Here is a 71691-nt window from a genome sequence, read left to right on the forward strand (position 1 = left end):
GTGGATTAGCCTGGCAGTGCCTTCTGGGCAAGGCTGGATGTTTGTTCAGACTTGGCTCGTTTCTGACAGACACCTGGTGCAGGGGTTCTTACAAGTAGTTTGCAATCTTTATCTGGGGGAAAGGTATGAGCAAAGGCGTGGAAAACCCAGAGATCCCTTGATTTTAACCACACAGATGATTCATAATCAATCTCAAAGCAGAAATAATTTTGAAACAGCATTTATGATGCACAGCAGGCCAGGGTTTTCTTCAAAAAAAAAAAAAAAGAGAAGAAAAAAAGAGAGCATTTCCTCACTGTACACAGTGAGATCACCAGTGAATTTTCTGTTTGTGCAGAACTCCTCTGAGATTTGAGCTCATAACTTGTCTAGTCATTACCATTCTGGCAGAAAGATTAAAACTCTTATTCTTTTTCTTGCAGCACAAGCTTCCCTGTACCCCAAACTGCCGTTTCATATTGTCTTTAATCATTTGTTGCTTTAGTCATCTGTTGTTTTTCTGCCCACTTAAAAAGCTCCTTACCTCCTTTGTACTTAGCAATCCACTGTTTGTTCTGGGTCAATCACAATTAAAGGTATTAATGGGGAGGAAAAAAGAAACAAAACACCTCCCCAGAACAATTTTGTTCCTTCTTCTAAACAAACTTACTGAAGTGTTTGTACCCTCTAACCAGGTTAAAATGTGCTGGGTTTTTGCAAACCTTTACTGATTCCTCACTCAGTATTCACACAGTGGGAGAGAGGTGCCATCCCATACTTTTTCCATATTGAATGTTCCCTTAGTCCAGTGTTTCTGCTTTGAAAGGCTCCTCCTTCTTCATGAGCTGCTCTGTATTCATTTGAGCTGGCTCAGGAGCCCTCAGAAACAAGGTGCCTTTAGGTCCTTTAAAGTGAGAAGCTTCCTGTAAGCATTTAAATTTAATGCATTGATAAAAGATCTTACACAAACTGTGAAATACGTTTCTGGGGTTTGGGCTGTAGATTTATTTCTGCAACAATGTAGGCAAATATCTTACCAGAACCATGTACTCAGGTCTGTGTGTGTATTTCTATAACTCTTATCTGGAAGTGAGGGCTAAGTCTTATGTTGACTAACAGTGAAAAGTGTGTTTCGTTTATTTTGTGCTTCAAATCTGGTTACTAGAGGTGGGTTTTGCATCCGTGTGCAAGAGATGGATTCACAAAGGGAAGTGCCAGTTGCCTGCACAGTCTCTTGTCCTTCCCATCTATATCTCAGCTGTATGTTGGATGGGTTTAGGAGAAATAAAAAATGTGAAGTCATCCTTTTTCCAAAAGGAGCAGCAAGTGCCTTCAGCCAAAAATGGGTTACAGGCAGCAACACCAGCACAAGCCAGTGAAGCAGGGCCAAATCTGTGGGCTGGTGTTTGCAAGATGTTGCTGTTCTTGAGCCTTGTGACATTGGGTCAGCAAGGAAGTGTGAGGTCGGTGTAACCCAGGGGGGGATGCTAAGCAGGAGACCCTCTGACTTTTCTCCCAGGCAAACCTCCATAGCAAAGGTTTGCCCAGGCTGCTTTCCTTCAAAACTGCCCGGGTTTAGAGTTAAAACCGGGAAGAACGCTGCGAAATGTCTCAGATGGGATTTACTCCCCTGCGGCGCCGCTAAATCATGGATGAGGTGTGATCGAGTCTCATCTGGTACCCAGCTCCTGTGTTGGGAATGGGACCCTGCTGTCAAAGCCCTGGAGCAAACAAGAGCTTCTCTGTGCTGGGATTGCACAACCAGCTCCCCATCGGAGCAGCAGGGCCAGTAGAGGTTCAGCATGACCTCCGCCTGACTCATATTTTTCCCTCCCGTTACGAATAAGAACTTTTTCCTCATGAGTCACTTTAAAACAGTTTGTGAGTGTTCAGGGAAAGAACAAAACCCGAAGATTTTCCTGAGGAACGGTTTGTTGGTGAGACAGAACAAATCACTGGATACTGTCAGGGACTGTTCTGCTTGCACAGCTCAGCTAATGAGCTCCTAGGGCTGTAAGTGGATTTTTTGCTGTCATTTGTGTGTGCCCCTTCGTTTTAATGCCTTTTTCTCTGAAGTGCATCAGTGAAAAACACAAGTGCTACTATTCCACTTTTTGGATATGTGTCTGAAGCTCAGGGAAACAAGGACCCCTTCAAAAAATTGCCAGTTTAGTTGTTGTCCATCCTAACATCGGCCTAGGATACAGTGGCAAATCACTGCTTTTTCTCTTCTCTCTTTTTTCTGAAGTAACATAAGCATATATATTAGTATTGTAGCTGTGACTCTTACAAGGTCTGAAACACTGAGATTTCTGCCCCCTCCCATCCCCATGGCTTCATTGCAGGGCTAAATTCCACCCGTGTAACTCACCTGTGGCTGCACAAGAGGTCTGTGGCAGCGCCAGGGAACTCAAGTCCCTGGAATCGTGGACTGGCATTTTAACTCTGAGAACTGAATAGTTAAGGTTTCTGAGAAGTTCCATTCTCTGCAGGGAGTAGACATTGAGGTGTCCATTAGAATCACAGAATCATAGAATCAGCATAGATTCATTTTCAGAATCGGGAATAAGTTTGTATCCTGATGGCAGGAATTATTTATTTTGTTTTGTATTTGGCTGCAAAAAGGTCACTTCAGGCTGAGTCAGCCTTTTTCTCTCTTCTAACACCTTTTGGCCCTGCTGACTGATTTAAGCCAGTTTTGACAGATCAGCTGAAGGCTCAGACAATCGAGTTTCTGTAGGATTCACAAAGATCAGGAATGTAGAAGAGGAAAGAAAACTTAGCACTGCCCCACTAAGGGAAAGACTGACGTGAGCTCAGCCCTTGCTAAACATCTGAAATGTCACAGCAGGAGTGGTTTTAAAGACTGCCTGAGACAAAATTCACTGGGAGCCACAGGCATCAGAGAATGCAGTCAGGAGGCAGAAACCAGATGGAAACCAAGTCTCATATGAATTCCCTGTCACCTTCATTGGCAGCAGGGTTTTGCCTTTGCCTTCCTGACCTGGATTGGTTCATTTCCACAATCAGATCCTCAGGATTGGTGGCACCTCCATCTATTCCCACAGTCTGCTGTGGCCACAGTAGGGGCTTTGTCAGGTTGACAGGCCGTAATCAGACTGAAATTGTGGGAGCCTGGGTGAGGTATCTGGGAGAAACTTACTAACAGCTGTTTTTTTGGGGTTTTTGAGTGACCTGCAGGTCGAGGGAGGTGATTCTGCTCTCTGTCTTTGTGAGATCCCACCTGCACTGCTACCTCCAGCTCTGGGGTTCACAACATAAGCAAGAGCTGTTGGAGCAGGTCCAAAGTTGGCCATGAAGATGATCAGGGGGATGGAACACCCCTCCTATGAAGACGGGTTGAGAAAAGTGGGGCTGTTCAGCCTTGAGAGGAGAAGGGTTTGGGGAGGCCTGAAAGCCCTTTCCAGTGTCTGAAGGGGGTTTGTAAAAAGCAGGGAGAGGGACTTTTTATATGACCAAATAGTGACAGGACAAGGGGCAATGTTTTTAAACTGAAGAAGGGCAGGTTTAGGTTAGATATTAGAAAGAAATTCTTTACTGTGGGGGTGGTGAGGCCCTGGCCCAGGTTGCCCGGAGAAGCTGTGGCTGCCCCATCCCTGGAAGTGTCCAAGGCCAGGTTGGATGGGGCTCTGAGCAACCTGGGCTAGTGGAAGCTGTCTCTGCCCATGGCAGGGGGGTTGTAACTGGGTGATCTTTAAGATCCCTTCCAACCCAAACCATTCTATGATTCCATGATCCTCTGATTCTATGTTAATTGATTTAATGGTTCTCAAGCTTTAGGTCCTGTACACCTATGGGAAGGCAAGCTGGCTTCTGAAGCACAGAAGAGTTTTTGTTATATTCCCAATTAGCTCAAATCCATAGTCCTGTTTCCCTCATGCAGATCAGTCTGCCCTGAAATGTCATGATCATTTTCTGCATCTGAAATAGTGATTACTTTATAGGCAAAATAATACAAAGCAAGAAAGAAATGTTCCAACAACTGACCTTTCTGTGTCAAACCCTTGTCTAAAGAAGATCCAGATCTTCTAAGTGACTAATTAAATCAAAAGTGAATCTGTCTAAAGAAATAAATACCTAAAAAGTATGATGAGAAAGCTGTCAGCCACAATATTTCAATTACTGATAGTACACTCCAGGAGAGTCAAATCCTATTGCTAAAAATCTTCTTCTTGATCCTGTAATGTTATCCACAAATGGATTTTGATGTGGCTTTTATTGGCACAGACCTTCCTTGTATAAATTGCAAAATTTGGATCAATCCAGACATTACAAATCTAACTGCAGCAAGTAAAAAGGCAACAGAGCCAGGAGAACTGATCATCTCAGGATGACGGTGCCAGGAGGACTGTGATGAGCTCCTTCCAGAGTGGAGTCCAGCTCACTTCCAGCACCACACAGCCAGGGCGTTTTTTTCCTCTGAACATCTTCTCCATTCCTCCCTCCGTTGTCCTTCCTCACCACCAAAGCAGGACTGAGAAAAAATTTCACAGAATCATTTATTTTGGAAAAGACCTCCAAGATCATGGATCCACCCTGTGTTCGATGCCCACCTTGTCCCCCAGCCCAGAGCACTGAGTGCCACGTCCAGCCCTTCCCTGGACACCTCCAGGGGTGGAGACTCCAAACCTCCCTGGGCAACCCCTTCCAGTGCTTAACAACCCTTTATGTGAAGAAATTCACGTGACTTCTGCATCCATTTCTCTCTTGGATTAAACACCCACTGACTTTTAATGAAATTTTTGTTTGAAAAGGGGGTTCTGCATGTTCTGTATTCAGGAACTGTTTCATTCACTACTGCAATGAAGTTGCAACTCCCTGTTGGTTGCCTTGCCCTGAACTGGCTGCTCAGCCACAAGACTGAGCTGTGAATATGCAAAGTTCTGTCCGTGTTTTTTCAGAGTCCTAAGGATGAACAGGCAAACTTGAGTCTTTCAGAACGGGGATGTTCATCCTTTACTGCAATTTAGAAGGTCACACTTCAGTCACAGGAATCCTCGGTGATGAATGTGATAAAATTTGTTTTAGAACTAACTCTGGAAAGCAGCAACTGCTTAAGACATATGGCAACCCTATCCAGCAATTTAGGACTGTGAGTGGGAGACTCCAGATGCAATCCAACTCAGATGCCAGTCTGGCATTACCTCTATCTGAAATTGGCCAGGACACACACTTCTTACAGAAGGTGCCAAGTAATTTCTAAGGACTAAAGACCTTTTTTTTTTTTTTTTTGAGTGCTAGCTGAAAAATTTAAATCAAGATTTTTTTTCCAGAAAAATTTAGATTGTTGAAAAAAAACCCGCTAGATCATGAAGAGAATTATTTCTATTTGAACACTGAATTTCACTGACTCGAGTCCTCATTTTTATAATTATTTATCTGTTAGTGGGGTTTTTAAGTCAGATGGCATCCTCTGTACAGCCTACAGCCAGAGTCTTCCCTGTGCAGACAGGAGATGTAAGAGGTGCACGTTGGAATATAACCTGGCAAGATATCCTGGTGTGTGCAGGAAAAGGAGAAATGTTTCCAAACAAAATATATTTGGGTTTTTTTGGTTTGCTTTTGGTTTGTTTGGTTTTGGTTGGGGTTTTTTGTTGTTGTTTTTTTAATTTTGGTTTGGTTTGGTTTTTTGTTTGTTTGGTTTGTTTTTTTGGATTTTTTGGGGGATTAGTTTGTTTGCTTGGTTATTGTGTTTTGTTTTATTTATTTTGTTTTGTTTTGTTTATTTTATTCTGTTTTGTTTTATTTTTTGGAGTTTTTTTTTTTGTTTTTGACTGAAATGTTCTCCAGTAGCCATTTTCCCCTTTTTAAAGAAAATTTCTGTGAAAGGTTAATTTTCCTTTATTTTTCTTCTTCCTTTTTTTCTTTTTAACCCTTTGATGAGCTTGATATTTGATTTTCCAGGCCAGAAGAACAGCTCACAAGTGCCTCAATGCTACACAGAGCTCTGGCTGTGCCCTCTGATGGATGATTGGAACCATCCTGAGACTCCTGTGTTGGCACCATGTGTTCTGCAGGGCCCCAGCTCTCCTACCTCTTGAGTGTCAACACAGTGATGGCCCAGCAGTGTTTTACAAAAGTGATATTACTGATATTCTGAACGTACACAAATGGGAATTTGTGATTCCAGACCCCTCACACCTGGCTCTTTCATCCTGATAAAATTGTCTGCAATACTGGGATATGTATTTAAGTGCTGCTCTTCACACATTGCCTCAGCTCCAAGATTTGTACCTGTGATTTTTCCATACTTCAGTGTCGGCTCCTCCAAAAATATCACCCTGTGTTTACTCCTTTTCTTTGCGTCAGCCAAGTGACACTGCACTGAAGTTACTGTCGTGTGTTGTAAAGCTGGAGGCACATCTCTCTTGGGAATGTGCCTTCAGGATTTACACAACAAAAAGAAAAGGATTTTGGTTTCTGAAATCTGATTCATGCCCTGCTTAATAAGGCTCTTGATTGCCTGGCACTGCTCTGGTTTGTCAGATGCTAAAATTGCAGTGAAATGAGGAGCACAATGAGAGCAACTGGTGAAACACCCTAAATTCAGGAATAAACATTGACACAGACATTTGATTTCACTCTTAGTTTGTTTTCAAGGTACAGAACCAAAGACCTTCAAAGTAGAATCACCTGATGCGTGGACAGAAGCTAAATTCCAGGTACATATATCTGACATTTGAGGTATGTCAGTCCTGTTGGGTGTCCAAGGTGTGAGAGGGAGTAAGTGCTCTGAAGGATAAACATGGACTAAACCAGCAGTTTTGAAATGCCTTTTTCTCAAAGCCAGGCTGAGGGGGAGCCCAGCTGAACAGGCAGAAGAGGCAGGTTCCCTGGGGAAGGAGAGAGAACCGGCGAAATTCCCCCTGGAGGCTCTTTGTTTCTGTTGCCAGGAGTTATCACCCACCTGCAAAAGGGAAGAGAACAGAGCACCTTTTTCCCTAATCCAAAAGTCTTACATGTAAGGACAGTCAGGCTCTCCCACCTTGGAAACAAAGCCATAAGAAGGATTTATGCAGGATGGGCACTACAATGGCTGGGATCACTCTTATTTCTGTTCTCGTCCTCTGGGCAGCCACACAGCAGGGAAGTGGGGATGAGATTACAGGTGAGTGATGCAAAAACTGGTCAGAGGACCACGGCTGTTACACAGACAGTTTAGTTTGGAGGTGAGATGGCTCTTTATTTGAAATAAACCAGCCAATGAAGAGCTGGCAATGTCTCAGTGGCCATTTAAGAATCCCTGATTGATAATTAAACAAAGAAAATCTAACCCAGCGAAAATACAACCTTTGTCCCCTACTCTTCATCCCCAGGCAAAATCCTTCTTCCCTTTGTGCCAGAAATGAATGAGTAGAATTCCTGCTTTGTCTTCAATAATGTGCAAATTTTTATGAAAGTTGTCTTTAAAATAAACTTTCAGAGGAAATGAGGTAGTAATGTACCTGGTAAACTCCTAGAGGCGCATAAAATGAAGCAAATTATAAAAATTAAATAGAAGACATGCTTAACTTTCATCTGTGGTATGGGATGTAATTTGGAAAAACCTAACCCAGTTGTTAGGTTGTAACTGCTAAATGAACTCCTAATTTGCTCTTCGTTTCTGGTTTGATTTATTTAGATGAGAAAAGATCGTGACTTTTGGCTGCTTTTTGTTGCATATTTTTGCTTAAGTGGTTTAGTGAGTCTCAGTTAAATATAAACCATATTTCTTAGAACCCTGCAGACTTTTCTGTTATTCCGTCCAAGTCACAGCTGAAAAAAAGGCTTTTACAGGTTAGGGGTCAGCAGAACCCCCATTCTAATACAATTTAAATTGTGTTGACTTTAAAAAGAATTTGGAATACACAGAAAAATCAAGCTCTTAATCCATTTTTCTTCTTGTTTTGGAGCCCTTGCCTTTTAAAGCTGAGCTTGAATCTGCCCTCTGGGAACCTTTTCTGACAGATGACTTCTGAGGTTACATCAAGATAAGAAAAGGGCTTGTTTTTGGCTCTTGCTGTTCTCCAGCAAGAAAAAATTTTGCAGATCCCAGCTCACAGTGGCTTTTCTGGCACTTGAACAGTGAAGTTTCAAGAACTGCAGCTGTATCTGTGTCATAAATGCTATCAAGCATTCTTTATTGCTGTTTTTTGACCCTGGTTTCAGTTCTGATCTGGGTTTGACCTTGAGTTATAAGCAGCCTGCTCCTACGCAGCCTTTTCTTCCAGGCTTTATTTCTTCTATTAATAAAATATTTGCTTTAGCTGTTTCTGCTCTTGCTTAACGTAAAAAAATTAATGCTCTTCCTGACAGTTCTGAAAGCTGGTGGTTTCTGAGACACAAAACTGAAGGCCAGAGATGATAATTGTAACACAGCCCTACTGACATCAGGTGTCTGCCTTCTCCTGCTTTGGGATTGACTTCAGCTCTGGGTCTCTGGAAACAGCAGCCAGTGCATTTTAATTCCATTTGATTGTGCCACAATCCCATAGATGGGAGCAATGAGAGCAGAAAGCCAATTTGCTAAAGAGCCCAGATTGATCCAAGCCACATTGCTCAGCAGCAAACTGCTGTCAGCAAATAATTGAACTCTCTGAGTGTCAAAGCTTGTTTTAAACTGTATGGAAGTGATGGATGATGCCAAAGTTGGTCGTGCTGCAACTTTCCCTGCCACCTTCAGCCCAAACTCTTCCAATAAGGGCATCTTTTTGTACCACCAGAGCCACATCTCAAACTTTCTCTTCTGGCTTTGGCAGCCTCATTCTATATCTAGTGTATATATACATACACACACACACACACACATATATATATATACACTTAGTATCAATGTTTAAGTATGAAATATGATTTCATATCTGCTCTGACAGCTGTGGCTTCTAATTATAAACTGTGTCTAATTCTACACCATTTTATTCTCAGTTTCATACCTGTGTTTATGTTGCACATTGCTGTAGAGACTAAGCCAGCTCAGCTGACACTGGAATTTTTAGCTTTCCAGTGCTATGTCCTCGCTGCAGCCTCGGCTCTGCATGGACAACAGGAATCCTCTGTGCTCTCCTTCCTCAGCTGTTCCCTTCCAGGCCCTGCTTTGCTCCAACCATGCTATACCTGTGCTCTGTGGAAATGGAGGGATCACAGGGATGAGGAACAAGGCTGAAGTCTTCTTCCTACTCTCCTCTAACATAATAACAGTCTGGTTCCCTAATGCATGAGGTGTTTTCTTTTTCCTCTCGTTTTCATAGAATAAAATTTGTCCTGCTCCTTCTGCTTTCCCTGGTCACCAACAGATGCTTGTGCCCTTTTTCAAGAGAAAGGTTATAACCACAGTGATTTAAGTGTTCTCTCTATTCCCCTCTGGTTATTTAGCCTTTCAGGTCCCAAACTAATGAAGAAAAAAAAAGAGGCAAAAAAGCTGAAACAAGATTTATTTCCTCCCCCCCCATACCTACAAGCCTAGAAGCATTTGCAGGGATAGGTATTCTTGGAGCACTCTTAACACATGGCAAGGGAATGTTTTCTAAAATGCAGTGACAGCTCCCTGTTTCTTATCAGGCACTTGTGCCTCATGTGAAGTGTTAATCCATCAAATGCATTGGATAAAAAGCAGCATAAAAATCAGATCTCTGATTTGTGCCCCAGAACCCATATTTGTTTTCTTTTCTCATTCTCCCAGATGGATATCCTAAAGTTATCCAGGGAGGGAGGCCACTATGCTTTCCCTGACTCACTTCCCCCTCCATTCCCTCCTGCCCAGCCACGACTGGGAATGGGCTTTCCCAGTCCTGGTCAGCCCTCCATCCCGGCCACTGGGATCCTCTCCTGGCTCAGGCTGGGTGTGGGTTTCAGCCTCACAGCTGGGGACAGTCTGAGTGTCTTCCTACCCCTCGTGACTGTTTCCTTTCAATCTCTTCTTAAGGACAAGCCCTGGTGCTTTTTAGGGATGTGAACACCTTCCAGCCTCTGCCTCTGGATCTTGCTTCAGGGACTGGACCCAGAAATGCCCTGCTTGAGGCTGGGGAGGAGGAAGAAGCAGGGAGTGGGATTTCCAGCTATGCCCTTACTGTCAATATTTTCCTGCTAACCTGCTCTAAGCAGCAGCACAGATTGCCTGGAGCCTGCCAGGAATTCTCTTGCTCCCACACGTACTCCCTGTAGCACAACCCGGAGTCAAACTCTGCCTTTTGCTGCAGAAGGAAGGCACAGAGGGGTTGGGCAGAGCAGGGCTGGGCTCCCTGGGGCCATATTTAGGTACCATATCTATTCCATGTTTTCTTCTGGACTGCCCCTGTGGTCATCCCATCCAAAACTTTTTTATCAGTCCTGCTCAAATTCTGCATATATCTTTTGTTTAGCTGGAAAGCTAAACGTGATAAAAGCACAGATTCCCAAGAACCTGACAATTCCTGAATTGTTTTTATGTGTTTCATCTTTTCAGGCAGCAGAGTACAAATAAGAGAAGCTGCAAATATTTTAATTGTATGTCTTTTGTGTATACTGTGTTAGCTTCAGTCTGTCTGTTGGCTGACCCTGGTGCCCTCAGAGCTCTCAGAAAAGAAAACAACCCTGCTATATTTGAATCTCTGCAGCTAATTCATGTTTATCCTTGTTAAAGTTTCTTTTGCTTTGTCTGAAGGATGATGCAGGCATTTTAATTCTATCCGATCGGTTTCCCAAATGGGACACAGAGTGACTCAGCCCCTCTGGCTTCCATAATATCTCATTAGGAGCCAGCCTGATGTCGGTGACATGACTGTAGGTTGCTCACTGCTAATTCTTAAACTCCATCTGGATCTGTTGCTGTCGTTGATGTTTCTCTGTGTTGTTTGGTGTTGTTTTTTTTTAATCCCCGTTCCTGTTCAAGTATTTCAGTTTTAAGTAAAACATGTAACAAGTTCACTCCTCATCACGAATGGTTTCAGAACTCTGGAAAACTCTGGAGTCCCGTTCCCAGACCTGTGTGAAATGATGTAGTTAACGACCTTATCACTGGCTTTGTTTATCCTGTAGTCAATGAACCACTTCAGGTCCCAAGGTCTGATCTAACAAGGTCTGCTACAAATGCAGAGAGGCAGCACAGGAGCTCCAGGAATACCTTCTGTGTCAGAGACCTGAAAGTCCTTCCCAATGATGTACGAGGACCCAGTTTTAGCCTGGAGTGATGTCTGAAGGATGTCTTATTCCAGACATCTACTGTGACTCATCTGCCCATGAGTTCCCTTCATTCCCTTTATAGCCAGAGGAGAGCAATGAACACTTTGGCATCATTAGGCCAGAGTGGACATGTGAAGTGCTTGGATGACTCTGGCCTGGAAGTGCCTATTTTGTTCTACTATTTTCCATTAACATATACTAATTTCCTTTCCATTTTCTTGAGTTAAAATGTCCTTTTTATCCTTTGTTCCTGAAGGCACCAAGAACTCTTTGACTTTTCTGGCAATCTGCATCCTTTGATGACCAAAGTGATACCTATGACAAGCAGTCACTACTAATTCTTTCTTCTGTCTGTTTTTTGAAGTGATGTTCTTCCTAACATCAGCTTTCCTGGAAATCATTCATCTCTATTGGTTCTGTCACTGCTTTCTCACAACACTGTTTTCAACTAGAGACTCGCAGGGAACTGATGCTCCAGAGTGACAAGTTAATGCTGATCCCTTTCTTCCCTGTTTTTATTTTTCTTCTCCAGAAAAAGGCCTCTCTTTGCTAGGGTACCATCTGTGCAACTACACCCTGACCAAAAATGTGGTTAAAATGGTTGCCTACCAGAAGTCCTACGAGAGAAACACGTCCTGTGGAGGGTGGATACCGTGGATGGTGTGTCCCCAGACATACTATAAACCCCAGTATCGTAGCATTGAAGTCCCTGAAACCATCACTCTCACAGATTGCTGTGAGGGATATGAACAAGTTGGACTCTACTGCTCCCTAGGTAAGTTTTGGTCAGATTAAGAGTTGAAAAAAATGCTTCTTGTGGAAGAGCATTCATCCCATTCTGGGACATAGGTTCCTGTTCACTGGAACCAGTGAGTCTGCAAAAATGTAGAGTAAACTTTGTCCAACAAGGTAAGGAGTAGACATGAAAGACTAAAGCTCCTGATTCTTGCTCTTTGCCACAAATTCACTAAAATTCCAGGGGATCTTGAAGAAGGGACCCCCTTGCTATCCCCCCAGGGGCTCCTTACCTGTCCTGGTTAAGGCCAATGTCCCTGGCCAAGTGCAATAACTCCCCTGTGCCTGGTGCAGTGTCTGTTCTGAGCCTGTTTCCATTTACATGGGGAGCTTTCTTGTCAGAAGTAATCCAGGATGCATTTAGGATGACATCTCCTTTGATTTGAAGCAGGGTCTGTTCCCAGAATGCAAACCCAATTTTGGTTTAAATTTAAAACAACCTGAGACCTCAGGGCAAGTCAGTACCAACTGCTTTCCAAACAAAACTACACCAGGGCCCATTTTCTCCTTGGTTACCTACGACTCTGGGGAAGGTCTGAAAACTGGTGAACCTTTTGGTGGGTCTGATCTAACTTCTGAGAGTTAACAAGGCTCTACTCAGGAAGACTTAACCATCTTTGTCTCAAGATGGAAGCTTGTTCCCCTTCTCACATCAGGGTTACCAGTTGTCAACAAGAAATTCCCAGTTTTATTAGAACTTGAGACGTAGATGGAAGAGATTCCTTGGGGAACAGGAACTTTTTTTTTTTAATGGATAAAGTTACATGCTTTTGAGCTGAATAGGCATCTTGGATTAGCTAGGCCAGCACTGAACTGTTCTGTCATGCAGAAAAGTTCTGCAGGACGTAATTTAATCTCCTGTTTTCAGTGTGACATCACATTTTCTCCATGTTCCCTTCTCAGTATGGACCTGGGCATTTACACAGTCACACACTGCAACAGCAGATTGCAAAGGAAAGGTCCTATTGCAGCTCTGGCCCTTGTTTTGGGTCATGAGACTTGGGTGACTCAGATCTGTGGGAATGTCCCCAAACCTGCTCCTGCACCAGATCATATAACGTGGCATGAGAGGGTATGAGCCATATATCCTGTCATGGGATCTGTCAAGAACAATGTGTTCATCCTACTTTTAAGCTGCTTCAGAGCTTTGGAAAAAGAGCCTCCCAGCAATTTTTTTCCAGGTGTTTTCTCAACAGTAGTAGAATATCTTGTCTAGCAGGAAAGCGCTTTTAAAAGAAAGATGGGAACACAGTTGTTGTGTTTTACTTGTTCCTAAAATTATTTGCTATAGAAGAGAAATTAAAGCATAATTAGAGAGACATGATTCTTAATTTAGTGTATCCTCCTGTTGGTTGGCTCTGTGGCTGTTGTGGAGTGTCAGCCACAGCAAAATTTGGCCTGCAGGTTACTGTGTGTCCAGGCAGTCCTGTCAGACTGGCAAAGGACCCATTGTTAATCATCTGCATTTTCCAAATATCAGTTCTGCACTGGAGAAAATCTCCAGTATGTCTAATTATTGTTGAAAAATTACTTTAGTAAGGTTTTTTGTTATACACACGTGTGCATTCGTGTGTGCATGCATGAGTCAAATGACAAGTCTGAGAGGCAATCAGAGAAAACGGCCTCAATTCTGTAGTGCAAGGAGAGAGCTGTGCCAGCTAAATGTGGAAGAGTCACTTGCTAGTTGTGGATATCACAGTTTGCACAAGAAACTCAGGTGTTTTGAAACTCTGAAAATCAAGACCATCTTCTTGTCTGGGAAAAAAAAAAAGCATCCTGGAAACACCTTAAATATCTTTTTTCCTAGAAAAATCCTATGTATTTTAGAGGCATCTCTAAGGATATTTTGGACTTGAGAGCTGTTGATGGGTTTGTTTCATCTAAAAGGAACAAATCTGTACATCTCCTGTAAAACTCGCAGAATTTCCACTCCGCCCTTACCACGTTGCTGATGGGCACTCTGGGCAGGCTTGTCCATGAAATACTGTGGTCACCTTGACTCTTTTTCCTGTCAAAGTTAATCTGTGAATATTTTAAGCCGTAGAAGGATTTGAATGGCTTCTAGGTGATTTCCGTGTTTGCATTATTCCGGTATCTTTGCTTTTCAGGGCATTAGTCATAATTTCTGTGAATGGTAATGCACCGTCTAGACACAGTCTTAAATAAATGATGAGAAGAGAAACTGGAACTGCTGAAATTACTGCACAGCATGCTGTTGAACTACTGTTATTTTTTCCTTGACGTTATCCATGCTGTCATGCTCTTCATCCTGCTAGGAGTGGAAAGGTCTCCGTGGCCTTTCCCAGCAACCTGCTCCTGGCCACTCCTCACCTTTTCTTCCTAGAAGGAAACATTTGCCCCTGCCTGGGATATGGCAGGCCCTGTTTTCTTACTTCTTTAATGATGGGAAAAAGTACCTACATTATTAAATGACTTTGTAGTTCTCACTAGTTGCCCATCTATCCATTGGGACAGCATTACACAAATGACTTCAACATTTTTAAATAACAACACAAAAGTGAATTATCTAAAAGTTAGGAAGTGCTAGAATTAATTCCAAAGGTGGGATTAAATGAAACAACCTTTGTTTTCTCTCTTTGGGCCTGTGAAGATTAATAAACTCTTTTTAATTACCTAATCCAGCTCTGCCATGCCCCAAGGACCACATTTCCATGTGGTGCCCAGGGATGATGGAGCCCCTCTAAGGAGCTCCCCAGCAACACTCCGTCTTGACCTCCACATTCACTGCATGGTGCAGTGCTCTGCTGAGCCTCTCAATGAAGAGAGAATTATTTATCACCTCTTCAGGTGAATCCTGGGGGATTTACACGCAGCAATTTGTCTTCACACAGACTGCAGGAAGCGAGAGGGGTTCTCTGTCTTTCACAGATGGGCAACTGAGCTGCAGGGATACTGAGATCAATCCACTGTGTGCCCACTCTCAGACACCTTGGGGGCAGTTTTAATTTTTTTTTTAAATTTATTTTGCTTTTCAGAGTGCTTAGAGCTGCCTTTAACAACTTGTGTGGTTGGGCCACAGAGATTCACATCCTCAGTGGTGACTTTGAGCAGTCCCTCAACTGCTTGGCAGGTCCAGGGCTGCAGGTCAGGCTCATGGACCTGCAAAACCCACGGCTCTGAAAGGTTGTTTCACCTTACAAAGCTTTCCCAGAATCTTGCAGGTAGAGACAGGATGTAATTCTCCAGGCTAATTTCCAGCTGCTTGAATGGATGGTATAGTTACTTCTGCTGGTGACTGGCTGCTTGCCCACTTTCCAGCACAAGATGAAACCAGAGAGCTCCTTATCTGTCACCTAACCCTGCTTGATCCCCAGCTAGGGAGGGAAAGAGTGCATCAGCATGCAGTGAACCCTGGTTTTTAAGCACACAAGTCTCTAAAACACTGTTTTAGTTCAAGTTCCCTAAGCACACTGTTGATCTGTTACCTCCATGAAAAACACCCTGAAATAAGAAGGCCCAGACAACTTTAATCCTGGAGTTTCTTAACTTGGGAGTGTTTGATTTGCAATGTTAAGGTCACACTTTTAATCAGAGTGCTCTTTGTGTGCATAACTTCCTAAGGTTTTCAGAAAAACCACTGTAAAGTAAAAAATGTTCATTTTTGGAGCCCAGGAAGCTCCTCAGCAGGACTGGGACATTTTAGGGCCAGTGTGTAGATGTTCCCATGCTGACTCCAGCTGGAGCAGTGAGGAGCTGTGGCACAGCTGTCCCCTATGCTTGGGCTGTCACCAGAAAGCCATGGGATGGTGGTGTCACATATGGGCAGCGTTACAGCATCAGCCTGGGGTGGGAAGGTGCCAAAATGCCCTATGGAACTTCACCCAGGAGCAGGTGTCTCTCCCTGCCCTGCAGTTTGGGTCCCTTGTTTGCCCTCAGCAGCTGCAGAAATGGGATTATGGGCATCAGAGGGTCTGTCCCTGCCTGTTCCTTGTAGTGTCTGCTTATGGGAATCCTGTCTGGGAACTGTCTTGTCCCTTTTTGAGCCCACTGAAGCTGTCTGCCTCCACAATCTATTTAGGTAAAGAAATGTGTGCTTTTACTCATTTTATTACTGTGGGCTCTGGTGAAAACCAGCTCTGCTTTCACCTTGCCCTCTGCCTTTGGGATCTTGTAAACCTTGGTCACATCCCCCTCAGGCTCCTCTTCTTCAAGACAAAAGTCCTTGTCTTTTTAGTAGTCTTTTCTTACAAGTCTTTCTTTGAAGGCCGTGGTCCCCCCTTGTTCCACAGCTGCATCCTTACCAAATTTCAGCCCATGGCTTCTGAATATGTTCTAGTGGATGACAGAGCTTTCCACAGGGAAGGGTGTTAAATATTAGTCAGCTACTGGACCAACACACAACCCAATTAACCCTTGGAGAAGGAATTAGGATGGAAAACATCCACGTGAGCAGGTAAAGTCTACCAATGCTCAAAGTCCCACAAAACATATGATGAAATCTTCCAGTCTGCCTTTGGAACAGACTTTGCCAGGGACTCTTTCTATAATTTCATGGATTTGTCTCCACCTTCTGATACCTGAGATGAATGAAGGGTGCTGGTCCCTCTGGATGAACCCTGTCCCCTCCAGGTGGAAGGAGGCAGAGGGAGGGTATCATGGTTGAGATAATGGTGTCCTTCAGCATCAATCTCCAGGGAGATCCCTCCCTCCTGCAGCCACAGCAGATCCAGTGGCTCTCCAGTGGGCAGGCTGGTAGTTGACCTTTGGTTGCTAAGCACTGGGTGCTGCAGCTCTGTTTCCATACATTTATGTAAATAACAGAGGAGAAAAGCCTGTACTTTGTCCAACTGACAGAGGCTGACTTGCTCCCAGTGCTGGCAGTGTTGCTTGGTAGGTGACTGTCCCCAACGTTATTGAAATGGAGAGCATAAACTGAATTTTCAAAGTGCATCTGGTACAATTAGGCAGAAATGTGAAGTGAATCCATCCCTGTTTCCGCTGATCCGAAAACGATGACCTTTTGATTTCAGATAAATGGCCAGGGAGGCACTGAGCCAGGATTCAATAGTGTTTTCTGAGATTGCATGTGACTCATTAAGCCATTTACACTGCAGTTAAACAAGCAAATAAAAAAAAAAAAAAAAAAAAAAAAGAGACCCAGGCGGAACAAATTCTGCTTTGAGCCTCAAACCTGCTTGAACTGCACCTGAATCTGAGAGCTGGAGGAATTCACATGCTTGGGTCCAGCTTACCAAGATCCACCTGGTTCTGAATAGTAAGGAGCACTGATGAACAGGGAATATACTAATACAGGGAAATCCCTTGGTGCTCTGGTGTGAGAGGCTGCTTAGCTCCCTGCACAGGAGGCTGGGATGGAGCAATCACATGAGACTGGGAATGTCTGGGAGGCTCATCTAAGGGCATCCGAAGCCATATCACACCTTATTGTGGTTTTAGACTGAAAATCAGGAAGAATATTTCCAGGAGTAAGATCTGTTTGGAGGGACAACTCGTAGTGCCAGCCCCAGAGCCAGAAGCAGAGGTTCCTGGTCTATACTGAGAAGCAGAATGGGATTCCTGGTGCTTGATGGACCCAGAAGTAACTTGAGTAAGATTGCACAGGGTGGATTTTTTTTTTTCTCATCCTATGGGGCCTATGACTCAGAGTGAACTTTGGAGGCAGAGTTGGTCCTGTGAGAGACTAAAGAGAGTGAGTTACTTTGGTTTACAGGCATGAAAAGGCCTATAACAGGCTGCATTAGGTAGCAGGACAAATCCTACTCCCTGTAGGGCAGCCAGACATTCATTGGGTTTGAGAATAGGGACAGAGTTTCCTAATTTGCTGCCCAGAGCTCTTGTGGGTCTCACACCAAGAGCATCTGTGAAAGATGCTCAAAGCCTTGTTAAAGCTTTTGCTCACTGGATGTGTGCACACAAAATACATGCACACAGCAGATGAAATACAACACAAAACAGTGTGGGAAATGCCATCCCATTTGCTCTACATGCAGATCTTTAAAAATATGCGTGCAAATAACCTGCATCCTACTGAGACATCTCAACTCAGTGTCTTCCCTGTTCCCCAGCATCTGGATTTGGGAAGGTTTTTCAGTGGAGGTAACTTCCATCATTAAATTATGCCTACTTTTCACAGTTACCTTTCAGAGCCCTTGACAGGGATACTGTGGGCCCTTAGAAGGACACAAACCACTGCTTTAATAGCCTAATTCTTTGAGCAAATATCTCTGTATGTCCACTTGCGTAAATGGTTGAAAATTGCACATGTTGAGTTTTGCAGGCCATAGTTTGAGCTCAATCCCTCAACTGTAGATTGAGCTGGGGATTTGGAGTGCTAAAAATGAGAACTGTTATGGAGTGTGCCAAAAAGCTGAGGCTTTCTGCTTGCAGTAACCTCCAGTCTCCCACAGACTGGCAGAGGGGGGAACTTGGAATGTGCATGTGGCAGCAAGTTACATAGATTTAGTTTAAATCTTGATTAATTAATTTCCCTGTTTAAGAAGGTTACTTCAGTGAGGCCAGAAATCAGTATCAGTATCCCCTTCTGCTTCTCAGAAACCTCACATTTACTGTCATCCAGAGTCTTGGGATAACAGAAACTGTAAACCCACAGAACTGATGATTCATGATAGATTTATAATTTGTTGTGGACTTTTCACTTTCTATGGGCTTTATTATGTCAAATGTGGTTTTTCTGCACCACAACTATTTCCATTGCAAGAATCAGGTTAATTTTCCTCCTGGCTGACTTTAATTGCCCAGTAATGGATCGAAAATCTGTAGGTGCAGGATGAATGGAAAAGAGAAATCTTTCAGGTTGATTAGAAAGACCAGAGCCGAGCATGGAGCTGTGTCTGAGACCACGGGTGAAAGTAGTGATTGTAAGGCTTAGAAATGTTTTCTCTTTTCCTCTGGAGAGAAATATGTCCTGGAATTGAGTCAGGACCACTGACTGCCCTTGGCTTGGAAGCAGCAACCTTCTGCCCTAGCTGCCCTCTCTGCAGGGCTCTCTGGCATGGGCTACCAACCTCCTGGAGTGGCCAGCTGGTACAGAGCAGGTGCTGCCAGGCTGCAGCCACAGGCTCAGTTCTGCTCTCCTGTCCTCCTGTGTAACCCACTCACCTGTACCGGAGAACTACGTCGTGTCTCCGCTCTCATGGAACACCCACAATTACTGTAACTAAAGGTCAGCCTTGTGCCAGGGAAGTTAGAATAATTATCAATGGAAATTTACAAATCCAAAATTTCTGTAGCAGAAATGTCACGAGAGAGAGAAAGATCTGAGAGCATTTATGCCCTTGGAATTAAATAAGGGTATTTTTAGGCTGTTGTTTTCTCCCCGTGAAAACCTCAGAACAGATGCTCTTCTAAAGTGAGGAGGAGGTGTTTGCTATAAATTAAATAGCACAATTTTGTGGAAACAATTTTCTATATTTTTGTTCTCAGAAATGTTTTTGTTACTTAGCACTCAACAGATCCAGTGTATTTGCCTCAAGACCTGGTATTTGTCCAAAGGAGAATATGGAAACCTCTGATTATCCTTGCACGTTCGATACTGAGTGTCCAGGGCTCAAAAAATGCTGCAACTCATCCAAAGGAGCAGGCTGTGTAGACCCAATGCCAGAGGGTATGTTACTGATAAATTCAGGACTGCTTCTAACAGAAATATGCTTAATTTTTCCTTCTGAGGGTGGGATTGGGCAGGAAAACTGTTACCATAGCTCTTCATAAAACAAATACGGGAATCTGCCTTGGATCAGTTCCATGATATTCAGCTTCAGTGCTTGCACCCGGGAGCACTGAGCAGTGTGTGGGTGCTGCGGGTCCCGTGGACCTTCCTTGGCTTGTTCTCCTTTGCTGGCACCTGCAAAGGAGGTGGCATATGGCAAAGGAGGCAGTAGGTGATGGGCTGTACCTGGGCCCTTCGTGTTTGCCAAGTTAAATCCTGCTTTGTTCTCTCAAAGCTTTCCTATAGCTCTGTTGCTTTCTATAGCATCAGACCTCAGATGACTTGGCTGTTCTATTTCGTACACTTCAGGAAGAACATTCTGGTACAACGTGACAGTGCTTGTGAAAATGGATTTTAATGAATTAATCAGAGTGGATTCCCACCTTCTGAATCATTCCCGCCTTTTGCACTCCATGGTATGTACAAACATGAACAATCCCGTGTGCTGCTTGTTGTGTCCTCGTTTCTGTTACTCAGGGGCCACCCCTTGCTCCCCCTCATTTCTGCCAGATTAATTTTTGGTTTTGGCCCTGATGTATTTCTGATTACTGAATGTCAGCTGCATCCTTAAGCAATTCAAGTGATGTTGATTTATCAGCTCCTCTAGTAAATTTTTAACGTCTCTTCCAAGGGCAGTTTAAAGACATTCTGAAACATAGGGGTTTTCCTGCTTAAATGGTGATTGCTCCAGCACTGATTGAGTTAAGCTTTGGACCTATGACTGACTGGAACCAGATTTCAAGACCTCCAAAGTGTGATAAGGAGTTTTGAGTTAAACCTTTCAAGAGACAAACCCGATCCCTGGCACCGGGACCTACAAGGCACGTGGGCTCAGCAGTGCCAGAAGTTTCGCTGTGAAAAAACAGGATTAGGGCAGGGGACTGTGTTGGGACAAGGGTGTTGCATCGTCAGTCTTGCCACCAGAATCAGGGCTGGGGCAGACAGCAGAGTGTCATATTTTTGCTGTAGGACCAAAGGCTCTGCCTTGGGAATGGGTTAGCAGCAGTAAATCTGTCCCTGTCCCCAACGTGTCAAGGAGGAAGAGTCGCAGGTAACCAAGGAAAACACAGCCCTGGAAGAGGTGTGAGGCACACTTCCCGAAAGGAGGGTCTGCAGGAGGGACCAGGCCACAAACTAAAGCCTTGCTCAGGCAGAGAGGGTCTTTCTGTCCTCTCAGGGTTACTTAGGAAATGGATTGATGAACTAGGACAAGACCCTCCAGGCCACAAACCCAAGCATTTCCCATGGAGAAAAGCAGGCTTGGATATGGCCTTTGAAAGGCACCCAAGAGGGCAGGTCCCTAATTCCCTACATTTTTATTTCTAGTCTTCCCCAGTTTCCAGCTGGGAGTGGGCAAGTAGCAAAGGAAACCCATCTGCCATGATCTGCCATCACTGATGGGCAGGAGAATAGAAATGATAGCAGCAGCATGGGTGTAGCTCTTCCTCCACCTGATTTACCCCTTCTCATATCCTTGTAAAAGAAAGAAATCTTGGTCCTGTCACTGTGTGGTAAGGAATAGAGGGCAAGGATCTAAAAAGACTTTTATATCTTGGTCTAAAACAAGCTATGTCAAAGTCAAACACTAGAGAAATAGGGACTATTAACAAGCTGCTATTCAGAGGAATTTCTTCCAGACCCACCACCACGTCCCTTCTCTCATTCCTGACACTCAGTTGGGGTGGCTTGGTCTCTCTGGGGTCTCTCTGTGGCCCTCAATCCCACTTTTCACCCTCAGTCTATTGCTTTTCTTCTTTTTCTTTCCTATCCCTTTGCCAGCAGTCCTTTTAGCTGTTGAAAGTCAGAAGTGTTGGACAGCTTTTTTACAGATGAATTGTAGCAGCATGTGTAATGTATGTCTATTGGGACTTTGCAAAGCAGGACTTTTCCCGTATATTCCTGGATTACATCCTTCTGCCTAAGTGTTTTGAGATCAGCTCCACACCTCCCTTAGCTTGGCACTACTATAATATAAATTAGTTGTGAAATGTGATAATAAGAGTGCATAAAGACAGGCCTAAATGTTACCACTTTGCCATGTTTTCTGATTTGCTGCTTTCTCCACTCAGATTATGATAATAATCGTGGCATAATTTACGCCTCAGCTGCGCTGAGAAATGAACGAGGTGCTCGAGTGTTTGTTCCCCTGTTTTCCAGATCACTGGCGCGTTGCAGCCCTGGAATGCCTCTGTGCACCACATCCAGAGCAATCCTGCAGGGATACACGCCGGGACAGTGACCTCCCAGGTTCTCCTTGGGCTGCACCAGCCGGCTCTGCTGGCTGAGGTCTCTTCTTCCCTGGGTGACGTGGTGAAACGCGTGTATGAAGTGACTGACACGCAAGTGCAAGGTCATTGATTACAATCCTGTCATGAGGGGGGAGGGGAGAAGCTTTTTTTAGGAGGTTTCATCCCCCTTCGCTTGCATTTTCATTTATATGACTATTAATTTGCTTTCAAAGATTGTGTAGTGGATCTTGTAATATTTGCAAATATGGCCCTGACATTTCCGTTAAAGGATGGAGAGGGCTGTAGTTAATAATAATAATAATAATAATTTTAGATTTAATAGTTTAGAAGGGAATGCTCCTGAATGCTCAATTAAATTTATTTTCTCCCAATAGTATAGCCCATTTTCAAAAGAAAAAGCAAAGATGTCCATATTTGTCATATTGTCCACATTAGTTGTATTCAACAGGCCCTTAAGAAAAGTGTTTTCTTGGGAAGCAGATACACTCTATTGCTATAGATGTGTTGCTATCAGTAGCTTGCATGAAACAAGTCACATTGATAGTCTGTTAATTCTTATAACATATTACTACCTACTTTTTAACTGTTAGGTAAACATTTCAGTATTTTAGTTTTAAGTTTTGTGAATCTACTCATTGCTGTGTAGCTGTCTGAACATTTGTACTCCCTAAGTGCATCCATAAGACCCACATTCAATGCTTCTTATTCTGTGTTTACTCAGTCCAACTGTCAGTGGAATCACTTTCAGCAGGTCTCCTTCCTCTTCTGCTGACATCTCTTAGGTTTGGCTGACATCCTGCAGCTGTAAGCAGGAGCTGCCCCTAACTGTCCTCTAATTCCAAAGAAATGGAGTAAAAAGTGAGAGGGTTGTAACTGCTTTGGGGAAGGGCAGGATTCCAATTTCTTTGCACCCATGTACATCCAGAATTATTTTAAGAGTTACTGCAGATTTGCACTGAATTTATCATATCCAGAGCCTGGTTTATACACACTGCAGATCAGTCTCGATGCTGATATCAGTGTCTGTGCAAGGTGTGTTCCTCTCCCTAGATGTCAATGAATGTTCCCACGCTGAACTCAACGCCTGCCCCCAGAAAAGCACCTGTGTAAACCTGGAGGGTTATTACAGCTGTGACCCTCATGCCCATGTCATCCCTCACCAGCTGAGCCAAAGGAAGGAAGGTAAGAAACATAGATCTCACCTTGGGGAAACACAGAGGAAGTTTCTGTGGGAATTTGCTGTCTGTCACAGGAGTCACCTGCAGAGAAAGGATTTCTGGAGGACTCAGTGCCCCTTCTCCTCCTGCTGGGAGGAGATACCACATAAGCCAGCTGTTACCTGCTTCTGATTGAAATGCAGTGTATTTATTTCACAGTCCCTTGCTGTTTCTCCTATCTCACCCTCAACTGTCCTTACTCATCTGCCAAAACCTCTAACTTCAGACCCTGACTGCTTCTCAGAACATCATTCACCACCAGTGCATCTCCCCAGCCTCCTGGGAAACAATTAATGATGTTATTTATAAAAATGTTTAGTTTTTTTCTCCATTTTGACTGCATGAATGCAGCCCAGACTCAGTGGTTGTATGATCCCACCCTGAGCTGCTCCACTGTTCCCTAGTCCTTTACTGCAGAGAGCTGGAGTTTGGCACTGGATGAAATAATACCTTGTGGTACCAGCCCAGCAAAATATAGAGGCATGTACTTAAAGCCCACAGGCATCAATGGGCCTGATAATAGGCTTTAAGTTAATGAGATGAGTAACTGCTTACAGATTCGATACTTTAGCTAGAGAACAATTCTACAATCCTTTAATCTCAAAAATTAAGATAATGTATTATTTTATGCTTTTGTGATATGATAATGTACTTATTTTCTATTTATGTTACTTCTATTGCTGCTTTCCAGCTGTGGAAAACATGAATGGTATTATTTGGGATTTGCTTTGTTAGGAATACTCTAACTCTTTGATAACACTATTTCCCCTTAGGCATTGCAGCATCTACTCCAAGTTCAGCAGTAGATGCCATTAGTACCAGCAATAGCTCTCCTTCTGTAATGAATTCAAGTCTTTTGTCCATAACTAACCAATCTGCAGATGCTGGATGCTGTAAGTTATCTTGGATTTTAATGAATATTGTCTTGATTTTAATTCAGTCACTCCTAGATTCCTTTCAGATAAGAGTTATCACAGCCCTTTTAAAAACACCCCGTCCTTCTTGTGAGAGGAAATAGCTTTCAGTAGTTCTTTGCTGAGTTCAGAGAGACAGGTTGGATATTCTTGATCTTCATCCACATCTTCTGATCCAAGCTGAAGCTAGAGGAATTAAACTGAGGCACCTCTAGTGCAGGGGGGGATGGCTTCGGGGGTGTTTGGCAACCACCTGGCTCAGAGTCCTGGAAACAATTTTTTATTATTGAAGCAACTTACAAAAACAAACGTTTTTTCTTAGTCTAACCATCAGCATGAAAGAATTGAAGTTGAGGTAGCAGAATGACATGGTCTCCGTGTTAGCATGGGATGTGATGCTCATCTCACCTGACCCCAGCTTCTGCAGGAGAGGTGTCTAGTCTGGGATCTCTCTCTAGTTAGTGGAGACAGACTGGCTCTGCTGGAGGGCAATTCATCCTACCCAGTTTAGACACCTCCTCCTTCGAGGAGGAATCATCTCTGAAGGGTCTTGTCTTTTCCCATTGGCATGACAACGATTTCACTGGACTAGAGAGGAATAACAGGTGCAGTGCTGCACACCACTCTGCCCCCAGCCTCTGCAAGCTGGGGTCTGTGGGGGTTTTCCGGGCATAAATCCAGACAACCTTTGCCTGAAGAGGTGCATTTTGGTGATTAAAGTGACAAGAGGCAAAGCAGGTGTCAACACATGTAAGAGTACACAGATTCACTCTTCCAAACTATTCCTGTTGCTTGCACCTGTAGCTCACTGCCCGGTTATTATTGTTCCTAGACATTCAGTGGAGATTAGTTTGCCGGGAGAAATCGTGGCTGCCCCATCCCTGGAAGTGTCCAAGGCCAGGTTGGACGGGGCTTGGAGCAACCTTGGATAGTGGAAGGTGTCCCTACCCATGGCAGGGGGTTTGGAACTGGATGACCTTTAAGGTCCCTTCCAGCCCAAACCATTCTAGGGTTCTATGAGTCAACACAAATACATATAGCAAAGGGAAATGAAACGAGTAAGCACCAAATTAACCACTCCAGTGGGATGGTTCATGGGTGAGGGGACCTGGCAGTGTGAGGGGGGCAGATTCTGTCCTGACCTAAACAGGACCTTTACCCTATTGATTGTCAAAGTGCTTGTCTATAGTGGAGCTAGAATAGCACAGTGCTTTAGAGGTGAAATGCTGCTTTTTCTGTGCTAACTCTTCCTGGGACGTCAGTAGATCCTTCTGCAGTGACAAACCACCGAATCTTCAGCGTTACCAGCAACAGTTTTGAAATGTCCTGGCATGTCACTTCTCCTCTGAACCACACTTTCCAAGTCCAAGTGTTCAAGGGCCAGGAGACTGTCCAAGACCTGAAGACAGAGGAAATGAAAATGGATGTGTCTCATCTGGAAGCAGGTGTGATGTATTCAGTCGAGGTCCGCTATGAAACATGTGGAAAAACCATCATCTCCCGTCAAAGTGTTAAAACAGGTAAAAGAGACACCTTCAAATATACATGCATTTTAAGATATATTAAAATAGATATACAACTTAAAATATATTCCCTCTCTCCTTCCTTCTCTCTCCCTGAAGCTGCTCTCCCTTCACCTGCAGTTCAGCAATGATCCATTTGGTCCTCGCTGAACAACATTTCCCATCATCTTCACATTTCATCACTTTTTTTCCCAGCATTTATCCAAGCCAGACTATAAAGCACTAGTTGATAAAGCAGTGCTGGAGCTGACTTAAACTATTACAGACATCAGGCTAATCTAGAATTCTTCTCTTTTGCCTTTCTTTGGTGCCTGGCACTGCATTCTGCTGCCACTCGTCTCCCATCAGGCCCCATTTTTCCTGGCTGATGCCTGTGGCTAGCAAGAAATCCAGTCAACTGGTTTGTCAAGGGCTCAGCTGAGCTAACAAAAGTGCCAGGAGGAAGGGCAGATTCAGCTGAATAAAGGATTAAAGGGAATAACAAGAGCTGAGTAAGAAAGCTTACAGACTACCTGCCCAGTTTGGTTCAAGTAACCAGTGATGGTGGCTTCCTGTGTGTTGATCAAACATAATTTTCCTTTTCCTTTGGCCTTAAATTATTTCCTAGGCCTTCATGCAAATAAAGAAATAAATCTCTCCCCATTTTTTTTTTTTTGAAGAGCAGGCAGTGAAGTATTTATTACTGACCACAGTGAGACTGCTGCTGTTCATGTTTATCCATAAGAGCCTTCCCTTTGATCAGATGAAGGATGACTCCAGTTTGGGTCAGAAGGAAATTACTCCCTTTGTAGAGGGAACGTAGGAGGTCTAGTGGTTATGAAAACAGAGGGCTGAACTTCAGAATGTGAAGCTGGAGCCCTTGAGAAAAAGAAAAGTTTTCCAAAGATCAGTCCAAAGAGTAACAGCCTCAGACTGTTTATACAGGCTACAGCAGTTATAGATTCCTTGGCTCTTGGTTTTGGCTCCTGTGCTCCTTATGTTATCTGTCAGGGCTCACCAGAGAAGTTCCATGCACTGCTTTTTGTTATATTTTCACTTTAGGAATATATTTATTATCCATACTACCAAGACGAGGAAAATAAACAAAAATATTTTGATTGGTGGGCCAAAATGAACTTACTGGCAATTCAACCCTGGATGTAATTTCAAGTCAGGAGTTATGTAGGGTCAGGTCCAGATATGAGTATACCCACATATAAAGGTATGTGTATACCCAGTTTTCATGTAGTAGCAATCAGGTACCTCAGTGTCTCTATGGGCCTGAGGTAAGTGCATCTTCTCAATGTGTAGGACACTCGTAGCAGCCTTTTGGCTGTATTTTCTTTATTTAATATCAAACTCTCTCAGTTTCATCCTCCCTTCTCCTTCCATCATCTGAGATTTTGGTCTGGGTACATCAGTTTTGACTGAATCCTTTCCTCTCCTCCTTTCTCAGTGTGTGTTTTAATGTTGTGTCCTACAGAGGCCCAGATATTTGATGTTACTCTAAGGATTCTCAACTACAACTTCACTGATGATTTCCATAATTCCAGCAGCTCAGCATATGCAGAATTTTCAAGGCTGTTTCTTACAGAGGTAACATTAAAATATCTGTGGGTAATATATTTTTTTTCCATTTAAGATTCATTTAGTCTACTAGAGGACTTTATGCCTGGCTGAAATATCCCTTGAAAATTATCATGCTGCTTCCTGTGACCTTTCTTTATAATTAAAACAAAATTCAACTGACTAGACATATCAAGCCCCTGGCCTTGTTAGCAATGGAGCCAGTGAGAATTTTCCCCCACAGAAGAGTAAAGGAATTATAAATGCAGGCATGCAACAGGATCTTGGATCTTTAGTTTGGCAATAAACTCACACTGAATTGACTTGAGGCTTTTTAATGGGTTATTGAAATGACATTCCTGGCATTCATTTCAGCGCTGTTGTCTCAATAAATGTCTGACTGCTCTCAAAGCTCTTTCTTCTTTTAGGAAAAGTGGCTGGATCAGGCTTTCTCCTCCAGCCACGTTCACTGCCTGCACAATTGTAGCCACTGTCCATGCTCAGGTGTAACCAGCCACAAACAAAACTTGAGTCATGAAGCCCATTACAAGCTCTCGGCTTCCCAAAAAAGGGGGGGGAGTTTCAGATGGAGCAATCTCCTACAGTTTTGCTGCAGAGAACAGGGCCCATACAGAGGAATTGGGATCTCCATCCAAAATGAGACTTTCCCAAAACAAAGGGTGACTCATAAATATAAGTAAATTTAAATCTGGGAAAAAAACCCAACACCAATAATGGAGCTTTACTTTCAAAGGCAGCAGGGGAGAGGATTTGCCTATGAGAAACTGCAAGCTGAACCTCCTGACACGGTTTCATTTCCCACGGTTGCAAATTGTTCACTTTTGTTGTGTAGGAGGATTTTGGTGAGTGAATCTTCTCTGAGACTAATGCAGATCTAATTGGCATCATGGGGTTGTGAAGGAAAAGGAGCATTTCCCATCTGTGCTGTCTCTGCCTCCCTGGGTGTTTGGGAGCATAACATCCCCCTCTCACTTCCTCTCTCCTCCTTTTCTTGCCTCCCCACCCTGACGTGAGCTTAGACCAGTCAAACAGCTTGTTTGTAGGAATTTTTTGGAGCAAACTCTGACTGAATGGGAACGAAGCTGTGCTGATTTATGGCTCTGCAATGCGTGCTCAAAGGCATGTTTTGAGGTGTATGAAGGAACAAAGGCTCAAGCAAGGAGCTGCCTTCTAGAGGAGTAAGGAAGAACTTCCAATTCTTGCACAGCTCAAATATTGACAGCAGTGTGCCAGCCTTGTTGTTCAGAGCAATGCCATTTGTTCAGCTGATGTGACTGCTCACCAGGCTGGTAATTAACCATGGTGTAATTGTGATATTGCCTTGAGGCTGGGCTGTCTCAAACACATTTTATTGAAGTTATCCACCACCATTTTTCTTGTCTCTCACCCTGAGATTTCTTTATTATTGGACTCAGCTGCAGGATGAACTTGAACTGGTGAGTTCCAAATACTCCTTAGGAACTATACCTATGCCTACAATAGTAAATGAAATATTTCCTGAGCCGTTCTCTGGCACTAACCCTAACTGGCACAAACTAGCCTGCATCCATGCAATTGGGTCTCCCAAAACACAGTGGTCACACTGGGATTGCCTGTTGGGACTGGACCCAGGGTTGTGGCAAAAGGCAAACCCTCCCTGGGGGACTCCTAGCTGGTAGTAGTCAAAATCAAGCCAGATGCTGGTCAAGGCACAGGGGAGATGATCCAATTCCAGATTCTGGGAGTGCAGAGGTGAGTATACAGGAGGCTTGGGACAAAACACTTGCATGACATACAGAGCTAACATGAGCTGGGCCAGTTCTGCTCTGGCCCAGGCAAACAGGACCAGGAGGGAACCTTCTCCCTTGAGCCAAAATGAAGTTTGGTTTGTAAGATCAGTGGTCAGATGGATACCATTTTCAAAGGGTGTACCACGGAGACTCACATTACTTTGGGCCTCAATAATCTCTGAGAAGTAAAGATTTCTGAAATGCTTTGGCACTTGTTTTACAACATTTTCTATGTTGTGCATACATAAATCTTTAAAAATGTAGCATCCTAATTGAGTTTTAAAGGAGGTTTTCCTGTTGGCTTCCTAATTGTCGATGCTTCTCTCCCTTTGCTCAGCTTGAACATTCATTTCCACCTGACATTTCTGCTTTATACAAATCTGGGAAGCTGAAATTGCAGATTGAATCCCTGCAGGCTGGAAGTGTCATTGTGAGGCTCAGAATCACTGTGCAGGATCCTGAGCTTCCAGTCAATGCCTCCACATTTGCCCCAGTGCTTTCCTACCTGCACAACAGTTCCATGATTTTGGTGGATCAGCAAAACACTGCAGTAGGAGGTAATTTTTATTATTATTATTTTTCTAAAGAAGAAAACAGGGTTTTTGCTTTGATCACACTCACCAGTATTCTTCACAAAATGTGCTTTATAGGGAGAAAAAATATGTGGTTTGTTGGAGGGAAAACCATGATGTGACAGCTCCTCCATGAGCTTTATCCATAAGCCTGGAAGGGTCAGGCAAAGGAGTATTGGCTGTCCCCAGGTACCTGCAGGCACTGCTTCCCTCCAGTGTTTTTAAGGAGTTGAGCCCTTAGTTTCCCTATTTATTTTCCTCCCTCTCCTCTCTGTCCCCAGTTGGAAGTTTGCCATATCTTTCTCATGCTGAATTGCAGATAGGATTACTGTGGAATATTTGCAGCCTTTGGATACACACTCCCTCCAGACAGTTTTGTGCTTCAAGACTGTGGGGCTGTGTTTGGGCCAGGGTTTAAGAAAAGAAATCTAACATCTTCACTCTGGAAACCCGGCCAGAGAAATTCCCAAATGTCCTTCCTGTAAATAGGACTAAAGAAACACACATGGAATTTATGTTAAACGAGGCCTTTGTTTGATCTTCAGCAATCACCATTTTTATCTTCAAAGGACTAAGTTCTGGCTTCAGGTTTCCCAGCTGGCAGAGACAGCCAGAGTTCAGAAAGTTGCCAAAGCCAACAGAATAGGTTATTCTTCTCTCCCAGTGTGTTGAGCCCTTAAAAGCTTATTTACTGTGAGCAGGGAAAACTCCTTCTGGAGTCTTGAAGGTGCAGAGCATGTGGAGGTTAAGGAGAACAGGACAGGAAAAAAACAGAAGAGACAAATTGCATCCAAAGGCCACAGATATCCCAGTGGCAGCAGATACTGAATTGCAAGATGCTGATGTGTGCCAAAATACTTTACAATTGTTATTGATCCTGGGACGGAGAGTGTGGAGGAGGAAGGTAATAGCTCTGGACTGTCACTTGGATTGCAGAAAAGCAGGTGGCTTCCAGTAGCACCACTCTCATCCAGGAGCATGGCCAACTCCTCCACTCCTCCTTAGGGGCAGAGAAAACGGGTTATTTCTTAGCTCTGCCCAAAGGAACATTTGTTTGACATGAGTTTCCTAAGTCAAATGTGGAAAATAAGGAGTGAAGAACACGAAGGAAAGATTTGTATAATGGGGCGTTTTTTGCTTCCTGACCCTTGAGAGCCCCAGGATGTGACCTTTGGCAGTAAACCCAGTAATCCCACAGGGGGATCCTCTGTGGAGCCTGGCCACCACAAGGCTTTGTGCTTGGTTTAGTGACAGTGAGTTCAACCGTGAAAAGCAGGGATGAGAAGTCAGAAGGGAGAGAACAACTGAAGGGAGTGGAGGAATTGCATCTCTCTTTGAAGATGCATAAATTATTAAGTTTATTGCCATGATGAATAGAGACAATAAAATCTGTTGTGTGAGGCATGGTAAGAAAAGAGAAAGGGATGTGTGGTGAGTCAGGCCCAATATCACATCCTCAGTAGCAGCCAGGAGCCAATTCCTGGAGAACTGTAAGAGTACAGCAAGTGAAGGTGATGCCTCTCACCACTACTCTGACCCACCAACTGTTTTCAGCTCCAGGACTGCCTGAATCCAAAATGATTCCTTTGGGTTTCTTCTCCAGTGTGTTTCCTGTGAAATCATGCTTTTAGCAGGCTTTCAGCACCTGCAACATCATTAGGCAAGGAATGTCACAGATTTTTACCCACTGCATGTGTCCCTTACAAATATAATGGGTAATCACAGCGAACACAAAGGTGGGGTTTTTTATAATTTTCAGAGCAGGACTGTTGGTTGAGGGGTGTGTGTGTAGGGAAGTGCCAAATGTGAAAGGCCAGAGAGATGCCAAGAGAGCAGAAAGAGAGCACAGAGCACACCTTGGCTGAGGTGTGATGGTTATAGAGATAAAAAGAGCTGTGTGTTTGTGTGTGTGTGTACCTACATGCCAGAGTGATGTACTAGTGCCAGTGAGCACTGAGATGGGAACAAAAGTGTTTTGGGCTGATGCATGATTGAGTGTGGCCATCAGAGGTGAAGGAATTTGCTTAAAAAGCCGTGTTAAGTGAGGAGAAAGGAAACCCTCAGAGACAATGGAGCCAGTGAATGTAAGTTATTTGGCAATTAGCACGGGATGGTGTGTGAAGCCATCAGGAGTCGCAATTACTTCACAGCACAGTAAGGAATTAATGAGAGCACTTTCATTGCTGGTGTTTAGTCAATCCTGCACTTTTCTGTATTCCCTCTAAGTGGCTTAGGCTGTAATATAATAAGCAGATGCTGGCCACAGGCACATGAAGTTGTCTGATGGAGGCTATCATGGACACAACAATTAGCTAATGACAAAGAAAGGAAAAGAACTGAAGTATTATCTGAAAGGAAGTAAAAGGGGAAGGCTGTCTGCAAGCAGAAAGAGGAGTGCATGTATGTGCATGCACACAGAATGGGGCATTCCTTTGTTTAGGACAAATAATCATAGTCATTAATCTCTGCCTGTTTGCAGAACAAGCATTTGTGCTAATGTGTTGTTCAAAACAATTTTCTGCCTCTGATTAGAATTATTTGTCCCAAGACACAGTTTTCAGTCTGGTTTGCTGCTCTCCCTCTCTCACAGCCCTGAGGCAGGGAAGGTGTATCCATGAGGGAGTGCACACAGGGAGGGCTCACGTGGGATTCACTGACATTATTCATGTCCAAAGCACTAACTCAGCCTTTGCAGGTTTGCTGGAACAGGGTGTGAAAAGCAATACAAGACATCAGACATGAATCCCTCCAGAGCGAAGAGACTCAGCATTAAAATAGGTCTATAATTGCATGAAAGAAGCATCTCTAACTGATTCAGAGCAGCTGAAACCAGACATAAGGGACATCCTTAGAGCATATCCATGCACTGATGAACCAGAAGCTATTTTCTGAGACTACCAGAAAGAGGGTCACAGTTTTACAGTATTACATTTGAGAAGAAATCTTGTGTAAAAAGAGATTTTGCCCTTAGCCCTTCCTTTGTTAAGAATGGAAGAGTGCTTCCCGTGGGAGTTATTTGCATTTACTTTTTATTTGATGCGGAAGATTATTTGGATTAAGTCTCTATTTAATGTTCACTAGCTACTAGTAGCTAATGGTAACAGATCTATTAATTTCCTGATGTATCTGGAGGTACTGCACACAGAACTTGGTATAGTGTGTGCTTTTGATATGGCTATAGCACAAACCTGCAGTATTTTTTGTCACTTCAAGTAAGTTTTTACTTCTAAAAATAATTGTTAAAGAAGCCTTTACACAGAGAAAATATTTTTCAGAGTACAAGAGCAAAACTTTTATATCTGAGAGGATAACCATGCAGATAGTGTGTTCCATCACTCAGCTTGGCTGACAGATAAATGATGCAAAAGGAAGACCACATTAATAAACTTAAAAATGACTGCTTTATTATTATTTTCATCTTAATGCAGCCAGAAGGGAGGCTTTCTGACCCATGTTCTTGTTTTGGTCTGCAGACTGGGATGAATGTGCTTCTCACACCGAGAATGACTGCTCTGTGTTTGCAGAGTGTATCAATTTGATGGGCTCCTACATGTGCAGATGCAAGACAACCATGGATACCAATCCATCCAGACCTGGAAGGAACTGTGAGGGTGAGCAAAAGACTGGCATGTGGTTTTTCTTTGCCATGAAATGTTGGAATAAGTTGTGGGGTTTTACCTCTGCTTTTATGCCATCTGTTCATGTAATTGCACCTTTGCAGTCTCTGGCTGAAAGATTGTATCTGATCTGTCTCTGAACCTTATATATATATACCTCTTCAGATGAAATCCCTCTGAAATAACTGACTGATGAGCAACAAGGAGTAATTTTTCCTCTTTTGGTGTGTCTGTGGCTAATTTCCTCCCACTGTAAAGGTCCATGGCCTGGCAAGCAGAAGAGGAGACCCAGGAATCAAATCTGCCTCTTTGTGTAGTCACAAAGAAGATTCAGCCCTATAAAACCCACATATGCTACAGGGTGTTAATGAATAGCCAAGAGCTGTTTCTGCAATGTTCTAACATGTGGTTGAGGGGCCTTGGTATCATTTTCAGGTCAGACCCCGGTGCTTTCTCTTCCAGCCTGAGGTCCCATTTAAATGTGTTTCCTGTGTTGTAGGTGAGATTGTGGATCCTCTGGCTGAAACAATGGCTCCTGAAACAAGAAACAGCACAGAGTTTGCTCCTGAAGAAGGAAGCCCTGCAGGTCTTGCATCTCCTGCTGCCACTGAGACAGCGGCCTCTTCGCTGCCCCTGGGTGACAAACAAGTGTGTCCCACCAGTGCTCCTTCAGCCCCTTGGAAAAAAGGTCTGGCAGCACAGGTGGGCTTTGACAGCCCCAAAGCCACGGGGACCACAACCAGCAAGGCACTGGCTGTGAGCACAGCAAGTCGGGCAGACACAAGTCCATGGCAGCAAAGCTCCCTGGAAAAGGCTTCCCCTGGAGCACCACAGCCAGAGGCTGCTCTCACAGACATTCCCATGGGCACAGCTGGGCAGGAGCAACTCAGCTCCCCATTGCTGGCATTTCCAAATCAAACAGCCTCTGCTACCACCAGAATTCCTGGTGTGCCCCAGGCCAGCTCTCGAGGTGGCCCTGGCACAGCTCTGCTGGCCACAGGGAATGCTGGTGTTCCCACCCTCAACGCCACTCTTGGAGCAGATGTGGAGGTGGCAAGAGAAAACAGCTCTTGGTCCCAGGAATACACTGGATCCCTGGGGTCTCCAGCTTTTCCAGGTGCCTCTCCAGCTCCCAGCCTGATGCCAGGCCCAGCTATGGATCACAGTGAGTATGGTGGGGATCCACACCCACAGTAATTCAGCTGTGTGAGAAGCAAAGCCTCTCTCAAAGTCAACAAAGATGCACGGCTGGAATCAGAGCTCTGGGATGAAGGTGTCTGCAACTAGTTTTTCGGTGTCAAAATTGTTTTCCTGCAGGAGCTGGCACTTTTTTTTTCTAAATCAGCTTCTCAAAATGATTTCTCTTCCTGGCAATTTGGCGGTTGGTTTTATCTGTGTTACATTTCTTCATCTCGAAGAGGAGGAAACCCATAATAGAGGAGGAAGCACAAATAGGAGGAAGCACTCAGGATGCACTGAGCGTGGCTCATCACAGCATTTGCTGCTTGTCCTTTTGCCACACATCTTGGTTTCTCCTGCATCCTCTGGCACCAGGGCACTGCAGCAGCAGCTGCCTATAGAGTTAACTTAGAGAGCCAGGGAGGCAAACGACCTGCCTTCCTATTCCTCTCACCAGAGGATGATGAGTCAGAGTCCCCCATAAATCCCCTGTGAGGCAGGAGCTGCCTGGAAACCTGTGAGATGTTTTTTCAAGAGCTGTAACTGAGAATAACAAGGCTGTCGGAGAGGGCTTAATCTGTTTGGGTTTGGGCAGATGTGTTGCAGCTAATTAGGGGATTTTTCTGTTGGTCGGGGCTGAATCATATTTCAAAGTTACAGTCAGACTTGGTCTTTAAAACTACAGCTTTTTTTGGGATAGGAATGCTGCTGTCTCTGCCTATCACTAGATGTATTTTCTTCTGTAGTGTGTTTCTATTCAGTAGTTATTTCAGATTTCTTTCTGCTTATCTTTATTCTCTCTCGGTGCCCTCCTCATCTCTCTCATCCCAAACCATACTCACCTCTGCTCTTTCCTCTCTCCCTCCCCTATGATCTCCTGTTTATGGTGGTCTCCCCTTATCCAGCTCTGCTTCTAGTTCTCCCTCATTCCTTTCTCCCTGGAAAATCATTTTTTCAGCCGTGTAAGGCCAGTTCTGCTGCTCCTCCAGCCTCTCCTACCCCCAGCCCTACTCACCAGTGCCAGGGTGACCATTCCTGCCACCCTGACAGGCTCTGGGCAGCCCTGCCAATGCCCTGCTCAGCTTCTGTCTTCTCTCTTCCTTGGCTCTGCTTGGCATGGATGAAACCTGGAAGAGAGATGGACAAATACTTGATTTGGGACCTCAGTGGTCAAAGAGAGGAAACAGATAATTTTGGGCTGAAAAGCCTGTTATGCTGAACTGAAAACCTTCACTTACAGCTTTGCTTTGTCTTCCCCTGCCCCCTTTCAGTGTAGGGATGAGTAAAAAAATGGGGGGTTTTGTTTGTTTTTAATGAAAACAATTTTTTTTTTTAATATCAAAATCTAATTTTAACCGACCAAAAAATAGAGGTAATTTTTTTCAACTGGAAAAAAAATTGAAGAATTCTACACAAGTTCAGTTTATAAAAAAACTGTTTTCTTTTCCCTGAATCAAATATTCAGCCAAGGGCCTTTGCTGGGAATGAAGCTTGTGAAGGGATTATGCCTGAGGAACAAGAGCAAGAACCACCATGGTGGCATCTCACTAGCCTGGGGCAGGAATTTAGAAGGCAAAAATCCATATTTGGTGGAGTTTAATATGTAGCTCCTCCTTGTGGCATCATCTCTGACCTGGAGGCTCAACCTCAGCCAACTCTTCATAGTCTGTCATGTCTTTTAAATATTGTTGTTGTTTTTTTTCATTTGAGAATTGTTCAGAACATTTCCCCCTCTCACCTGAGATAACTGAATGTGATTCACCCCTCAGATCCCTATGTTCACCTGACAGGACACAAGGCATAGCAAAAAAGCAAGCCCAAAATCTTGGATTGGACTGGTGGTGGAGGGGGTTCCTTCAGGATCAGAAGTATGCTGGGATAAAGGAAGCCTCCTTCAGTGACTTGCTTCAAGCAGGCATTTCTCCTCTCCCCTGCAAAGCTTTACTTGATAATTATTTCTTTTTTTCCAGATCCTGTCCCAGTTCAAATGATTATTATCCCAATGTGACTAGAACCAACTTTGCTGTAAAGTGGCCCACAGAGTTTATGCAGAACCCTGCTTTAAAATTCTTGTAAAGCAAGGTTTCAGAAATATGGGAGACTAAAACTCAGAACAGGAGTCTGACAGTCTCAGAGCTGTAACCTGGTGCCTTACACACTGTAGAAATGCAGATGGGAGTGTGTAGGGAGCGAAGCAAGCTGCTGCACCAGGGAGCAAAGACTTGTAACTTGACTCACAAACAACTTTAAACTGAATCAGATAACAGAATCCCTGAGGGTTTTCGTGAAGACTATCCCATATTTTTATAAACCATTGTAACATTAGGTCTTGGTATGCCAGGGGTGATGACCTGTCAGCAGCTGGGAGGCAGAGGGAAGATGAGTTGCTGGCAGTGGTCACAGTGTTGAGTGATGGCAGTCAACTTGCCAGGCAAGCCACTAAAAGGATGCCAAGGGTACAAACCATGTCTTGAGGAGCCCTTTTATCTGACCTCTGATCACCTCCAGTATCTGTGGTAACAGTGCCAAACCCAGAGAAACTGGGAAAACCAGCAATATCAGGAAATAAGCTAAAATGTTTGAGACTGCCTTAACGTGATGTGATTTCAGGGGGAAAGAATACACCCTGTTGGGATTCATCTTATCCCACCACAGCTGTCTAAAGTGTAGATGTCCAACCTCAGGCAGCTGCCCAGCCTTCCTCTGGTGCTGCAGTGGTTTGCCCTCTGGAGGGACTGGTGGGACAGCTAACTGAGCAACCCAGACAGAGCTGGCAGATATAAGATTTACAGAAGGTCAGTGCCCCTCTTGAGAGTCATCTGGGGCTCAGACAGGGCAGACTAAGGTGCTGGATGACTTTTGGATACCATTCAAGCTTTCTGCTGTTATGAGTTGATGCATACAGATATCCAGGTGGCCAGGCATGCTGGAGACTGTCACACCCTTGTCCATGGGCTACAATCCCTAGAACATGAATTTAAACTGTCTTTTTTTTTCTTACTTTGCAGCTGTCCAGAAGCTCAGTGGCACAGTTCGGATAACAAATGTGAAATACTCCCCAGGCTTTAGCAATACCAGCAGTGAGGAATATCAAACCTTTGCACAGCTCTTTGTTGATGAAGTAAGTGGTTTATAAGGATATGACCTGTTACCTGCCTCAAAGAAACCATGTGTATGGTCTTTCTCCCATGAAGGCTCATGTGTGTCCCTTGGCACAGCTCTGTAAAGTCTGAGTTCCCCCAACTGTCTGAGACTGCAGGATGAGTGTACAGCTGTGTTTTAGAGGAAGATAAGGGTTTGGGGGTTCTCTGGTGCCTCCATATCCTCTGCTTTTCACACCCAGTTGTACTGGATTATTGATTTCCTCCAGGGGTGTGGTGAAAAGTTAATGGAACTTGCAAAGAGCTCTGCTACCTTTGCCCTGCACAGCACTAGATTAATTAACTGTATGATTGCTATTACCCTTTGTTATAGTACCTCAAGGCTGACAGTTCTTATAATCATCCTTGTTTTTGTAGCCCCGTATCTGGAAAGGGAAAGGTTTCTTGTCATGTCACCTCTGCTCTCAGTTCTGATTAGAGTGCAGGATATCAAAGCACACAGTGATATCCTCTGCACATTTAACACTCTCAGAATTCTCAGGCATTGGCTTTGACAGTATCACTCTTCTAATTTTGTAGGGAATTTGTTTTGCTCCTTTGGTGCTCACTCAGACACACCCGCGCCTGAAAAAACCTCCGGTTGTGCTTTATTGTCTTCCTTATCTCCCCTTTACTGTCTGTTTATCCAGAGGCCTTGATAACTGCGGTGACAAATCCACTGCTGATAATTGTATGAATTTCAAACCCTGCTGAGGCTTCCCTAAACTCACCATGTGCAGAGTCACAGCCTGGCACTGAGACCCAGCTGAACCCAGCGGGTGCCCCGACGGCAGCGCGTGTTGGGGCAGAGCTCAGGCCAGCGTGGGGTCAGAGACAACTGCAAGGAGGGAAAAGGGTGGTCCATTGATCTGTGCATGATGTTGTCTTCTTGGATATCAAATCAGCTTCCCAGTGGCCGCTGCTGGTTTGCACCTTTCTGGATGTGTTAGCCCAGCACAGCTTTCATGGAGCTGCTCCGGCCCCGAGCTGTCACATCAGGAAAACGGTGAAAAAAGCAGAGTGACGTGATTAGCAAAGTGAAAAGGGAGCAATTCTCCACTGACCTCACTCTCATTCAGCATCACATTCTGCCCTGGGGCTATTTCAGAACAGCATAGTGTTGAAACGGACTAAAATTAATATATTTTCTTCATTCAGTCAGATATTTTAATCCAGAAAATCACAGCTACAAGTATGCTTGGAAAAATTGTAAAATGATGGCATAAAGGAACAAAAGTAAGTTTTGTGTCAGTTATACCTGGTTCTCAAGCGCTCAGGCAGAAAATGACCACTTGTGATTGTAAATAACTAATTCCTTTTTCCAGCACTCCAGCTTTGTGGGTCAGCTGGTGAGATGTGCTAGTGCTGATTCCTTCCCACCTCTAAGCCATTCTATATAGTCAGTAGTTGCATAGCTACTGGATATGGCAAAAAATATTATAGCAAAATAATATTACAAATGTTGCATTTTTAGAAGCCAAAGGAAATGAAGTTTAGGAGACCAGAAAGATCTGCAGATTTTCTTTTCAGGTTATGAGGACCAGAAATGGATCCTTTAAAGTGAGTTAGGAAAGTTCTATGGGTTTTAAAAGCACTATCAGGTTCCAGTTAAATACACTTTGCCTGAGACATGTTTTAAAACCTCTTTGGAATCACTATCTACAATTCAGAGGATTTATAAATCCTAATGCGTATAATGTTCTTTAGCCCCAGCACTTAAGTGCCATGTGGTTAAATTGGCAGTACAGCAAATGGAAATATCATCCTTTAAATAATGTGTAGATCAGAAGGAGGTAAAAACTTGATGGGACAGCTTGCACTGTCATTGTCCAGGGTAGTTTCACCATTCTACTTGCAATGCAACTGAAAAACAACATAGCTGAGGGTGAGGGAGTGTTTTAATCTTCTTGGGGTGTGCTTATCCTGTCTTTGAAAACAGCCAAGAAGAATATCATGACACTAGGGCTTGTCCTCGAGAAAATGGATCAGTAAAGACAAAAGGTTTGAATTGAAAATACATTCACTGAGGTGCATTAAATTCCTCAGTGGCTGCTGACATTTCCCCTGGACCCATGGATGGGTGCTCCCAGAAAACCCACCAAACATGCCACAGCCATCCCTGGGGTAAGCCTGGCTGCCTGGGTTTGCCACTTCCCTTTTCCTAAAAAAAAAAATATAAAAATTGGCCTTTTCCATCCTGTTAAATTGAGTTTAGTGTGGCTTCCAGCTGGCCCTGAAAACGGACTTTACCTGCCTCCTGTTCTTCTTGCCTGAGAAAGGGAGCTGGTGTTAATTTTGCTCATGTTCTTTCCCTTTTCTGTGACTCCTCTGGCATTCTGATTTCTCCTGCTCTGCTCAGGTTTCCTTTATGTGCTACAGAAATTGTAAATACAATGACAGACTCAAAGATAATTTGTCTTATAAGAAAACCGCATGCCCAAGGGTACTGAATATTTCTTTCCAAAAAGTTCTCTTTTTTCCCCTTTTCTTCTAGCCCTCCTTCATCAAGCATTGTTTTGATAACCCGGGGTGTGGTACCTGTTGTGAAATCCTGAAGCCTTTTGCATAAAGGGTTTTGTAGTGTCACCTAGTGGCTAAACACAAGTACAGTGAATGTCCCCTGACACTTAAAGCTGCGAGATCTACTTTGGGAGGAAAAATACGAATAAGGACAGAAACAAAGCAAACTCTAGAGAGTCAGTCACATGAGGAGAGGCTGAGGCAGCTGGAGGTGTTTAGCCTGGTGAAAAGGAGGCTCAGGGAGGATCTTCTCCCTCTCTACAACTCCCTGAAGAGAGGTTGGAGCCTGGTGGAAGTGAGGCTCTGCTCCCAGGAAACACTGATAGGACAAGTGGAAATGACCTCAAGCTGTGCCAGGGGAGGTTCAAGTTGGACATCAGGAAGAATTTGTTCACTGAAAGGCTTGTTAAGCGTTGGAAGGGGCTGCCCAGGGAGAAGGAGGAGTCCCCGTTCCTGGAGATGTTCAAGAAACTGGACATGGCACTCAGTGCTCTGGTCTAGTTGACAAGGTGGGGATTGATCAGAGGTTGGACTCAATCTTGGAGCTCTTTTCCAACCTAAATGATTCTGTGATTCTGTGAAAAGGAAGAATTGAAAAAATACATTTTTCAGGATAGATAAGGAAAGAGGATGAAATCAGGGTGGGCTAAGAGGATGTCACAGGTGTTTGTATTCAATGTCCAGAAGTTCAGACAAAAACTATGAAAGATGAAAGCTTAGGGCTGACCTCCAACTTTTCAGTACCTGCTTGTGAAACAGCAGAAAGAGAGAGGAGAAGGGGCCCAAAGCCCCCAGCTTGGTGAAATGGGAGATTTTGGGTCTGACAAGGACAACCTACGGTCTGCCCAGGCTTTTATAGGGAAGAGCTGTTTCCATCTCATGGGGCACTGCAAGGTTTGCTACGTGGGATTTGCAGGCACATGGGAGCCCTTTCTAGGTGCATGCAGGGGGTTTGTTCTGTGCAATGTTACTTTGCCACCCAGCACATGCAACACACAACAGCCCTGATGACTCAGGGAAGGGCTGCAAATGAGTGTGCCTGCAAATCCTGGGGCTGTCTCCAGGGCTGGATAATGGATAATGGGCAAGTCGGGGCTGGGTAATGCACAACAGGCAGGGCACACAGGTGTGCAAAAGCTGTGATCACCTGGGATAATCCAGAAGAAAATGCACCAGCTCTGCGTGTGGGTGCAAGAGAAACAAGGCTGCTTCTCCTGCTGGCTCCCAGCACTGACTCCTGCCAGGGAAAACCCTGAGAAGAGGCAAGGCAGGAGTCACTGCTGGCAGCTCTGATCATTACACCACTGGCACGACCTCTGCCTTAAACTCATGGCTGAAGTCCACCCTTCCTGCTCCAGACATTTCCTGCAGAAGTTAAGTGGAGGAAGAAGAGGTGGCTGCAGTGTAGCCCCCACCCAGCCCCTTAATTCCCTGGAAATCTGAGCACAGGAAGGGAAGTGAGTGATGTACCCTAAAGAGAGGGTCTAAAGCGAAGTGAGGTGTGGGGAAGAGGTGACTCTCCTGCACAGCTCTGACCTGGGCCAAGTGCTGCTCGTCTGGCCCTTACGGTGAGGTTGCCCTGCTGCTCTGTGCCTTCCTCTCCTGGGAGCCTGACAGCCACTGGAGGGGGAAGGCAAAGAGCAAATATGCTGAGAAATCACAAAAAATGTAGGTGTTTCTTTGGCTGTTTCCATCTCTCTGTGTCCTGCATTGAGGCTGGTGGCTGCTGTGTGTACCCCAGGCTCGGGAGGGTTGATGGGGTCAGTACAGGATTTGTCTTTCCTGTGCTGCTGGGAGCTGCTGTCTTGCTGTGGACAGTGTCCCCTTGCACTCTTGATGGCAGTTTCTAAGTGCAATTTTTATACTGATAGCTCAGAACAGCCTGTCCTGCCTGCCTGATGCAGGCTCGAAAGTTATGTCCCAATTATGCTGCACTTTCTACCTGTAAGTGTGAAAGAATCTAAAAAGACTTCCTAGACACATGTGAAGGAGATTAAGAAACACAGATCTGTGAGCATCTTCTGGGGAGAGGGAGAGAAGAAAATATACAGTTCTAATGGAAAAATTCAGGACATTGATGGATGGTATCACACAGTCTGGGCTTACCCAGGCACCTGGTCTTCAGGTATGTGCTCTGCCTGTGGTTAGATGGCATGCAAACCTCTGTGTGTGTGTTCCCTGCTTTCCTTTGGGAAGTCCAGTGCTGTCTCATCAGGCCCCTTTTCGGGGCAACTGAAGGAAAAAGACTGAGGTGAGAATGTGTGGATGTTTACCAGTCTCTTTTCATAGTGAGTTTCTCAGAAACAGTCTGTATTTCTGTGTATGATGTTTTCTCAAAATGTCCTTTAAAGCTGAATTAATATTTATTAGCCTTGGTCTGGTCTGGTGTTGCTCCCATGAGATGATGCCATCTGACCTATGTCTGCTTCTCCTGTGGCTGGTGCTGGGGTTAGAGATGAAGGGGAATGATGCTGGAAGTGCAAATGCTGTTGTACATCCTCCTTGGGCTCCTGCATAAGGCCAGCTGCCCTATCCCATGGAGTGCTCTCCTGTGTGAAGAGGAGGAGATGTTCCCTTGGTTGGCTGCCCTCCAGAGGTATCCAGCCTCGGAGGGTGGGAAGGGGAGAGGTTGAGCATAAGCTGCAGCCTTTGAGAGGGGTTGGTGGCTCCATCTGAGCTGGGCAGTGGCAAGGCTGGGCAGCCAAGCTGATGCAAACCCTCACACAGGGCTGTGCTTTCCCACCCCACAGAAAGCATTCCATCTTCCTCTCCAGCATGGTGAAGGAGGCAGCTTTTGGAGCTGCCCAGACAAGTCATGACTGAGGCTCACTGCACTTTGAAAAAGGTGGCATTTTCTTTTCTGGGCCACCAGTGAAGTCCAAGGTGACTGTGCACACTGCAAGCACCTATTTTATTGATTTCTCTAGACTGACCTAAATTCAGTGGTGATTTGGTGCTGCTATATTTTGAGGCTGACTGTTCCTATTTAAAATAGCGCAGAGCCATTTCCTAGCCCAGCTCTTGGGCTCTCCAGGAGGATCAAGAGTCGGGGCTGTGTGCCCTGATGACAGTCAGAAGTTGCAAAAAAAATATGACACTCCTCACAGAAGACTTTAATGAAATATTTCTGAAATCAAATTGAAGACTGGGAGGTTGAACTGTTCGGCAGAGCAGATAAAAAGAACACCCTTCTGTTTTCTTTACCGTGCTTCTGGCCACTTAAAAAGAGGTGTTATTGGCTTGGCTCTGGTGAGAAATCAGATGTGAAGAAAGGCTTGAGGGTGGTCTGCTGTAAGTTGTAACATACCTGGGCTGTGGGACCCCTCTGAGAGATATATGCAGTGTGTAGTGTCAAGAGCATCTCCACTTCCATTGGCAGCTCTTCCTCATTTTGGATTTCCCCCTCTCCCTGGAGGCATTTTGAGAGGCAGAACACGGGAACTCCCCTGCAGCCTCCTCCCTCCCTTTCTGTTACCAGGGGCAAGGACCAGTGTCAAATGACAGACGAGATATTTTAATTGCTTGGCTTGTTTAATATTCGTGGTTAAATATACACCACATCCTTCAGCTGCTGTAGAATGAAAACGTTATAAAGCAAAAGGTCAATTTTCTGCTGCTTCTCTCTAGAGTATGGAGCACAGTTGAAATGCATAATACTCTTCTGGGAGCTTAAAATTTAATTGCCCCTATGCATCCATCTCCACATGCCTTTTGTTTTTATTCCAGATACATAAATCTCTGCCCCTCGATGTTCTTCAGCAGGTGGATGCTGGTGTGATTAAAGTGCTGATAACAGGTATTAGCAATGGCAGCACGGTGGTAGGTTTCAATTTAGTGGTTGCAGAAGATGTGGATATCCACTGTGTCATCACCACTTTTCGGGATGCCTTGGAACACAGCTCCTACTTCACCATTGACAAGAGCAGCCTCTCCATAAAGGGTAAGGAGCAGCTTGTATCCCAAGAGTTCTTCAGAACTAGAAAGATGATTATCAATCTGTATCTTTTGAAGTGAATGTATATGTAAAACAGATGCATGGAAAGCCTTTCTCTCTCCTTATATTGCTCCTGCTTATTCATTCAAGAAGTTTTTTCACATAACATCAATAGATGACATAGGAAATGAGGTACCACTGATCCAAAAGGACAAAACCAACTATTCTTTTTGTCTATATCTGGAAACAATTTTATAGAGAAGAAGGTAAGGGGATGTTAGATACACTGGTCACAAATTTTAGGGTCCATAAACTACCAGTGGAAATGGGTCCTTGTACACAACCATAACTAGCTCTGTTTAAAAGGATTGAAAACCACAGTGCCCTCTGCTTTGCACTGGTAATTTTGTATGTGATAGAAACCCTGAGAAAGAAATAAATGAACATGTGAATTCTTCTTCACTGGGAGCACATGTTTTTCTCACACATCTGTGGATTGGGAGTTCAGGTGAAAACCCACATGTTGCCAAGACCAACACAATGGCTGATTGTACAACTTCTTTTCCTTTATATATAATTTAAATAAGTAACAAATATTAGTCTCTTGACTAACAGCTGCTGAATTCTGCTCACAAGTTAGCTCTGAAAAAAATACCAAATACAATATCCTTGACATAGTGCATTTGTCCCAAGAATATTGTTAAAACTGTCAATTAGAATCTAAGGCAAAATTACTTCAGAAACATGTTTATGCTCCGCCCTGTGCATCCTTTTTGCTTGTTGCACTCACAGCTGTAAATCTGGAAAGTTACAAATCCTGTTAATTAGTAGGATCACAACTATCTCATGGTGGGGCTTGTAGAGTACCTGTCCCCCTTGAACCTGTGCTAAAACAAATGGTTATTGCAGGGACAGGTCCCCATAGAGCAGGTGCTGCTTTCTGAGTCCCACCTAAGTTGGTATGTCCTTACCTGGTCCTATTTTTCTCTTGGGAAGAGAAAGGGAAGTAGAAGCATATTTTGCCTTTCAAAAGTGAAAATTTTGGCCAGGTAAAAATTAAGAAAGCAACCAGATGGTGATTTGGACCAATCACACAACTCTTCTGCTTCACTCATGCTGGGAATTTCCCAACAACCTCCTTAGGAGTGTGAAATGGGGGAATAACCGAGGAAGCCTCTGGGTTAGGAGCATCCCCTTGGGCTGCTGATCAGTTTAGGAGGACAGGAGCAATGTGCCTATATTTAAATATCAGCTGAGCATCACTGGCAGCCCAGCTTTTGGACGAGTTTGTCAGTGCCTTGCAATTTTCCCTCTAGGCTGTTCTTCCAGTATCCCACCTCTCCTAGACCCAGCAGCTGCCTGACACACAGAGTAGGGTATGACACCTAAGAGGTGTGATCTCATCGTGACACCCCGGTGATTTGACTATTCTCCAGTTTCAGAACTATCAGATTTTCATTTTTATGCTCTCCAGCATTGTCTTCTGCTTAAATGTACCACCCAACAGATTATGATGAATGCACAAGCAAGGAGGGGACAGAAAACATAACAGAGAAGGTAACAGAAAGTACTAGATAGGTGGCTTGACCTCTGTATGGCAGGAGGAAGGAAATGTTGGTATTACAAACTTCCTTTTGGTACGAATTGATTCATCTGGCCTCTCTCTTTCCCCAAGTCATTTGTTAGCTGGTGTCTGATGGGTCTTTAAGCTCCTTCTCTTAGGCTTCTTCAACAATTTATATTTGCTTTTGTAACCACATTGATAAGGAACTCTTTCACTGAAGTCACATCGATTTGTCAACTGATACCAACCAGTTCAGTTTTCTTTAACTAAGATAATAATGTTATATTAAGCTTTTGTGAAATCCAGCTCTGAAAGAGCTCAGGCTTTTATTTTTTCTTCCTCTGTTGCTCAAATCAGTAACTTTTTCATTTGGGGCATTTCTGAAAGCTGGGGAGTTTCAGAAGGAGATATATATGTCTCTCTGTGTGTGTGTTTGTGTGTGTTTGTTTTTGTGTACAGATTTTACATGTTGCTTGGGAGATAGATGCTATTTTTATGTTCAAGCCACTAAAAGTATTTAAGAGAAATTTTGTGCAATGAGACACATCCTCTGTGTTTCAGTGCAAATGGAGTTTATTATCTTCACGGTCTCTAAGTCAGTGGTGGATGAATAATTAGGATGGTTCTACCAGCAAAGAGCCACAGGGTAACCCCAGAGCCTGTGCTGGATGTTTGGTGTTCAACAGGCACACTGATCTCAACCTGTGCTTCTTTTTCCCTTCCTTTTCTCCACTTGCTTTCTTCCTGAAACCATTAGAGATTGCTACCAACACATCTGTTCAGCTCCCCACTCTCTCTCAGGACACAAATGGGCAATGTGGGTCTGCTACATGAGGTTTGTCCCACACTTCCCCCAAAATGGGTTTTCCAAGTGCTCAAGGTCATATTTTTTTGGGTAGCAACTGGTCACAAATGGGCCCAGTTTTTTTTTTAACAAGCTCTGCTCCTGTTTATAACCTCACCCAGAACTGTGGAGTCTCCTGCAGTACTAAGCAAAAACATATGAACACTTGTTGAGCCACTTGCAGGTGGGGATCTCTCGCAGGCACTGATCTTCCAAAAGCTGTATATACATGTTTTACACACTAACTATTGCAGCTGTCAGGAAATAAAGCACTTGAGCTTTACTGACAGGCACTGTGTGTGTCTCTGGGGCTCTTAAAAAAAGCCACAGCTTTGGCAGCAAGTGGAGCAGGTTAAAAAAAAAACAAAAGAAGCTAGTTTCCTGCCAGTAACTGTGAGTTTCCTCCTTGGATCTTGCTTTTGACTTATGAAATCAACCTGTAAATTACAACCGTACCTTTATTTTTTTGACACTCCTCAGCACTTCCTATCAGCCAGAAGACAACAGTGACAGATAAGAAACCCGTGCACAACACAGTTTTATCTGTGACATCTTTGCAAACTTCTTCCCCTGCTTCACTGGACTTCTCTGCTGCTGAGCACAAGGCTCTGGAGGACACCACATTCTCCAGCACGGTGCTGCCTCCTCTCTCCAAGGATCCCGTGTCAACTCCTGATGTTTCTCCTCAAGCATCTCCAGCCCCCCTTGCCAAACCTGCCCAGGAGGCTTCCATTAAAGACGCAGTGAGCGTGTTCTGTGAAATTGGGAAGATCGTCCTGGCCATCCAGAAGAGGTTTTTACAGCAGGAGTCCATCCCAGAAGCCTCCCTGTACCTGGGGGAGCCTCACTGCAACGTGAGCAGGAGCAACAGCACCCACGTTGTGCTGCAGGCAGGATGGAGAGACTGTGGCACTGAGGTGGAGACTGTAAGTCCTCTGAGCCAGGGAGTGCAAAGAAACTCTGGAGCACTTTTATCTCTGGGGGTGGGGAGGGGAGAGGCAATGGCAGACCCTTAGTTAGGTGCACAGTCTATCAGTTGTTGAAACTCCTTTGGAGATAGAAACCTCCTTCCTGTGATGGAAAGTTACCTCTGTTTGGGATGGGGGCCAAGCACAAAAGAGAAGGGGAGTCTTTGAGGTCAGGCAGCAAAACTCACAGAATCACAGAGTGTACTGAGTTGGAAGGGACCACAAGGATCACTGAGTCCAACCCCTGGCCCTGCACAGGACCATCCCCAAGGGTCACACCATGTGCCTGAGAATATCATCCAACCACTTCTTGTGCTCTGGCAGCCTTGGTGCTGTGACCACTGCCCTGGGGAGCCTGTTCAGTGCCCAACCACCCCCTGGGTAAAGAACCTTTTCCTGATATCCAACTTAAACCTCCCCTGACACAACTCCAGGCCATTCCCTGGGGTCCTGTCCCTGGTCCCCCCAGAGCAGAGATCAGTGCCTGCCCCTCCTCTACCCCTCCTGAGGAAGTTGTAACTGCAGTGAGGTCTCCCCTCAGTCTCCTCTTCTCCAGCTGAACACACCAAGTGCCCTCAGTCACTCCTCACACGGCTTCCCCTCAAGGCCCTTCACCATCGTCCTTGTCCTCCTTCGAATGCTCTCCAAGAGTCTCTCCAAACTGAGAGTCACTTCCCTCTGGGTTCCCTTTGCAGCTGTCAGAAGTTCCTCTTTTCTTAGAAGCAATTTCATCGTCTCATTTTGACAAATACTTCAGTTGGTACCGGTAGTGGGGACAGAGAGTGATGGCTATCTCCTTGGATCCCAAACCAAAGGCTATGCTCAGAGCAGACCAAAGTACAGAAATTCCCTTCTGGAGCAATGATCATTGCTAAGGAAGGATCATTGTCCCACCCCTGGAAGTGTTTAAGGTGAAGTTGGATCGGGTTCTGAGGAACCTGGGCTAGTGGAGGTGTCCCTGCCCATGGCAGGGGGCTGGAATGGGATGATCTTTAAGGTCCCTTCCAACCCAAGTAATTCTGTGATTTTATGATTCTATGACATGATACGAAGGAAAGTGAGGGAGAATCGAGGATTTTCATTGTCTCACTGTACAGCAACAAAGATATTAGAGGTTTAATGTGATTTTTGCAGCCAAAAGAATGGAGAATACCTGAGCATTTGACACTGGTAAGCCTGTAGCTCTGCTGTATCCCTATAAACACTGATGTTCACAAGCTGTGCTTTTTTCCTTCTGCGTTGCAGAACATGACTAATACTGTAGTGAAAACCATCCTTCGGAACGACTTTCCTGCTCAGGGAATAATCCACCACTTAAAAGTTGCCAGTCCCATTCACTGTGAGTTTCAAAATGATGCCTTGGCTTCCTCTGGGTACACTGCAGAAGGGTAAGTAACAGCTCTCCCTGCTTTGAAACGCTGCTGTGTGGCTGAGTGCTGCTGCATTGGGAAGATCCCCAGGGGCTGTAGCTGTATCCAGTGAAAGTACTTGCAATGCTGAATAGCCTGCCATCCTGGGAGTCCCGTGCTCAGGAGATTCCTGCTATGTGCTTCTCTCCCACTCCACCTATTGTGCCATTAGATCCAGCAGCCAACAAGCCTGAGAGGGAAAATAAACCTTTGGGAACCACTGGTGCAGGCTCAGGAATTCAGAATTCCTCACTTCTCTTTGCCTTCCTGGGCAATCCCATGTAGCAGTAACAGCATTTCCCTGCTTTTGGAACATATCAATAATGTATCTTTTTACCTGATGTGGGCCTGCAGACTCCTCTGTGGGTTCTGAGAATGGCAATTGTTAACCCCCACAAATCCTGATTTGGTCAGCTTGGAAAAAGAGAAGACACATAATGCAAATCATGGGGGTTTTTATGGAAGGCCCCATCTTCAAGTTAGATGTAATCAAATCCACACTTCACAGAAAATCAAGCTCATACTCACAGAAACTGTGGCAGCACAAGCTTTACTCTGATGGGGAACATCCTCCCTTCATACAAATGCACCTCCTCTAGGACCATGCTTAACCTACTGGCACCAAATCCACCTTCTGCTTCCTAACCCTGTCCAGACATCACATTTTCCTTTCTGTTCCCCTGCAAAGTCTTTGCCAGGCCCCTTCTCTCTGAGCTCTATAATTTTCTCATGCCCCTCACTTTCTGGGATTCAGATTTTGATTACTGAGTTCAGATTTGTCCATTATAATTTCTTTTGGCTCTTCTCTTCTGCACTAAGATTTACTGTCTTTATTTTGAACTTTCAGAGACCTCGTGGTCTTGTTCCCCTTCTGCTGCACTCAAATCTCTCTCTCTGCCCTGCTTGTATTGCAGAGACATTCCACCCTTTGGATTTTCCCACTCGTGTTTCCATGCTCTCTGCCTTCCCAACTGGATGCATTTTCCTCCTTTCCTTTTGAACAGTGTCCTGACACCCTGGACTGCAGATAACTCTTCACTATTTATATGCTCAAGAGGTGGAGAAACAGCCACTGATTTATGACTTACAGAAGCATACAGTAAAATCTGTGGTCTTTAAAGGAGGCTAATTGATTTTTCAGACTTTACACCATCTTTGAGGACTTGCATGGATCTGGACACTTCAGAACACAAATGCAGCTGTTTATTGGGAACTCCCCAGTACCAAAGAACTTCAGTGTCTCTGCCAGTGATGATGTGCTGATCGAAGTGGGGATCCAGAGAGGGGACAGCAAGCTCAAGGTGGTTCTCACTGACTGCTGGGCAACTCCAACTAATAATTCAGTGGATACCCTCTCATTTGTTTTTATCAGCAACAGGTACAGCAATACCACTTACAAATAGCATCTGCCATGCCTTAGATCTTCCAGTGGCACTGACTGCTAATGTGTCACATTTTAAATGCCTTTTATGTGTGTTCTTGTCATTCATGTACATGTTCCCTTTCCATTTGGACTGGTCACACCTTTGAACAACAATAGTAGGTGTGAAAAGGGTTTTCAAAGGGCCAAGTCATAATTGTCTGAGCTTCCTTGTCTTCTCTACAGTTTTGTCAAGGTGTTGTACTTTTGACCTGAAGGTTATTTTGGCAGTCAGCAGTGAAAGAGCATTGGAAAAAATGTGTGCTTTATCTATTTCTCTGTGGTTCAGAGGTTTCTCTTGTGGTTTCAGCTCTACCAAGAGCTTATACGCCTCTCATCAATGAATAAATAGGTTAGCTAATCCCTCACACATGATATTAATGCAGCCTCTGGTAAAAGAGGAGCTTTGTTCCTGTCTGGATCACTAATGTCACCCCAATGTCATACTCCTTGGGCTCACCTGCCACCTTAAAATACAGAATAATCCTTTTGCTCAGTAACAAAACCTATTCCTTTTAATGTGATGGTTTTTCAACCTCTGTTTGGTGAAGCCAAGTTTAAATCCTTCTTTCTGCTACTCTCTCCCTTATTTTCCAACCCTCTGACCACTTCTCAAATCTCTTCTTCTGTTTGGTTACTGTGACAATAAGCAGCAAACATCCCCTTATCATCACTGCGCTGCCAGAGTTGCTTCATGAAGGGTCTGGCTGTGACTTCCTAAAGGAAGGAAAGGCCTTAGAACCCAGTATATGTGCTATAGCCACAGCTTGCCTTCTCTAGCCCTATCTGTCTGGTTTTTCTCTTCCTTTTCAGCTGTCCCATCCCAAACACATACACCACACTGCTAGAGAATGGCAACTCAAGCAAAGCCCAGTTTAAGATGAAAATTTTTTCCTTTGTCAACAATTCTGTGGTTTACTTACACTGCAGAATTCGTATCTGTATGGAGACACCGGGAAGAACCTGCAGGACAGTAAGTGTTTTGCTATTTTTCTTCCCAAAAATGTGTATTTTTCTCAGTGCCTTATGCTGTCCTTCAGTGGAATGGAAGGAGTAATGTTTCCAAACTGGGTTTAAATAGCTCTTGAAGTTTCCTTCATTCTCTGCCAGGAGCAGAGGGGAGTGGGGAAGGACTACAGCCATGTGGAAGTGTCTGCCTTTCTTCTTGTTCCTCATGCTCATAGTCAAAATCATGGAGCTTTCACAGAACTGGGGAACCTGAGAATTGGACCTTCCTCTTCTGCATAGGGGTGGCTGGAAATTAGACTGTTCAGAAAAATATCAGCTCAGATGGACATGACACAAAAAAGTGAGCACCCATACTTGCAGTGTCAGCAGGAAAAATCAGATTAAATTGGTTCAGGATGTTTTTCTTTCTTTTTTTTTTTTTTTCTTTTCCTCTAGAGATTTGGTGCTTCAGCTGATACTTTAGGTTCCAGGACAGGAAGCTCAGTGGCATTAAGTTTCTAGGTCTGTGACTCTAATAGAGTTTATTAGGGCTTTTTAAAGCCTGATTGCTTTTTAAAGCAATAAACAAAGCAGTGTTCTGATAAGAACTGCAGTCTCTAATTGTCTGTGCTACAAAACATTGCTTTGTTTCTTTTTACTTCCAAGTAAGTGATACATAACTTTATCTAAAAATGTGTTGCTACTATAGAAATAAGAAAAAATACGTTTTGCTGATGATTTTCTTTTTTTTTAATAGTAGACAGTTGGGAATTCTCTTCTGCCAACCTTCCTGGCTCTTTTTCTATCAAGGATGTTTTCATTAGCAGTGTGGTGTTCCTCCATTGTTTACCACTTTCCTCTAGCTCTAAATAACACAGTTTCAGCCCATTATAAAGCAAACAATCTCTTCCTGAAAGATTAGAAGTGGCTACCAGAAGATACCTGTTTCCTTTCTCTAAGTATAAAGCTTCCTCCAGATTTAGTAAATAAATAAATAAATAAATAAATAAATAAATAATAAAGAAATAAAGTAGGGACAGGAAACGAGACTGACTGTGGTAAGATGGCTCCCATTTTTACAGTTCAATATGAATATACATGTTAAAAATCAGTGGTTCAGCTGCCAGTCTATGCCTTTCTTTGCAGGAGGTGCTGCCCTCCTGAATTCACTGTGCCCTGCACAGCTGAGGAGGAATATATCTATATCTCTATCTATACACATATATCCATATGTATATGTACATTTTTAATTTTTCTTTTTCCTATGCAAAATTTACCCCCATGAAAAGTCAATGAATTCATTATCTTACATTGAGACCAAACTGTGATGTGGAGAAGACAAGCATTAGGCACCTCTACATAAGGATGACCTTTTTCTTTTACACAGAAGGTGGTGGGAGCTGCAGAAGGTGCAAAGATCAAGGAAAACTGGAGCAAGAGGGTATATTTGGAAATAGTATAAGATGACTGGGAAAGGGCCCAGGGTCTGGGATCTGATCCTCTGATCTGTTACTTCAGGCAGTATTGACTTGCTTGAGGTCAGGTTTGCTTCAGCTCTTTACCCCCAAAATTGAGAGTTGCATGTTGTATTATCTCTTCTTACTCTGTCTTTTTTTCCCCCTTGTTTTCTCAGTGGAAGAGAGTAAGGTGCTCTAGAGTTTGGGGTAAAAAGAAATAGGCTGGGGAGCAATGTAGCAAGAAATGAGTAAGAAACATGACTTGGAATGAGGAGTGGTGTCTGGTGGAACGTGGCTGCTCCATGGCCATGTGGAACCACAAAATCATTGCCATCAGGGAGCAGCTACATGAGCACATTCTCTAATGGATCCACCCAGCTGGGAAAGCTATTTGAGGGTAGAAAAAAAGTCATAGACACATGGGTATTTTTCTGGGGACTGACCCATCTAAAGACACTGTTCCTGGCATTGGATTGTAGAGAATTTTTGGTGTAACCAGTGGTAACATATTCTTGTATATATAAACTGGTAGGACACCCTTGCAATTCCCTGCTTTCTTTTGCTGATTATAAGTATGATGCTGCAGTATCTCTGTTTTATGTGCACTTTCAGGAGAGCCACAGTGTTTTTTTATTAATTCCAGTAGGCTGCAGTTCCCATCAGAGACCCTTAGGGCAAACAAAGTGAATAGTGCTGTCGAGGCAGTGTGCAGAGGATGAGGGTGCTGCGTGTTCTGAAAGTGCTGCTCACACAGAGCTGAAGCAGCTGATCCCCAGCATTTCACAGGGCAGGGCTTTCAAACTGGTAGTTCCCAGATTATTAATTCACATGTCACTGAAGTTGTGTGTAGCTCCAAAATGACACGTGGCTTGGCAGGGACTGAAAGCTGCTACTGCTTTTGGTGGTGCTGGTTCTAGCATCTGCCATGGGCAGTAGAAACACCCCAACAAAAATGTTTGCAAAACCCTGGCATGTAGAAATAGTGATAAGTTTATTCTCCCATAAGGCTTCTTTAAAACAAACAGAAAGTTAACAAAAAGAAAGGGACTGTCTGTGTGAAATGTCTGTTCACAGCAGTGTTTTCCAGCGTGACCAATTACAGATTTCATACTGATGCCATTTCCTTTGAACTTCCTTTTGGTGCTAATTTCAGTTGAACAAAGCACAACATTAAGAAACAAAAACCCCAATGAGTGAGAATAGCACTGGGCTTTCACATGCTCATCAGAAGGCTTTGTATTTTTGATTAAGTAAGGCACATTACTTGTTGGAGTTTGAATTGATTGTTGCAGAGATGCCACCCCATGGTTCGGTTCCTGAAGGCTGGAGAAGTCATTGCTACACACAGAACATCCTGGGGACCCCTGTGTAAAGCAGCTGGTGAGTTCTGAACAGATGCTTGCAAAAAAGGGACACCACATAACAGTCATTTCAGGATCATCTTTTACTGGGAAAGGAAGCTGAAGACCTGTGATGCAAGGTTTTCGTGCCCCTCTGCAAATATTCCTGAGGATCAAGGGTTCTTGCTGAAGCCACGTGGCAATGTGGAGAACCCTGTGCCCTCCTGGGTGAAGTGACTGTCAGGTTGTCAAGGGAATGTAGAAAGGAAGATAAAGTGCTTTGTGTGGCTGTTTGCACAGGGCAGCAAGTGCAGCAACCACAAAATCAAACAGCAATTTCAATTGTGAAGTGTGAAAGCAGCTCCAATCTTTCAGATTGCAATCGGTTTTCCAAGTGTTTACCCTGCTGTTGGTCTGCAATTGTATTGAGCTCTGAAGTCCAATGTCTGAGGATGCAAGAGATTTTGTTGTTGTGTTTCCTTTGACTCCCTGGCATTGGCCATGAGGGGAAGTGGCAGAGAGCACAGCTGATGCACAGCACGTTGGAGGAGAGGTGCAGTACAGGTTAATGGAGAGCAAACACCAGCATTATGTTCAAGCAAGGTCTGACTTGTTATACACCTACCTCTTCTGCATTCTGAGTGGTGTTTTCAAGGGCACCTGTGATCTGTGATGTTTTCTGTCATCAGTCCTCCTCCAGCCACTTGCATTCATAACTTATTAATCTAAAACACTCTCTGAGAGTATTTGGGCTCGCCAGCATCAGAGTTTTAACATGTGGCTGCTGTGAATAGAGAGTTCACAATGTTCTTTTGGACCTAGAAATGGACTCTGACTTAGCATATTGTATTTTTCTTCCATTACATGCAAATATCAGTCTGTTCAAATAGGCCTTCAGTGTTCATTTCTGAACTAGTTCTTTTTAAAAAAAACTTAGCTATTAATGCAGCTTGTTTTGTTCTTCAACTCTTATGACAAGCAGCTCTCACAATCCTTTTCACAGGAGACTCCAGTGCTTTTCTAATACCGAAAAATGGCCATTTCCTCCAAATGACCTCTGGTGAGGGGAGTTTTATTTGGGTTGTACTGCACTGAGTCCTAGGCAAAGGTGGCACTACTAAAGGTTGTCTCCTATTTCCAGTTTGGGCACTCACAACTCATTTTAAGTGTGAGGACAGACCCAGACAGTGATCTGCATCTCTGTGTTGAAGGAGAAAACATGAATTACGATGTCAGGTAATAACAAAAGAGACACAAAAAAAGCTCTCACTGCTCTGCCTACACTTGGCCACATTCCATAGCAAAGGCCACTGCTACATGTTCTTAGGAAGGCCTGTTCAGTCTGTATCTGGATACAGGCTGCCACTTCCACTGTGCATGTTCTTCGTTCCTCTGTTTCATGTTGAAATTCAGAAATAATACTGAATATGCTATACAGCACTGCTTTGACCTGTAGGAATGATGCCCTGGATGTTATGTGGCTTGGACACAGCTATTACACACCTCTGTGGCTGCCAACACTGCCCTTTGGCCAAAAATCTTGCCTGTAATTGCAGGAATGAATGCAGTGGTATTTGCCTTCTGTGTACCTCGGGTACCACATAAGTGCTTGGCTAAATAAGTGCTGTCCTGAAAATGTAAGCACACAAATAGATGTATTTTTGTAGGTGCATCAAGCCTTTACAAGAATGAATTATAAGTACATGTACAAACACGAAGAGAGGCACTATGTTAAAGGGAGAGGGGGATCTTTTGGTAGATTTGGACAAATATATGGAAGTGTCTAAATGTAAACCAGGAGAACACATTCTGCTGATGGTTTGTGGTGCCTCGGGAGACAGTTGGAAACACAAGCCTTGACACAGTACACATGGAGAATCCTTTCCTAGATACTTTGTGATTAAAGAAGAGTTACATATGTGATAAAAGCAAGTCAAGTGGGTTTTAAGAATCACAGATGAACAGAGGCAGGATTGAGATGGGAGAATGCTTCGCCTTTAAGGTTCTTCTTTCAAAAAGTCTCCAGTGTTGATTCTTTAATTCTTATTTTACTGAAAATCACACTTATGTCTGCAGGGACTCTACACTTGTGTGCAAAAGGGAGAACATGGACTGTCCTCATGACCTTTCCATGAGAATCACCCTCCCCAGAAGGCTGATACACTACTGCATCACAGTTCTGTGCTGGCAGATTCTGCTGGCTAATTTGTAGGAAAGGCTTGTTTTTTACCCCAGTAAAATACTCAAGGATTTCAAAGCTTTTTTTCTTGCACCTCTTGGTTTTTCTTTTTTTTTTTTTTTCTTTTAGCATCTGATTTGAAGAGAGAAAAGGAGGCTGGAATGGGAGTTGGATACATCATCCTCATTGCCCTTACTGTGGTTGGGTTTGTGCTGGGAGTTGTGAGCCTTCTCATCTTCCAGTACCAGCGAAAGATGGGAAGATACAACTTCAGAATCAAGTCTGACAACGTCAGCTACCAAGTGTTCTACGATTAGAGATCCTCAGGTTACCTTGTGTAAGTACTGAATTATGACCAGTTGCTTTTTTTAGCTATTTATCTCCTTCCTGAAATGGTGAAATACTTGTAGGTGACCATCCTCTGTTTGAGAGTATTTGAACCTGCTCTCCTTTTGGCTGTGGGTGAAGGCCACAGAAGGAAGAAAGAAACTGTTCTTGCCTGTTTTCAAATGCTGCAGGACTACAGAGGAGGAAGGCAGCATTGTGTTCTTCATCTTCCTTCATGGCTTCCATCTCAGGCAGAGTAAATGACACACCACTTGAAAAGAACACCAATAACGATTTCCCTAAAAGAAGCACATCACTTTTGGTTTTGGACCATGGATTGGCACAATAAAGGAGACGAACTTTAGCACTCTCTTTATAAACTTGCTTCAGAAATTTTCCCTTTCTGCAATAGCTTGGGGATTTTTGGTGGTTTTTTTTTTTGTTTGTTTGTTTTTAAGAAATATTTTTCAAGAAAATAGTGGGATGTTAAACATAAAGGGCTGGAAATGTTGATGATGCATGAATACTGCACACAAGTGCCTGCACAGAGTCTGAAAAGATAGCTCTGAGGAGACTTAACCACTGTAACACATTCTGTCTCTGCAACTTGGGAATTTAACACTTTCCCAGAATACCATAGGGTTCAGCAATTTTTCTGTAAAAATTAGTGTGTTCTAGCAGCTCACCACCATTTGGCTTGCTTGCCTCTTTAAGAGGAGGAGAGAGAGGTGAGAAAGCTGGCAGGCTGAAAAAGAACACCTCGCTCAGTGGAAAAAGAGAAGAGAAAAAAGAAACAATTTTTGCTGCTGGCAGCCCATGATTATTACTACTTCACAACTCAAGGATGTTTACCGTGGATCAGATTCTGTTCCTGGAAACAGGCTTGTTTGACATTGTTACCAGAGTTAGTCAGCAACCCTTTCCTGGAGGGAGGGCTCCTGCATGACAGTGCAGCTGGCAGTGACTACACTGATTTTACTGGACTCATCATGATGGTATTTGCAGATAATTTAGTTCAATTCACCCTGGCCAATAATGCTTGATATAAATCACAGAGAAAGGGCAGGGAACACTGTACCCCAGCTATCAGCTTGGGAATCTTGAATAGTATTCACCAGTAGCTCATTGTCTGCCAGTTTTACAGTCACATTGATCACACTCTCTGTGACACCCATCTGTGGGCAGCTCTCAGGAGATGGCTGCAGGTGAGGGTGATGCTCTGATGGCTTCCCAAAGGCTGGGCAGGGCTACCTGTTGGGATTCCAAAGGGATGATACCCAGGACTCCTTGGACTAACTCCAGCAGCTGTACAGTTCCATCAGTGACAAAAGTCCCACCATAGAGCCATAAAGGGCATTTTGAGGTTCATTAAAATAAAACCAGAACATGAAGCCTCTGAGTCTCTCCACAGAGAGAAGAATGGCTTGCCTTGTGTTCATCACCCTGCTCTCCTGAGTGGTCATGGGTGTTTACAACACCTGATAGTAATGGGAATTCTGGAGTTGTGCAAACAGAGTGCAGCATAAAGGATATTGTCAGGCTCATAATGCTTACACACCACGTTGGAGTCTCAGCTAATGGCTCCTTTTAGAAGCTGGAGCTACTCAGCTCTTTCCTATATATTAACTTTCTTTGAAAGTTACTTTCTTTGATTTCTCAATCATGATTAATTTGTTTTAATTCTTTTTCCTAGTGGGATTATATCTCATCACGTGGAGAACTGAAGCTTGTCTTCACTCGACATTTGGCTTTCATTGCTCTTCTCAGTAGTGGACTGGATGGGTTGCAACACTGACCCTTCCAAATTATTATCCTACATAAAGGGCTTCTAAACCCTCTGTTTCCCCCCCCCCCTTTTTTTCTTAGCAATCTGGCTCTTCCCTGGTGTCCTCAGAACTATTAATGACTACAGCTCCAGCTTCGAGTGAATTTTGGCAGTTTTTTTCCGTGGATAAAACAGAAGGGAAAAACCAAAGACCTCATTATTAAAATTCCAAGATTTGGCTCTCTCACTGTGCCACATCACGATGTGCCCATCTCAGCATCACTTGTGCCCTTACTATTGACAAGCTGCATGTTTTTATAAATATTCCAGGAAGTGAATCATCAAACCTGCAGAGAAATCTCTTTTTCGCTTTGTAATTCACTGTTTACTTAAGGTGAGGTGGAAACCTGGAGCTGCAACAACGTTGAAGACCTAATTGTGCAACCCCTTAAGTATACTGAGAACCTGGAGAACAAGCATTGGATTTACCACCAAGCAAGAAAAAGGCACTGTGAGTCTGGGGCTTAACCTGCTCAGAGTGTTCTTCAGCACTCTGATTTTGAGGTTTGGTTGTAAATTTTGTAATCGACAAGGACTCAGTGGAAAAAGAGAAGAGAAAAAAAAAAAAGATTTTTCCTGCTGGCAGCCCAGATAAGTCAATTGGTACCTGTATATTCTGTTAATTAGACCATAATGATTGTACAGTCAGGCCACAAGTGAGAGCACTCCAATTATAACTGAATAGTTTATATATTTGAGCTGAGTTTTGCCTGGCTGCAAGACCATTATTGCTGCAGCAAAGGCTCAGTTTACACACTCCATTGGGTACAACAACAGTTTGTTCACCTGGATTAAACTGGAACAAAAGCCACTTCCACACAGTAAGCATCTCCTGCAGGATTCTTTCCTGGAGTGCTGTTCTCTGCTGCCCCAAAACTCCACTTCAGGGAGTGTGTTGGAAGATGGAGAGTGAAATGGTGGTGTAACTTGTCCCACCTCCCCTTTATTCTGTTTGCTGCGTGTGCTCCTCCCACACAGTGACAGTCTGCTCTGTCTGGGTCACATCAATTTATAGTGAACAAACTAATTCCTCCTCAATACCAATGGACAACATTATAAATAACTCTTAGTGGAAATTGGTCCTTAACTCAAAGGCATGAACACTTTTAGTAGCACTTAGGTGCTGATTTTTTGGTACAGAACGGAATAGGAAAGTTGCTTTTCTATCCCCCTAGTCCAATTTATGTTAGAAAATAAGATTAACGGGGTAAAAGACTTCCACATTTTGCAAAAGGTGATACTAATGGATCTTAGAGGTTTTATATACACCTTTTAAATATATAAATACATTTCACATTTCAGAGTTAGTCATTTGCATTGGGCTTCAGATTCAGGTGACTGTGTAAGGATTAAAACACTTTGACTTGACTTGTCCTTGCTACCATACCAGATCTTTATATATATATATATATAATTTAGTTGTCATTGGTGAAACTAAATTATCTTTGCAGTCTTAGAGTCTGATGAACGTAGAATCATAGAATGGTTTGGGTTGGAAGGGACCTTAAAACCTTAAAGACCAGACCAGGTTGCTCAGAGCCCTGTCCAGCCTGGCCTTGAAAACCTCCAGAGATGGGGAGTCCACAACTTCTCAAAATAACCCTTAGCTTTTGTTATGTAGGAGTCTCTCAACTTTTGCTCAGTTTTCTCTCAAATATGTAATGTGTTTGCCTTCTGCACGCAGTGAAAGAATAAGCTATTTTGTTACAAATATTTTTCTAGTTTTTAGTATTTACAATCCCGGACTCCTTGGAGGTGACAGGACTAGAGATCTACCTATTGATTTTGGTGGAGCTATGCCATTTACAAGGGCTGAGCACTAACCTTTAGAGAAAATGCAAACCAATAGCTTGTCCCCCATGCTTTGGATGCTCAGCAGAAACTGCTGTTGTGACTGAGCCTGTTCAGAAGAATTTTCATGCCTTAATAAAAGCAGTCTTGTAACTTATTGTTGACTCCTGTACTGTTATATTTTCCTTTATGATTTAGTCACAGGTATTAAGATGTACATTGGTGCATGTGGCAGCTTCAAGTATCGGTATAATGTTCAAACATCACTTAAAACACAATACATGGCCTTATCCAAACACCAATGGACTGCAATCACCAACAACTTTATATACATACATATACTTACTAAGGGTCTTTTTCTTCAACTTTACAAAAGAAAAAACATGTTTTTAGTTTTATGCTTTGCAGCAAAGACAGCCAAAGGAGTATTCAACATTCCCAGTTCAATAATAGTATTGAAACAATGTAGTGATTTAATCTGAAACTACTGTCACACCAGCCTCCCTGGGCTTTTAATCTGTACAGTTCTGACAGCTGCTCCAAAAGAATTGAGAGCTCTTGTGCTTTAAAAAATATGTCATTAAAGAGCAGCCAGCTCTGGATAGCTCCTTTATCCCTGAGGACAGTTGTCCAGGGGGTCCCATCCACTAACTCCTTAAACAACAGAAAGTTTGCTCTTCCAAAATTGTGTCCTGATCCTACTCTTCACCTGACCCATATACCTCAGGCTTGTGATACCCACCAGGACATGATCACTGCAGCCCGGGGTGCTGCTAATATTGACATTTCTAACATTTAAAAATATAAATAAAAATACATAAATAAACAAAACAATAAAAAAACCACATTTAGTTCATCTATGCTGGTAAACAACAGGACCAGTAACGCTTCCTCTCTGGTTGGACTGTCTATTACCTGGATTAAGAAATTAACCTTGTTGCTCTCCAAGACACTCATGGATTTCTTACAGGTTGCTGTGCTCCTTTTCCAGCAGATGTCAGGGTGATTGAAGTCTCCCAGCAGGATCAGAGCCTGCAAGTATGAACATTCTGTCAACAGACTCCCCTTGATCAGCAGCCTGTAGTAAACACCCACTACAAGGTTTCCTTTTTTGGCTTGCCTTCCAGTTCTCACCCATGAGCTCTCAACTCGTTCATCACTGTTTTTCAAAGACAGCTCTGTGCAGTCAATCAAATTTTTTACACAGAGAGCAAATCTCTCACCCCTCCTTCCTTGCCAGCCCCTTCTGAACATTTTATAGCCATGGACTGCAGTGCTCCAGCCCCAGGATTCATTTCACCATGTTTCAGACAAAGTTCTGATGCTTTAGGGGGCTCATTTTAGACTGCTGTGATCAGTTCCCCAGGTCAGGGATGAAGCAATTTCACCAAACAAGTAGTTCTGACACTAATTGTTTGGAGAGAATTCTAGAGGAGCAGCACTGACCATCTCCTCTTTCCAGTTTGCATTACCTACGTTTTGTTCTTGCAATAAAGCACTGGTTCTAGGTAATTATTTAAAACAATGGATGAAAAATATGGAGAAATGAAGATTTAGTTTTGACCTCTTACATAGTTTTCTAGGAAGCACTTTAGACCAGTGGTGTGTGTGCCTCATGTCTCTATTGTTCACCGGGGACACAACACTGCTGACACCTGAAGTGAAACACTCACCATTATTCCTTTCTCTTGGATTATAATGTTGCCAAATTCTGGTCCCAGCGGGGTTGGGGACAAGAAGCTGAGATAATTGGAAAATTTCCTTGTCCATTAAAATATAAACAAGCCATGTTTGTTTATATAATGTCTGTTTATAATGTCTGTTTGGAAAGTTTTCTTGTAGGCTGCGGAAGGAAACGAGTTAAAGGAACTGAAAAAGTTTAGCTGCAATTGATCTAAAAACATGATGTTGTCTCAGCCTGGTGGAAAGCCTGGAGCAGAGAGCCACCTAAGGGCTTCCCTGATCTGCTCCATAACATCTCCTCTGCCTGGGGATCTGTCCTGCAGAGCTTGTGGAAAACCTACAACTGAGTGGTATCCTCTCCATAGAGATGCTACTTTTCTTCAAGACCCCTCTCTTTTTTTTTTCCCCTCAAGATTCCTCTTCTCTCCTTGCTGTCTGATGACCCATACAGGCCCACTTCAGCCTAGGGTTTTCAGGGAATCTCTGCCTGTTTCCACAACTCACTTCCCTCTGGCCGTGTGTACATCTGCCACCTTGTGCTGGAGGGTGCACTGTGTACACTCTTGGATATATAATCTGGGTGTGATACTGCCAGAGGGTAACACAGGAGACTTGTCAATGTAGCACCTTTCCACACGCAGAAAATTCCCCTGAAGGTGTTCCCTGCCTCTCCTGCCCTTCTTTCCCCAAACAGTGATTTTTTTCCCTCCTGCAATCTACAGAAAGAAGAGTTTTGGAGACTTAACACAAAGACTTGTACACAAAAAACAACCTCAGCACAAGTGTAAAAGCAGGATTGAGAAAAAAGCCAGCACATTTGGAGATGGCAAGGCAAAGAGCAGTACAGGACCGAAGCAGTGAAGCTCAAATGCTGTATGGTAGTGTCACTAATAAATCACTGGTGTAGTGCTTGCAATGGATCCTGAAATGTCCACCCACAGTATTCTCTTTAAATCATCTACTGCTCCATCCTGTCTATAATAAAGGCTATAAAAGAATTGGAATGGTCAGGGTGAATGTGTGTTGCTGCCTAGAACTGAATTTGCTGAAATGATAACTGTAGGGAATGAAAAAATATTAACAGTTTTATCAAACTATTTTTGTGTGTGTGTTTGGGTTTGTGTTAGACAAAGTTCAGCACAGTTTAGGAATACTGCAATTTTTGAGTGCAGAGAGCTCAATTTTATCCCACTTCTTCCCTTTTCCTGTCCTTTCAGAGAAAGTATTAGTAGAAGTGTTTTTCCTAGACACATATAAAATTACTTTATACCTTCTGGAAAATTGCAAGTATCTGTAGGCATAGATGAAGTAATAAACCTTCATTTAAACAGTGATTTTCTCCTTTTCCTGCTTTTGCTATGGAAGGAACCAATTTAAAAAGGAAAGTGGCATTCCTCTTCCATGATATTTCTGTTTAAGCCTGTAAGGAACACAATCTCTTGGCAGTTGCTTTTCTATGGTGTCTGTTTTTTGCTACAGATAACTCTGGGGAGGAGTAGAACCTAAGGACAATGAGAAAAGAAAATATGCCTCAATTAGTTTATCCATGATGCAGTGAATATTTGGCACCTTGCTACATGGGTTTACTCTTTCTTCACCTGAATAAAGCCTTTGGGAAAATCCAAGGGTAAAATTGGAAAGCTTAATACAAGCATTGAGGAATGTTTGGGAACTCCAGGTATGGTGACATTAGGGAACTATTTTCAGGGATATTTGGAAGCAGATCAGACAGGGCAGGTTATGAGTAGCAGTATTCTCAACAGGCTGACACAAATCCATCCCAAAGCACCAAGAAACCTCTGGGACTGTGAAGGTGACTCTGAATTCCAAGAAGAGACTGCCTTTGTGACAGAGACACTTGGGAAGAATTTTCATTCAGGCAAAATTATTCCAGCAAACAATATCACTGTATCCCTGGGAATGTGCTGGCAGCTAATAGCACTATTGAGAGTGTGGATTCTTCATGGCTTATGTTCAGTAATACTGAAACTCTTCAAATCCACTGAGGAAATGTCTGGCTTTGCCTCTCATAATGCTTTAGCTTTGATATGAAATGCCTGCCACAAACAATGCTCTCGTTTATTAGCTGCCTTTGGCATCTGGCAATTTGAAAGGATGAAGGAAGGGCTTCACATTGATATTTTGGACAAATACAGCTATTATTAGTACATGGAGACAGAAGGGTCTTGTGTTTGTTCTAGTGCCAACCTTGAGAGACTTATTACTGAGTATTATAAATGAATAGCATCTTAAACCTAGCCTAGCACATTTAATTGTGCACTGTATCATACCTGCTCAGAGAGAATGTAAATTGTCCATTACTCAGCCAAGAATGTGAAAATATGGCTGAATTTGGAATAGCATGTTTACTGAATCCAACTTCAGTTTTTACAGAGCAGCTTTTGCCGAGCACAGGGCCAAACCAAATGCCACAGTTCTCTTGTCCATATCCATAATACATAAGTCAGGAGTTACAGATAAACAATATGCTCTTGGCTTCTGGAGGAGTTTTCTTTATGTCCTCAAAAGATTTTCAGCTGATAGGTTGTCTGAGACTACATTTTGCAGTCCATTTAAAAATCACCTGGTTTAGTCTCAGGAGATACCAGATAGTTTCCCCGTTTTCTGTGCTCTCTCCCAAGAACACACAGTGGTGCCTTTCAGCCTCTGCTTTGTTAGGAGATGATTTGCAGCTCCTCACAGCTGTAAATTGTAAGCAACTCTTTTGACTATAAGATACACAGAGGGATTTGAACAGGCACAGACCAGGAATCTGGAAGCCAATAAAACACCTTCCTCTGAAAATGGAGGGAGAAAACCTCGATTTGCTTTACAGAGCAGCTCCTTGCCAGGCAAGCTGAGTGGTTTGGTGCTGAACAGCAGGCACACAGCAGAAAGACAAGGAGACTGATGTGAGCCATCCCATTGCTAGGCTGGCCAAGCAGCTGCTCCCCTCTCCATGGTGTCTGGATGAAAGCCAGGGGCTGGCTCTGGAGGCCGATTTGCACCACACTCAGATGGTGAAGGAGACACCTCGGCAGGAATCACTGTCCCTGCTGAGTTCTGCCCCGGGGCTGTTCCTGCACTGACCAGCCACTGTATCTGCTGAAGGGAATGTTGCCTCCTCCCCAGCCCAGGGCTCAGGGGCTGCTCCAGCCTCCTGGAGATCCCCTGGTTGAGGGTCAGCCATCCATCCCTCAGCCCTGCCCATGTTTAGCTAGCAGTGAGTGTCTCCTCCTGCTGCAGGGAGAGGGCAAACCCTCCTCTGCCTTTTCAGATGGAAGTTGTTTTCCCTCCTGTCGGCAGTGTTTGCTCGTTTTTTTTCCAGTCCTGCCATTGCTTTGCCATGTGATGGTGCCACAGATGGTACTGTGAGGGTGGTGAGGCTCTGAAACAGGTTGTCCAGAGAGGCTGTGGATGCCCCATCCCTGGAAGTGTCCAAGGCCAGGTTGGATGGAGCTCTGAGCAACCTGGGCTAGTAAGAGGTGTTCCTGCCCATAGCAGGGGGTTGGAACTGGGTGATCTTTAAGGTCCCTTCCAACACAAACCATTCAGTGATTCTCTCTGACTTTAAACCCTAAAGCTAACCTCTTCTGTTTAATTCCTGCCCTGTTGTGTAACACTGCAAAGTCAATTGCCTCCTATTCTTGCCCAGATTTCATAACCACGAAACCAGGGGGAGGCAGCTCTACTACACATGCCAAGGTGAGCCAGCCATGGGCAACATGTGGACAGAGAGCTTTTGTCACATTGCTTCCTTGGCACATGATTTGACACTGATGGATTTTTCCTTCCCAGCAGAAGGTGGAAGCTGTATCTGAAACGAAAGTAGTGCTTCATTCTCAGTCTAGTGTTTCATTCTGCAGTGAGAACTTTCTAGTGATCTGGCACATTTATTCCTGTTTATCTGCTGAGCAGAAGACATATAAACTAACTGTTCAAAGTAGTTTGAAACCATGTCCCAAATATATCAATCAATGCATGTTTTAATTTTATTTACTGGCAAGAGCATGTGGATTGTGGATAAATTAATTAATGCAAGTATTGTAGCATTTAATACTTACAAAACAGGTCTTTGCTGGAGAAGTTGATCTTCCCATTTTTACCTGAGTCAGTTTAGGCATTTCACTTAATACTCACCAAGGCAGAGCATGGAAGAATTCTTGCACTTGTGAGAAAGCTGCACACCTACTAAAAGTTCTGTCTACTAGATACACGTGTACTTATTAGAAAGATACTATCAGCTCTGTCTCTGAATGGCCTGGAAAAAATGGGGCACACTCTTAATGAGATGTAGCTAATTAATCCTAAAAGACATGGAAGAATACTGTCAAAACCAGTGCTAATTGCCTCTAAGGCTCACTTGGCAATTGCTGACAGGGAAACTGTGAGTGCTCCCCCAAGCTTTACATTAACTCAGAACCTGGGAGGTGCTTAGCCCCAACATACATGTTCCTTTATTGCTGAGTAGGTATTAGTTTATAGATGCTGAGAATAGCACAGGTTCCCACATTCTTTACAGGTAAATAAAAGATGGGTTTGGTTTTTGTTGTTATTTCTTTTCCTGTCGTGAATATATTTCATATTTCCGATACAAACTCCGTAAAGTATTATAATTTATGGCATATTTTAAAGCTTGGTGACTTGCTGTCTTGGCAGGGTGCATTTATTACTGCAAATTATATGCCATATTATTTTGTACCACAGATATATGTAAATTCTCGAAGTGTGGTTTTAGCTTTCAAAGGGATTTGCAGAGCCATACACAAGAAACTCCTGATTCATAATCCATGTGTGACACAGAGATCATATACAAAACATGTATAGACCCCTTTTCCCTAGATGCCTGACCTGTAACTAACTCTTAAGTCTGTGCAGGTGGTTCTGACCTCAGGAAATAATTTTTTCACTCATTCCTCCACACCTTTCTCAAACTGTCCCTTTAAAATAGCAACAGATATCATAATTCAATTGTTCACAGTTTGCTGCTACTTGCTATGTACTTCTATCTGATAAATACACATTGCCTATGGATTTCTCTTCTTTTTTTTTGTCCCGTGGCAAATGACACGTTGCCATGGAGATCAAAGGCCATATCACTTCTTTTCAGAACTGGATATTCAGTCATTTCTAAGCTTCTTCAAATGGAAATGGCTTCTGTAATACAGATCCTGTTCTATGGCTTTGAGTCACTCGACTGAGTAAATAGAGAGATTATTTACAAGACCATTTAGTGACAGGACAAGAGGGAATGACTTCAAATGGAAGGAGAATAGATTTAGATAAGATAGTGGAAAAAATTTTTACTGTGAGGGTGGTGAGACCCTGGCACAGGTTGCCCAGGGAAGCTGTGGATGCCCCATCCCTGGAAGTGCTCAAGGCCAGGCTGGATGGGGCTCTGAGAAAGCTGGTCTAGTGGAAGGTGTCCCTGCCCATGGCAGGGGGTTGGAACTGGATGATCTTTAAGGTTCCCCACGACCCAAACTATTCTGTGATTTCAGAATTTATGGTCAAATGACTTGAAACCAAAGAGGAATTGCAGCCCTCTGTAGCACAGAGTATGACCTCTGGGAGAAGTGAAGGTCCAAAGTTCGCAGAGAAGGGCAGTGCTTCCTTCATGCAGCTTTCCCTCTGCTGCACTCTTGGATACACTCTCAGAAATATATCTGAATATACTCTCAGGAGACTCTCCTGACCATCTGTCCATGACCTCTCCAGAAGGCATCCCATGGCCTAAAGAGGGTTTGAGGCCTGAGGCAATATTTTAGCTCTTCCGTTTTGGCTCTACTGCATTCATACACATGGATGGACACGCATTGTATGTTCCCATATTTGTATGCAAAAAAAGAGAAGTGTTTTTAACTGATCTTCAGACATGACATATTTACTCTTTTTATAGTTCCAGCTCTCTGCTGATAGCCATCTGGCAAAGTTGTTGACTGTCTGCTCACATTGTTACAGGGAGTTTCCACAGGTTAGGAGAACAACTCAAGGATAGTTTTGAGACAGGTGTGTCATTATTTCTGTCCTACAACTGTTCATTTTTTTTTTCTGTTTTGACCAGCAGAAGGTGAGGAGGAACTTGTTTAAAACTGTAATTGCATTGTAGTTGTACCTTGCTGTCTGAGGTATCTTGCTGTCTGATTGCATCACTACTTAAAAATGCTTTTTCATTTGTGCTGATTCAAAACTCTCCCTTTTCTCCTCTTTCCCCCTTTCATTCAGGGTAGACAGACTCGTCTCCCTCTTCAGCCAACAATAGTTCATCTGAAAATACTTGGAAAAACTAATAATACTGAGCTTCTGGCAAGGTTGGAGTGCAGCAGGTAAATTCACTACACCAGCCAAATGAACCCACTCATGATGTCAAGAAACCAGAATTTAGGTGGTAAATCTCACCAGAACTCTCCCTGGTGTTGTTCTCTTATCCACAGAGGGAAGTGAAGATATTACTCACTTGGAGAAAGGAGGAAAAGCTCTGGGATGGCAAAGGAGTTTGGAAAGTCACTCAAAATGAGTCAAATCTCAACCTTCACGGCATAAGAGTGGGTTCTTTCTCAAATCCTACAGGATTATGTCTTTGACAAATAACTTAGCAGAGAGGAGACCAGCCTCAGAGAGAAAATATATTTTTCCAGTCAGAAAATTAACCTCCACCTGTTCCTCCCTCCACCCCCTCTGCTTCTGGATTGGCAGCAGTATTAATAACTATTAATTTCAAGTGACATGAATTTGGGTAAGTGTTTCTTTCCAGTGCTGTTATGCAGGAAAAAAGCAAAACCACGAGCCTGTCTATAGATATAGACAGCCAATTGTGCTGTAAAGAATAAATTTACATGTAAATAGGAACACAAATCGTCACAGACCAAGCAGTGTCAGAGGGGATTAAGCTATCTGTTTAAACACACCAAATCAAATAGATGGTTTATGACAAATAAAGAGAAAATATGAGTACATAATTGCGAGTTCGAGTCAGGCATGCACTGAGTGATCCAGAAAAGCAGCATAATTTTTGCTGGGTCATCCCTGGTCTTTGTGTTGTTGACACCTCTTCTCACAGGTCATTTGTTGTGAGCAAACACAACTTCTGCAGCGTTCGGTGATGGGCAAATGTGGGGAACAGGAAGGAAGGAAGGAAGAGGGAGGGGACCTCACAAAAGCTTGTCCAATTTGAGAATTATGGTGCCGTGGAAATAGCAGAGGTCCCATAGGTGTTTCTGAACAGGGATCACTCATTTCCCAGAACTTTGGACAGTCTTAGTGAAGGTGCCCACTAAGGCTTCCCTGAGCACAAAAATGCCCTTTTTCTGTATGGTGGTACTGTCATCTTTATCTGTATTAGAGTGGAGACAGCAGAACTCACCTGTCCAGGATGCTCTCAAACTAGAATTAGTGAGCTGTATGGAAAGGGCAGAAGGTTTTCCAGCTTAGGGCACCTTCCTGTTCATCTAACCACACTTGCACTGTACAATATCCATGTGCATCTCTCTTGGTTAAAAAAGGGACACCTTGAGTTGGCATCATTTGCCAGTACAAAGAACAGAGAGCACAGACCAGGCCAATGTCTTCCAGCAGCATGGGATGACAGTTTCCATCTCCCTTTCTCTTCCTGGGGCACCCAAACCAAAGCACTGTTTACAGAGTTGTGGGGAAAGTAGCTTGGGACAGGGTGTGAGCATACTGAGCTTACAACTAACTCATTGGCAGACAGTGGTGAGGACACTCTTTTGTGCCTATTGACTAGGGACACTCTCAAGCCCCCAAATATCGTGTACACAGCCTTTTAACTGGCTCGGTGACCTTTTCCTTGGACTTGCTTCAGTCTCACAATATGTCTTTTGCACTTGTGAGTTCCAAAACTGAACACAAAATTTCTACCGTGGCCTCAAAGCTTCCAGTTGGAGGAAACAGTCGCTTGGCTTGACCCCTCCAGTTCATACATTCCCAGGCTGGATGCAAGGATGCTGCAGGAGAAATTGTCAGGAGCCTTGCTGAGGCCCAGTTTAAGGATCTTTACTCTTCACTCCCTGTCCACAGAACCAGACATTTCGTTGTAGAAGGCACAGTTTGCAATCTACTGATCTACTACTGGCTGTTCACAATGACTTTCTTCTCCTTCATATGTCTGGAATAAAAAATTTCCAGGGGTATTTGCTCCACAAACTTTCCAGAAACTCTAATGCAGCTGACCTGAAGGTCTCTGGATCATCTTCCTAGTTATTTTTTGAAGAGGAGCCTCAGATTTGTGTTTTTAAGTCTTGTCAGTTCAAACCTGCTTATCTGGGATTGCCCAAACTCCCCTCTTACCTTCCCTCTTTATGTAATTGGATGAGCTGGGACAGTAACAATAGTATTCCTGCATCCACTACTCCCAAAGGAGTATTATGCTATGGAAGGCAGAGGCACAAAATATCAGGTAACTCCTCTCCTGCAGAACCCACATTTAAAGGAGTGGTGATTCAGGAGGGGAGGGAGATAAAATCTTGATGAAGTTTGCCTGAGACACTGAAGCTGGTCGTGGGATGAGCTTTCAGCAAAGGCATGTATTAAACCTGTAGCACACTCCAATGATATTGTGACTCCTTCACTGTCTCCAGTGAGGTCTCTACTGATTAAGAGACGTGTCTATACAGGTTTGAGACTTCAAGTGCTGAAGTCTGTGTCAGTGTGTCACCCCAGACCACTGTATGCCTCGTGTGCAGACTTCTGTTCCAGAGAGTCTCAGAGCTCATTCCTAAAAGCTTGGTCCCCTGAGCCTCTGCCAGCCTGACCTCATGGAGACCTGCTGTGCTGCCTGAAGATTGTTCTTCACTGCTTACCAAGTGCCAGTCCTGGGAGCTGATCTGATTACCTGTCCCCAGGTGACTCACAGCACAACATCTTGCCTGTGTACACGTGCAGCAATCAGGAGAGGGGTTTTACAGGCCCACATTTTGGACAGGGGAAGGATGCTTTTAAGTGTCTGCACATCACAGTAAAAACCAAAGTGCTTGTAATGTGACGTGAGTAAAGAAAAATTTTAGCACATCACCTGAACACACCAGTGGGAAACACTTTGTCTCTGGTCAAGATCTACCCTCTTGCTTTTGGAGGAGTTGGGCTGTGACCAACCTATGGTTTCTTCCCAAAACTCCTCTCAGGTGGTGTAGCCCTGGTCCTCTCCTTCCTCCCTCACATACCTTGTGCCAGCATGGTGCAGTCAGCCACAATATCCCACAAGGATGGCTGACAGGGAAAGCCCTTAACAATCCTGCTCACAGATTGTGCCATGAGGCACTTACAAATCCCAGCTCCAAGAACAAGGAGAAAAGAATGTGCTGGAGAAAAAATAAACACAGATCTGCAACGATAAGATCAGAAATGGCACCGGCAGGTTTTTTCCTCCTTAAATAAATGCAGGTTCTGACCTTTGTACGTTCATTTTAGAGGCTTGACAACAACTTTCAGAGAGTGTTGCTTGTTTGGACAGCACCTACAGTGAAAGTTGGAGTCAGGTTTATGAAAATACCTTCAATCAACCAACAAATCCTGCGGTAAGAAACTATAGAGGGATATACTTCAAGAGTACTTGAGTTATTACATTTCCTTGAGCAGGTGTGCACCCTTCTTTGATATTTGTACATAAATCTTTCCCCATAAATTTTTTTCACCTGTTGTTTGAGTCACTAACAGGGTAAGTGGAGGTTAGAAGGCAGTTTTCACCTGACTGTTAGCACTGCAAAGTGATGTGTGCCCTCGGGATTGCACAATACAGGAGAGGCTCCTTCCTTGGCTTGTCTCCCCATTCCCTTTCACCTCACCCACTCGAGTCATTTCCCCCCATCCCTGTTACTTAGAAGAGCTCAACAGAGAGTTGTCATAGAATCAGAGAATCACAGAATGGTTTGGGATGGAAGGGACCATAAAGATCATCTTGTTCCAACCCCCTACCACAGGCATGGACACCTTCCACTAGATCAAGTTGCTCCAAGCCCTGTCCAACACGGCCTTGAACACTTCCAGGGATGGGGCATCCACAGCTTCTCTGGGCAACTTGTTCCAGTGCCTCATCACCCTCATAGTAAAGAATTTCTTCCTAATATCTCACCTGAACCTGC

General features: G+C 43.8%; 1 protein-coding gene across 1 annotated transcript; it reads left to right on the top strand.

Moving 5' to 3' along the window:
- The first annotated feature begins 11733 nt into the window (after positions 1-11733).
- On the top strand, positions 11734-56285 carry UMODL1 (uromodulin like 1). The gene is made up of 19 exons (XM_025896233.2): positions 11734-11911; positions 19376-19537; positions 19949-20055; positions 21797-21989; positions 22939-23070; positions 23879-23998; positions 25285-25539; positions 27005-27117; positions 29215-29434; positions 32923-33060; positions 33566-34231; positions 37254-37366; positions 43632-43845; positions 46728-47173; positions 48461-48603; positions 49766-50002; positions 50858-51017; positions 53742-53829; positions 56098-56285. Exons 1-19 carry the CDS (start codon positions 11734-11736, stop codon positions 56283-56285), a joined length of 3873 nt encoding a protein of 1290 aa, XP_025752018.2.
- Positions 56286-71691: the final 15406 nt, after the last annotated feature.

The sequence above is a fragment of the Manacus vitellinus genome, unplaced genomic scaffold, assembly GCF_001715985.3.
Source record: "Manacus vitellinus isolate BGI_N305 unplaced genomic scaffold, ASM171598v3 scaffold_7_pilon, whole genome shotgun sequence".
NCBI classification, from domain to species: domain Eukaryota; kingdom Metazoa; phylum Chordata; class Aves; order Passeriformes; family Pipridae; genus Manacus; species Manacus vitellinus.

Bases quoted from the DNA above. Each gene is read 5' to 3' on its own strand.
- UMODL1 (XM_025896233.2), top strand. From the start codon at position 11,734: ATGGTTGCCTACCAGAAGTCCTACGAGAGAAACACGTCCTGTGGAGGG. The intron at 23,999-25,284 runs GTAAGTTATCTT...GGACGTCAGTAG, and splicing joins ATCTGCAGATGCTGGATGCT to ATCCTTCTGCAGTGACAAAC. The intron at 33,061-33,565 runs GTGAGCAAAAGA...CCTGTGTTGTAG, and splicing joins ACCTGGAAGGAACTGTGAGG to GTGAGATTGTGGATCCTCTG.